Below are 69,719 nucleotides of genomic sequence, written 5' to 3'. Positions count from 1 at the left end.
TATTGTTACATTTTACTCCCTAATGTATTCAGTTATTATAAGTTCTTCCCTTTCTAAAACATTTACGTTTTCTTTGAATTCCTGTTTGATGGGCAAAAGGGTTTTAAGAGATGTGCTCCACTTGCTGCATGAGCGGTATGTGTGGCTGACTGGACCCATCCTCCTGTTGGTGTACAAAATCGATGGGATAAAGTCATTCTGGCGTTTCCATGTTATCATCTCCAAGGCCAGACTGACCACCTCCTGTTGATGCGTTAGAGGGTTGGGGGATTATGGAATCTTCCCGTTGCTGTGTAACATTTTGAGAGGCTGATGGGTCTTCTCATATTTCTCCATAACAGGTGGAGATACTGAACGGTCTCCTCATGTATCCCAGTAATGGAACCGAGGGATTGATTGGTCTTCTCTTGTTCCCATACAACAGTCACGTGTCTGAATTACCTCCTCCTTTCTCATGAAATAAGTCTCAGATAATTTTTATCCTTATCCAATTCTCTTGCAACAGACTCGGTGGGTCTGAATGGCCTCCTGTTATCCCAGTGTAACAAATTTCCAGTCACTGTGTGACCGCTTTCAGTTCCTATGTTACGGACTTGAGGTGGCTGAATGGGCTGATTCTGTTGCTGTGTAATAGGATACTGGTGCCGCATGGATTACCCAGGGGCCAGTGTTATAGCTTCGAGGGGCTGAATGGCCTCCTCCTGTAAATATACATTCGGCTTCAAGGGCTGAACAGCCTCGTCCTATTCTGGTGGAACAGGGTCAAAGGCCTGAATATCCTTCTGTTGGTCGTGTGTAAGAGGCTGAATAACGGAATGGATTCCTCCATTATCTGTGTAATTCGCTTCAGTTGTTGACTCCTTCCTGTAATCTATGTTGAAATATGATCTTCTTTCATTTTTATAAACTCCAATGGCTATTGGATCAACCTTTTGTTATAAGTTAGCACCTTCATTTCAGGAATCAGTTGAGGGGACCATCTCTGAGCTGCTTCCAATATAACAAATCCTTTCTTCATTGAAGAGACCAAATCTGCACACACTACTCCAGATGTGATCTCACTAAGATCCTGTACAGCAGCAGCAATACTTTACCACCCTGCTGTAAGGTTCCCACCCAGGTTAGAGCAGTCTCAGCTCTCTGGGGGAAATACAGAGCATTGTTGAATGATCATTGTCCTTCTCTACTTCACCAGCATAACAGGAGATCTGGAGAAAATGTCACAATGATGCTTAAGAAGATCATAAATGATGTGGCGAGATGATCTCTACCATTAATCTCTCCAAATTCCACGTCGCTCAGATTCTACAGAATCTTGTAATGTGGAGCGTAAAAACAGCAAGAAGAAGGAAACATTGATGGGAGTTATATATCAAAGTGAAAGCTGCAATACAAATGTTGGGCAGGTCATAAAACAGGAAAATGAGATATACAACTTTGTGGCTACTGCAGTAATAATGTACTGTTTACATTATATCTAAACTGTGTTAACCCAACTGAATGCTAATGCTGGGAGAAATGGATTTCATGAGCATGTTTTGTCGAGCACTGAGCTGGAGGTCAGGTTATTTAGAAATTGATGTTGGATGATCAGAAAAGCTAATTGAAAACTTTGCTGTAAAGGCCCTTTTGGGAACCGTGACCACAATGCATTGTTTTTCTTTCATGCTGTTTGAGTCCATGGTAGTTTTTGTTTTATTTGAAGTTACTGTTATAAATCTGAATCATGCAAGCCCTGAAGGTGTGAGGAGAAAGTGCGCACTGCAGCTGCTGGAGATCAGTGGCGCTGGAAAAGCACAGTCAGGCAGCGTACTAGGAGCAGGAGCATTGTCGTTTCGGGCATAACCCTTTATCAGGAATGAGGCTTCTGGGTCAAGGGAGCTGAGCGATAAATGAGAAGGGGGTGTGGCAGGAGGCAGGTAGCTAGGAATGCGATACGTAGATGAAGGTGGTGTTGAAAGTGATAGGTGATGAAGGTAGACAGAACGCCTCATCTACTGCATCCTTTAAACTCAGTGTGGTCTTCTCCACATTAGCGAGACACACGTGGATCATTTCAGAGACCATCGCTGGAACAGCCACATTGACCAACTCCACCGCCTTGTGGCTGAACACTTTAACTCTCCTTTCCACACTGCCAAGGACATGAGTGTCCTGGGCCTCCTCCATCGCCAAACCCTAACCACCCGAAGCATGGATGAAGAAAGGTTCCTCTTCTGCCTTGGGACCCTCCAACCACAGGGGATTAATGTAGATTTCACCAGTTTCCCCATTTCCCCTAACTCCATCTTATCCCAGTCCAATATTCCAACTCAGCACACTCCCCCTTTTGAACTTTCCTATGTGTTCATCTTCCTTCCCATCAATCTGGTCCATCCTCCTCTCCAACCTAAACCTTTCAGCCTCACCTTTAAGTACTTATTAGGTCAAAGGAAGCAGCTTAGGAAAATGCCAAGTGTTGTAGTAAGCCAATGGATTCGGAGAAATGTAGGACCCAGCAACGGATGACCAAGAAACTGAGAAGGAAATCAAAAAGCGAAACAGCATGCAAACAAAAGAAAACCATAAAGACTGCTAAAGAAAAAAAACATAAAGACTGCTAAAAAAAAAAAGACTGCTAAAAAACAAACACATCAGTGAATGAAACAAAAGTAAAAACAAAGGTCAAATGTGGAACAGTAGGTGTGCGGGCAGGGTAATTTATTGAAGAGAATAGAGAAATCACAGTGGAAAGAAACAGTTTCTTTGTGTCTATCTTCAAGGCAGAATATCCAGAAATTTTCCCAGAAATACCAAGTGACCATGGGACTTCTGTAAGTAAAATCTAAGATCATTCTTATCAATGTTGAGGCCATCTTTTAAAAGGAAGCTAGATTGAGTATTTGTAAATCTAACAGATCAGATGTACTTCATACAAGAATTTCAGAGGAAGCAGCAATAGACGTATTGATTGCATCTCAGATTTTCATGTTATTTTCCAATACATTCTGGAAAGATATTTAGCTAATCTGGATATGGCAAAAGTTATAAATATTATCCAACAGTTTCAGAAAGGATGAAATGGTGAGTGGTGAACTACAGATCAGTAACTTGTAATCCGCGGTCGGGTGTCTCTTGGGCTGAATTACAAAGAACGTGTTGGTGGATATATAGAAGGTAATGGGAAAACTGGGGAGGATGATCATGCATCGATGAAACTAAAATCATAAGTGGCAAACATTTTTTGGAATGGTGTGAAGATGATTCTTGTGGACGTACGCAAAGAGGAGCTAATGGATAACGTATGGTTGGATATTCAGGAGGATCTTTTTTTAAGAACTCTCCCACTAACATCATAAGAAAAGTTAAAGTGAAAGGAATTGGGAAGAACGCATGCAAATAGGAAACGAAAAATTAGGTGTACATTCATGTGTATGTAATTGCAACATAGAAGATGTCGTGCACCAGCTGCATATAGTGTTGCTGAGACTAAATTTAGAGTATTGTGTACCATTTGGAGTCCCAATCTAAGATAGAGTAACTGACTATAGAGGAACTGCAAAAGATATTTTCCAGACTAATCCATAAAATGGCAAGATTGTCTGATGGGGAAACTCAGCCTGTGGTCTCGAGTTTCAAAAGATGAGAGGTGATTGTAGTGAAACTTAGAAACTTAGAAACATAGAGGGGACTGAATAACAGAGGGACATGGAGAAGTGCAAGTAGGCGAGATTAGGGAGAATCCCACGGTACTCTAAACGGACAAGTAGAACAGAATAATCAGCAAACAGTTAGTGTCCATTAGAAACCAAAGGGGGGCAATCAGTGCGTCAACCCGGAGAACATTGATAGATTGGTACATGTAAACATCACAGCTGTTTTACTTGGGAGAATGAGGATGCAGGCACAGAATTCGAGAAGATGGACTGGAAAGCTCTTGAAGAGATTCATGTAAAATACGAGCAGGGGTTTGAGGCTCTGTCTGATATAAAATTCGACCAACCCGCAGGTCTGGATACTGTTGGAGTCAAGGGAGGAGTCTTTAATTGTATTCTGACCATAGGGGAGTTGCCAGAGGACTGGAGAGCAGCTAATATGATTCCACGTCACAGTAAGGGTGGTAGAGATTTGCCAAGGTAACTATGGACGAGCGAGTAATAGATCACTGTTAGGGAAACTACTGGAGAAAAGAGAGAAGGAGAAAATCCAACTCCAATCAGAGTCGCAAGGTTTGATCAGGCATAATCATCATGACTTTATCAGAGTGAAGTCACACCTAATGAATTTGATTGAATTAGTTGAAGGAGGTCGCTTATTTAGTTTTGCAGCAAGATCTTTGACAAAGTTCCACATTGGAAACTGAAAAAAATAAAGTAAAATCTCACAGTATCAAAGATAACTTGAAAAGGTACAACGAAAATTGTCTTAGTGTCAGGAGGCAGAGGGTGGTGGGAGAAGGCTGTTTGTGTGACTGGAGACCTGTGTCCCCTGGTGTACCACGGGGATCAGTGCTGTGTCCCTTATTGTTTGTAGCATTCATAAATGGTATAGATGTGAATCTGGAGGGGGGGGGGGGGTGTTGGTGGGTGGAGGGGTGGGAGTTATGATAAGTAAGTTTGTGTTTGACATAAAGATTGGCCGTGTGGTTGGCAGTGAGGAGGAAGTTCCGATTTTACAGGAAGATTCGAGTGGAATGATCAGATGGGCAGATCAATGGAAGATGGAATGTGATCTGATAAATATGGGGTGATGTACTTTGGAAGGAGGAACCAGACATGGGGTTTACACAATGATTGGCAGCACACTAGGGAGCTCAGAGGGTGTTTCTCCACACATCCCTGAATGTGACTGAGCAGGGTAATGGACAAGTTAAAAATTGAACCTTGGGTATAGCTTTTATTAATCAGAGAGTAGATTATAAGTGCTATACAGGGCTTGGTTTAGTCCATGATGGAGTACTGTATGTCGTTCTGGGAGCCTCATTACAGGAATGATGTGATTGTACTGGAGGGGCTTGCAGAGGAGATTCACCAGGATGTTCCCTGGGAAGGAGCATATCAGCTATGGAGAGAGGCTGGATAAGCTCGGGTTGTTTACTTTGGACAGAGAGGCTGAGGGGGATGTGATTCAGAAGGACAAGTTTACAAGGGGCATGGACAGGGTGGATAGACAGTAGCTGTTCCTTTAAGACAGAGGGTCAAGAACAAGGGAGCACACCTGAAAGTGAAGGGTTTGACATTCAGAGAGGATTTAAAGATTACTTTTTTTTCACCCAGAGTGTGTTGAGGTCTGGAATGTACTTCCTGAGAGGGGAGTTATCGCGGCTAATCTCTCAACCGTTAAGTGTACTTGGAAGTGTCATAACATTCAAGGCTATGTGCCTGGTGTTGGAAAGTGGGACTAATATAGATCGTGCTGTATTTCTGTTGGTACAGAGACTATGTTCCTGTGCGTGTATGATGGGGAGCTGAGCAGCTTAAGACAGGAATTGATAGGTTTCTGAAGATAATGTTCACAAAGGTTATCAGGGTGAATTGTTATAGCTTGTCAAATTATGTCAATGTGAGAAGTATGAAAAAATAGTGTGGGTTCCTTCTAGTTTGAAACTAGAGAATGGAGAATGGGAAACAGGGAAATGGCAGAACTATGAATCCACTACTTCAGTTCTGTCTTCACAGAACTATCTGACAATACCAGGAAAACCAAGTCTGGTGTGGGAAAACGAAATAGTACACGGAACATAGAACATAGTAAGTAAATGGTTTGGGAGAAATTATTGGGACTGAAAGTAATGGTCATATACAACACTAACATAGATTTGTAAAATGGGAATTATGTTTGAGAAACTGATTGGGAGACAAATGAAAGAGAAGCAATAGAGGTAAAACACGTGGATTTTCAGAAACATTTTGGTAAAGCACCAAGCCCAGTTTGCAAAATTAAATCTTAGTGGATTGGGGCGAATATATGGACATGCTTCTAGAATGGGACAGCTGGCAGGAAACAGTGAATAGAAATAAACAGACTTGTGAAGCAACAGCCTGACATTGTCTTTAAGGTATGATTCTGTGAGTATGACCATGTCCCAGACCCCCATCACCTTCCCTGGATATCTCCTGTTTCACCAGCAGGACAGACACAGCAGAAGTGGTGGCACAGTGGGATACAGTTGGAAGGGAATTGCTCTGGGAGTCGTCAACAGTGTCTCTGTATCCCATGAAGTCTCATGGCGTTAGTTTACACATGGGAAAAGAAACCTCCTGCTGTTTACCATGTACCAGCCTCTCTCAACTGATGAATCAGTACTCCTCCATGCTGACCAACACTTGAAGGAAGCACTGAGGGTGGCAAAGGCACAAAATGTACTCTGGGTGGGGGATGTCAATGTCCACAAAAAGAGTGATTCAGCAACAGCATTACTGATCGAGCTGGTTGGGTCCGAAAGGATATAACTTCTCGACTTGGTCTGCGGCAGGTGCTAAAGGAACCATCAATACGGATAAGCCATATTTGACCACAGCCTTATTAATCTGACAGTTGCAGAAGTATCTGTCCATGATGTATCGGGTAAGAGTGACCACCGCATAGTCGTTGTGGAGACAAAGTCACATCTTCACATTGAGAATAACCTCCACCATTTTCGGTGGTACTATCACGGTGCTAAATAGGACAGATTAGAACAGATCTAGCAGCTCAAGTCTGGGTTTCCATAAGGTGTTGTGGGTCATCAATAGCAGCATAATTGTACTCCAGCACAACCTCATGGCCTGGCATATCCCCCTCACAACAATTACCATCAAGTCAGAGGATCAACCTTGATTCAATGGATTGTGCAGGAGGGCAGGAGCAGCACCGGGCATACCTGAAAATGAGGTGTCAGCCTGGTGAAGCCACCAACCATGGCTACCTGTGTGCCAAACAGCATAATCAAATAAGTGATAGACAGAGCGAAGTGACCCCACAAGCAACGGATCAGATCTAAACTCTGCAGTCCTTCTACTTCTAGTTGAGAATAGTTATGGACAATTAAACAAGTCATTGGAGGAGGAGATCCCTATCCTTAATGATGGAAGAGCCCAGCACATCAGTACAAAAGATAACGTTCATGCATTCGCAACAATCTTCAGTCAGAAGTGCTGAGTGGATGATCCATCTCATCCTCCTCCAATGGTCCTCAGGAATTCAGTTACCAGTCATCAGCCAATTTGGTTCACTCCATGCGATATCCAGATTCAGTTGGAGACACTGGATACCCCAGAGGGTACATACCCTGACAACATTCTGGCAATAGTACTGAAAAGTTGTTCTCCAGCCCTTGTCACTGCCCTAGCTAAGCTGTTCCAATACTGTTACAACAACGACATTTCCACAATTACATCGAAAATTACCCCAAATATCTCCCATGCATAAAAAGCAGAACAAATCCAATCCGGCCAGTTACCACCCCATCAGTCTACTCTCGATCATCAGTAAAGTGGTGGAAGGTGTCAGTGCTTTTTAGCAGCACCTGCTCAGCAATACCGTGGTCAATGGCGCCCAGTTTGGGCTCCACCAGGGCCACTCAGTTCCTGATCTCATTACCTTGATTCAAACATGGACAAAAGAGCTGAATTCCAGAGGTGGGGTGAGAGTGATAGCCCTTTAAATCGAGGTTTCCTTCGACCAAGTGTGGCATCAAGGGGCCTTAGCAAGATTAGAATCAATAGGAATCAGGGGCAAACTTCCCGCTGGTTAGAATCATACCTGACACGTAGGAAGATGGTTATGGTTGATAAAGGCCAGTCAACTCAGCTCCAGGACAAGTCTGTAGGAGTTGCTCGGGCAGTGACCTAGGCCCATACATCTTCAGGGCTTCTTCATCAATGGCCTTGCCTCTATTATAAGGTAAGAAGTGGGGATGTTCACTAATGATTGTACAATGTTCAGCAATGTTTGTGGCTCCTCAGATACTGACGCAGGCCATGTCCAAATGCGACAAGATCTGGTCAGTATCCAGGCTAACAAGTGGCAAGTAATATTCACGCCACACAAATGCCACACCGTCACCATCACCACTAAAATACAATCTAACCACTGCTGCTTGGCATTCATTGGTGTTACTGTCACTGAATCCACAGTGGGCTGCAGCGGTTCAACAAGGCAGCTCACCACCACCTTCTCAAGGGGCAACCAGGGACAGCCAATCACACCTATATTGAGGAAATAAATATTAGTTTTAAAAAAAAAACAGAAGAAGGTTGCTGGGATATCATAGGGATCGGTACTCAGGCCCCAACTGTTCACAGTACTCATCAAACATTTGGTTGTGGGAATCAAATGCAATATATCCCAACCTGCTGACAGAACTAAAGGATGTTGGATTGTGAGTGGGTGAGGAGGCTGTAAAAAAGCTTCAAGGCGACTAAGACAAGTGGAGTGAATGGGCAAATACGTGGCAGATGGAGAGCAATGTGGGTAGAGGTGACGGTGTGCCCTTTGTTGGGAACAATAGATTGGAAGCCTATCGTTTGAAAAGGGATTGTTTGAAACATGTTGATCTACAAAGGGACACATGCTCCTTTTTGTTGTTTCCTTCTTCGCAGCCCTCCGGGGTCCCTGCAGCACAGTGAGTTCTGAAGCCAGAAGTCAATACTGGGAATGGCATTGGCACGCTGACCAGGGTACATAGACCCACAAAGTGGGGAGCTGTAACATTGCAAAGGATCTGGATCTCCCTGTACACCAGTCACTGAAAGTAATATTGCAGGAAAGAAAGCAGTTAGGAAGATCAGTGGTGTGCTGACCTTAATTCCAAAGGGATTTGGGTCCAGAAGTAAGGGTGTTGTACTGCAGTTATACAGGGCCTTGGTGACTCCCCATCTAAAACACTGTGCAGTATTGTGTGCGGGTTTGGTCTCTGTACCTTCATAAAGGACAAACCTGACATTGAGGGAGAGCAGCGAAGGATAACCAGACTGATCTTTGTGATGACAGGCTTGTTGTGGGAGCAGAGTTTGGGGCGACTGGGCCTGCATTCCATGGGGTTTATGAAAATGGATGGAGATCTCAGTGAGATATATAAAGCTCTGACAGGGTGAGACGGATTGGAAGCAGCGATGATAATTCCCCAGGCTATGGTGTCTAAAACAAGGGGCCACAGTATTAGGTACAGACAGGCCATTCTGCAATGAGATGAGAATAAATGTCTGCACTCAGCGTCTGGTGAACGTGGGGAATGCACTCGAACCTGGAAGCCAGGACATTGAATATAAATAAGGATTTATAGACAGAAAAGGAATGGTGGGCGAGCAGGAGAACGGTGTGGAAATAAAGGGCAAGCCATCATTATATTGAATTGGGTAGCAAACTCGATGGACCAAAGGGACTATTGCACTTCCTATTTTATAGCTTCCCAAGGTTAATCACATTAACGGATATATTCATTGTGTGGGATAAGTGCATTGTGGAGATGTTTGAACAGGAACGATAATGAGGAAGGCTCAATGTGTTGTATGGCCTACTCCATTCCTGATGTTTCTGTATAGTCTGTGGGAAAGCTCTGTAAATGTTGAGAGGGAGAGGGTACAGTCGGAAGTGACAGCATTTCTGTTGAATAAAGGGAATTATGGAGCTATGAGGGAGGAGCTGGCCAAAGTTCAATGGTGCAATACCTTAGCAGGGATGACCGTGGAGGAACAATGGCGGATATTTCTGTGTATAATGCAGAAGTTGCAGGATCAGTCATTCCTAAAATGAAGAAAGATCCCCTTCATAAATCCATGCAGACTCTGACCTATCCTGTTACTACTATCCAGATGTGCCGTAATTTCATCCTTAATAATAGACTCCAGCATCTTTCCCACCACTGAGGTCAGACTAACTGGTCTATAATTTCCTGCTTTCTCTCTCCCACTTTTCTTAAAAGGTGGTATAACATTGGCCACCCTCCAATCCGCAGGAACTGATGCCGAATCTATCGAACTCTGGAAAATAATCACCAACGCATCCACGATTTCCCGAGCCACCTCCTTCAGTACCCTGGCATGTAGACCATGGGCGGCCGTGGTTGACGAGGGATGTTAAGAAACATATAAAGTTAAAAGAGAAAAAGTATAATATAGCAAAGATAAGTGGAAAACGGAGGATTGGGAAGCTTTTAAAGAACAACAGAGGATTACTAAGAAGGAAATAAGCAGAGAAACAATGAGGTACGAAGGTAAACTGGCCAATAATATAAAGGAGGATAGTAAAAGCTTTTTTAGGTATGTGCAAGGCAAAAAAATGGTTAGGACAAAAATTGGTCCTGTGAAGACAGAAACAGGGGAATATATTACTTGGAACAAAGAAATGGCAGAAGAATTAAATGGGTACTTCAGATCTGTGTTCACTGGGGAAGACACAAGCAATCTCCCTGAGGTAACAGTGGCTGAAGGACCTGAACTTAAGGGAATTTATGTTTGCCAGGATTTGGTGTTGGAGAAACTGTTAGGTCTGAAGGTTGGTAAGTCCCCATGGCCTGATGGTCTGCATCCCAGGGTACTGAAGGAGGTGGCTCGGGAAATCGTGGATGTGTTGGTGATTATTTTCCAGAGTTCGATAGATTCGGCGTCAGTTCCTGCGGATTGGAGGGTGGCCAATGTTATTCCACTTTTTAAGAAAAGTGGGAGAGAGAAAGCAGGAAATTATAGACCAGTTAGTCTGACCTCAGTGGTGGGAAAGATGCTGGAGTAGCATGGATTATGAAGGGGAACTCATGCTTGACTAATCTTCTGGAGGATGTAACTCTGAAGATGGATAAGGGAGATCCAGTAGATGTAGTGCACCTGGACTTTTTTTTTAGATTACGTTAAAGTGTGGAAACAGGCCCTTCGGCCCAACAAGTCCACACCGACCCGCTGAAGCGCACCCACCCATAACCCTACATTTACCCCTTACCTAACACTACGGGCAATTTGTCATGGCCAATTCACCTGACCTGCACATCTTTGGACTGTGGGAGGAAACCGGAGCACCCGAAGGAAACCCACGCAGACACGGGGAGAATGCGCAATCGCCACACAGACAGTCGCCTGAGGCGGGAATTGAACCCGGGTCTCAGGCGCTGTGAGGCAGCAGTGCTAACCACTGTACCACCGAGTCTTTCAGAAAGCTTTTGATATAGTCCACATAGGAGGTAAGTGAGCAAAATTAGGACGCATGGTATTGGGGGCAAAGTACTAACTTAGATTGAAAATTGGTTGGCTGATAGGAAACAAACAGTAGTGATAAATGGCTCCATTTCGGAATGGCAGGCATTGACCAGTGGGATACCGCAGGGATCCCTGCAGGGACTGCAGCTTTTTACAATATATGTTAATGATATAGAAGATGGTATCAGCAATAACATTAGCAAATTTGCTGATGATACAAAGCTGGGTGGCAGGGTGAAATGTGATGAGGATGTTAGGTGATTACAGGGTGACCTGGACAAGTTAGATGAGTGGGCAGATGGATGGCAATTGCAGTTTAATGTGATAAGTGTATGGTTATCCACTTTGATGGCAAGAACAGGAAGGCAGATTACTACGTCAATGGAATCAATTTAGGTGAAGGGGCAGTACAGAGATATCTGGGTGTTCTTGTACACCAGTCAATGAAGGTAAACATGCAGGTACAGCAGGTAGTGAAGAAGGCTAATAGCATGCTGGCCTTCATAACAAGAGGGATTGAGTATAGAAGCAAAGAGGTTCTTCTGCAGCTGTAGGCCCTGGTGAGACCACACCTGGAGTACTGTGTGCAGTTCTGGTCTCTAAATTTGAGGAAAGACATTCTGGCTATTGAGGGAGTGCAGCGTTGATTCACGATGTCAATTACTGGAATGGTGGGAATACCTTACACTGAAAGACTGGAGCGACTAGACTTGTATACCCTTGAGTTTAGAAGGCTGAGAGGGGATCTGATTGAGACATATAAGATTATGACAGGATAGGACACTTTGGCAGCAGGAAACATGTTTCCGCTGATGGGTGAGTGCCGAATCAGAGGACACAGCTTAAAAATACGGGGTAGACCATTCAGGACAGAGATGAGGAAACACTTCTTCACCCAGAGAGTGCTGGCTGTGTGGAATGCTCTGCCCCAGAGGGCAGTGGAGGCTCAGTCTCTGGATTCATTTAAGAAAGAGTTGGAGAGAGCTCTCAAAGGTAATGGAATCAAGGGTTATGGAGATAAGGCAGGAAGAGGATACTGATTAGGAATGATCAGCCATGATCATATTGTATGGCAGTGCAGGCTCGAAAGGCAGAATGGCCTACTCCTGCACCTTTTGTCTATTGTCTATCGTCTATTGTTGTCACAAGCTCTCAGATGTTAGGAAGGAGGTCTCTGCAGTGTCAACTGGACTGTTTCCCGTCCCCTTTTTCCGATACTGAGGCTGGAGTCAGGTTTTCTGTCCAGGTTTATCCTTTAAGACCTCAGAGCAATTTGACACAATAGAGTGTGTTGTTGGCTGATTCAGAGATCATTGAAAAGTTTTATCCCATGTCTATGTGTCTGCAGTCACAGATAATCATAGATAATCATAGATAACAAACAGCTATAGACCCAGCCTCCAGTCTGACAAGCATCCTTCCACTGAACCCTCTGCTTCCTACGAACAATCCAACTGTGTATCCAATTGGCCAGTTCCCCCAGCATTCCACGCGATGTAACCTTCCTGAGCAGCCTGCCATGTGGAAGCTTATCAAATGCGTTACTGAAATCCATAGAGACTACGTCTATCGCTCTGTCCTCGTCAACCTTCCTTGTCACTTCATCAAAGAACTCTAACAAATTTGGGAAGCATGATCTCCCACTCACAAGTCTATGCTGACTGTGCCGAATCAAACCCTGTGTGCAGTCAATGGTATGCTGTCCTTCATTGTAAGATGATTCGAGTAAATAAGTAAAGCCATTTTCCTGCAGTTGTAGAGCCTTGCTGAGAGAGTATTTGAGGCACTCTGTACAGATTTGATCTCCTTTGTAAGGAATGATCTCCTTACCACAGACACAGGTGATGGTAACATGAGGATAGAGTGAAGAAGCTGAGTGTTTAATCTGTAGAGCTGTGAGAGATGAGGAAATGGTGATGCTGAAACGCGAAGAGTGGCAGCGATCACTTATTTCCAAAAGCGACACTGACAGGGAGAGAAATTCCATACTTTACCCAGGATTGATTGGTTTGATTTATTGTCACGTGTACCTCAGTACAGGGAAACACTTTATTTATGAGCAGTGGAGGCAGATCATAGTAAGCATAGCCAGACAGATCAAAGGGTGGAAATAGACTTGGACAGAGTAAGGCATACAGGTTACACTGCACAGGACATGCACTAGACAAGGTCAACATGAACACGGTCAGCATTATTTGAACATAGAGAGTCCATTCATCAGTCTAACGTAACTATCCTAATAGTTTATATGCCTTAATTAACTCTCCCCACGTTATTGTGCAGTCGGCATGTGAGCCCGTACTGAACGCCATGTTGCTTACAATTCCCAACAGCAGCCACAATACCTTCGATCTGAAACAGGTAGCCATTCCCACCAGCTTCCGCCCTGCATAAAGAACACCAGGCTGTTTTCTCAGAGATGGAAGATGCCTTCTTCAGACTTCACACAAGACATGAAGCTTCTCTCCTCACCACTAGAAAACCACGTTAAAGTCCCACGTGTGTATCATAAGCAATGGAGCCATGAGGAACAACGTGGAACAGTCTGGATGTGAAGCCTCTGCTCCACTTGTTCATCATGTTGGAGCATCATTTAGGAGAAACTTAAGACTGCCGATGCTGGAGATCAGAGTTTCCAGCATCTGCAGTCATTGTTTTTACCTAGTTGATTTTAACCCTACTGCGAATCCTCTTGCAAGGATGCCTGCCTTGAAGAAGTTTGCCTCCTCGAAGGGCTTTTGCCCGAAACGTCTATTTTACTGCGCCTCTGATGCTGCCTGAACTGCTGTGCTCTTCCAGCACCACTAATCCAGGATCAGAGTAGAGCGTCGATTGCTGGAAAAGCACAGCAGGTCAGGCAGCATCCGAGAAGCAGGAGAATCGACGTTGCATGAATAAGACATTCATCAGGAATCAGCATCAATTACCTCATTCTGCCCCCGTGTAAGTGTATTGAGGTGGGAATAGCCTCCTACTGTTTATGTATAAGTGACCCAAGGGGCTGATTGACTTCTTCCTCGTCCGATTGGACAGGGCCAAGGGCCTGACTGGGTTACCCCTGGTTCCTGTTTGATAGCTCGATGTACTGACAAGTGTGATGATGCTGTAGCTTTACGAGGTTATTTTGTCCTGGTTTCTTTTAAGAGAGAGATTGAACGATCGTTACCAAGCTGGTTAGTTAAGACACTTGAGTAACAGCGAGGCATGCCTTAGGTTTATTTTAATGCACACTGAATGGGTGTGGCCAGCTCTCACAGATTAGGATCTTTGGGTTTTGGTTTCTCAGTAACATCAAAAACTATAGCGGTCTCAACAGAGTTGGAAGCTTCAGGGAATGTCTCCTGGCTGCTACTCACTGAATTTTCTCTTGATGCTGTCACATTGCATCTGGAACAGACCCTTTATATTTCCTTTAAAATAAGAAAACATTAGAAGCAAGGCTATTGCCTTCCAATATTTCGAGGGGCTCTGGTGTGGTCCATCACACTAGACTCCTTCTCTTCCTGAGTAATAGGCTGGAGGCACTGAATGGGTTGTCCCTGTTCTTCTCCAATAGTGTCAATGGGCTGAATGGCTTCCTCATATTCCTGTGAAGTGCTGAATGAACTCTTATTTTACTGTGGCAATAGGCGGTGCAGTTACATGAATGTTACTGACACGTTAACAGCACAATTCTCAATGGAGCCTGGGTCTTGCTGCATATTGACACAGACCAGTTCAGGAGCTGAAGGGGGACAAAATGTTCTGAACATTGTGGAATCTTCAGTGACCATCCCCACTTCTGATCTTATTTTAGTGAGGGTGGGGTCGGGAGACATTGATGAAACAGCTGAAGATGTTTGTGAAGAGGAAGCTACCCTGAGGATCTCGCACAGAGGTGACCCAGGACTGAGATGATGAACATCTTCCTTTGTGCCATGTTTGACTCCAAACACTGGAGAGTTTACTCTGATTCCCATTAAGTCCAGTTTTGTTAAGTTCCTTGATGTCAACAGAAGGCAACCACTGCCTTGATATCAGGGCGAGTCCACTTTACCTGAACCCTTGTCTCAACCTCTTTTGTTCATATCAATAAACAATGATATAGGAGCAGCAATTGTTTTCATCAAACAGGTGGGATTCAATGTCAGGATTTCTGTTCTCAAGAGTGTTCGGGGAGTGAGATGACTGAAATTATTTGAAGAGGAGTTAGATGGATATTGATCTGTCAGAGAGGTGATGGCTATGAGGAATTGGGTATTAAAGAGAATTTCAGACCGAGAGCAGATCAGCCACAATCTTAGTGAAGGACAAGGCAGGCTTGGGGAGTGAACGACCTGCCCCTGTTTCTGATGCTCTCACATTCTGTTATTGGAAAGGTAGTGGGTGTTATTTTCATGAATGTTATGTTATTACATATTGCAGTCAGGGAGACCAGAGGATTTTGTGAGCTATCGCTGGGTGAGGTATGTGGGCTGTATTCACAGTGAATCTGGGTCTACAACATGACCAACAAATGGAGCACAAGTTGCAGAGAGGGGAAGCTCTGTAAAGAGAGATGAGGAGCCTCTTTCATAAACAGCCTGGGTTTTCCAATTACATTTCCCAAATCACCTCACATCGTGTGTGACAGTCTTGAGAGGCTGAATAGTCTCCTCTGTTTCTGTGCACCGGGTTATAGGAGTAAGTAGCCTCCAACTGCTCCTGTCTAGCAGGTTTGATGGGCTGAATGGAATACAGAAAAATGGGACTGAAGAGCAGGAGTGGGTCATTAGATACTTTGAGCCTTTTCCACCAGACACTAAGATTGTGGCTGATCAAGTTGGGGTCTCAGCTCCACTTTGCTCTCTATATCCCATTATCCGTGACTCACTTCTCTGTCAAATATTTACCTAATGCAGCTTTCAATCAATGTGAGCATGGAGGCACGATAAACTTCCAGTGAAGAGAATTCCCACTTGAAAGGTCCTTTCAGAATTATTCGTCATCCTTTTTATAGAATCAGAGCGTCATGCAGAATGGAAACAGACCCTTTAGTCCAACCTGTTCACTCCGATCAGATATCAAACCTGATCCAGTCCCATTTGCCAGCATTTGGCCAATATCCCTCCTCTTTCAGATACTTTTTAAATGTGCGATTGTAACTGCCTTCACCACTTCCTCTGACAGCACTTTCTGTACACACACCACTCTCTGTGTGTAACATTTACCTTCAGGTCCCTTCTAAATCATTCGCCCTCTCCCCTTCAACCTATGCTCTCTTGCTCTGGACTCCCCTACACTGGGGAGCAGATCGTGGCTGTTCAGAATATCTATGCCCCTGATGATTTTATAAATCTCTATAATGTCACCCCTCAACCTCTGACACTCCAGGGAGAAAGACCTCACCCTAATCAACCTCTCCCTACAGCTCAAACCTCCAGTTCTGGAACATCTGTGTCTAAATCATTTCTGCAGAAAACCGAGTTGCATACAGTATTTTTAAAGTGGCCTCACCAACATCCTGTACAGATGCACCATACCACCACAACCCCTATACACAATGCTCTGACTGATTAAGGGAGATATGCCAAATGTGTTCTGTCCCACTCTGTCTACCTGCGACTCCACGTTCAAGGAACAATGTACCTGCAGCCCTATCCCTTTGTTTCACAACACGCCCCAGGACCTTATCATTAAGTGTACAATTCCTGCCCTGGTTTGCATTCACAAAATACAAAACCTCGTATTTATCTAAATTAAACTTCATCTGTCACTCTTTGCCCTTTTGTCCCATCTACTAGCGGTCTTGTTGTACTCTGAGATAATCTACTACACTGCCTTTCTGATGTCATCTGTAAACTTAGTAACAATGGCCCCAATATTCACATCTAAATCCTTTACATAAACGATGAAATGCAGTGAACTCAGTACTGATTCTTACAGCACACTGCTGCTCACAAACCTCCAGTCTGAAAAATATCCCTCTTCCTTCAAGCCAATTGTGACTAGCTTCCTCTGTATCTCGCGTGACCGAACCTTACTCATTTGTCTACCAATCAGAATGAAATACTAGCTATGAAGAGGGGCTGAGTAGGTTAGGTTTATTTTCACTGGAAAAAAAGAGATTGAGGGGGGACTTGATTGAGGTTTACAAAATCATGAAGGGTATAGACAGGGTGGATAGAGAGGGGCTTTTTCCCAGGGTGAAGGATTCAGTAACGAGAGGTCGTGCATTCAAGATGAGAGATAGAAAGTTTAAGGGGGATACAAACGGTAAGTACTTCACATAGAGGGTGGTGGGCATTTTGAACGTGTTGCTAGCAGAGGTGGTAGAGGCAGACACGGTAGATTCATTTAAGAAGAGTCTGGACAGATGCATGAGTAGGTGGGAGCAGAGGGGTACATATGCTTAGGAATTGACCGACAGATTTAGACAGTACATTTGGATCGGTTCAGGCTTGGAGGGCTGGAGGGCCTGTTCCTGGGCTGTAAATTTTCTTTGCTCTTTGTTCTTTAAATGAACACCTTGCTGAGGTCCATATAGACAATGTCACCCAAACTGCCTTCATCAATCTTCTTTGTCACCTCTTCAAAAAACTCAACCGATTTAATGAGACATGATTTCCCATGCAGAAAGCCATGTTGTCTACCCCGATCAGCCCTTGCCTTCCCAAATGTATGTAAATGCTATCCCTCAGAATCCCCTCCAACAACTTACCCACCACTGACATCAGGCTCACCCGTCTATAGTTCCCCGGCTTTTTGGGTCACTGTTTCCTTTTCTAGTCCCACTCTTCCACTGCTCACAACAAATGTTAAATATAACCAGGTTGGTGAGATGGCCGATGATATCGGTCTCACACTGGGTCAGGGTCAGTTTTAGGAACAAGTCAGGCTAGTTACTTTAATCTGCTAAAACAACACGTTTATGATCCAGGGCAATGTTACTCAAACTATAATGGAAAGATGAATGGCAAACTGTTTGAGTATTGCAAATATATAATCAATAGCTTGGAGAGGGTGGACGCTAGGAAATTGTTTCCGCTAGGCGAGGAAACTAGGACCCGTGAACACAGCCTTAGAATTAGAGGGGGTCGATTCAGAACAGAAATGCGGAGACATTTCTTCAGCCAGAGAGTGGTGGGCCTGTGGAATTCATTGCCGCAGAGTGCAGTGGAGGCTGGGACGCTAAATGTCTTCAAGGCAGAGATTGATAAATTCTTGATGTCACAAGGAATTAAGGGCTACGGGGAGAATGCGGGTAAGTGGAGTTCAAATGCCCATCAGCCATGATTGAATGGCGGAGTGGACTCGATGGGCCGAATGGCCTTAATTCCGCTCCTATGTCTTATGGTCTTATGGTCTAGTACTTCCCTTTCTAAACACACACACACACAAACACACAAACAAACGCGCGCGCACACACACGCACACACAAACACACAAACACAAATACATGCATACACACACACACACAGATTAACAAAATTTCTGCAATTTTAATTTGAAAGAACTTTGTCCAGATATTAATGGAACTCATGACAAAAGTAAAAATTGAGGTTGTCTAAAACATTTTTCTGCTTCTGAAGATATTGTACTCACACAGCTGCTAGCAATGGGATTCCATCCTGGGAGAGTTAGATTTGGCTGCATTCCCTTTGCTTTAGGCAGTGAGTAGATTCCAATGAATTATGGTCAGGGAGCACCCAATGGGTAGTACGGTGGTTAGCACTGCTGCCTCACAGCACCAGGGACTTGGGTTCGATTCCAGCCTTGGGTGACTGTCGGTGTGGAGCTTGCACATTCTCCACTTTCCTGTGTGAGCTTCTAATGGGTGATCCAGTTTCCTACCACAGCTCAAACTGTGTAGGTTTGGTGGATTGATCATGCTAAATTGTCTGTAGTGTTCAGGGAATTCTAGGTTAGGCGCATTAGTCAGGGGAATGGGTTGGGAAGGTTGGTATGGATTTGTTGGGCCGAAGGGCCTGTTTCAACACTGCAGGGATTCTATAAAAATAAGAACGGTAATGATGACTGTAGAGTTTGTTTTAGCTTGCACACATTGCTGTGGTGAGGGACACTGAAGGAGGGAGAGTGCAATAGGCCGTTCCTTCTCAGGAGGATTGCATTTTCTCCCTCTCTGAGTTGAATCACATAAAAATATCATCCTTTCCCAAACTGGACCATATGTGAGGTCTCCTTGTACATTGTCGAACTATGTCTCCATCACATTCCCTGTTCCATGTAGGTTCATCATTGCTACTGTCATACACAGAGCCATATCCTTAACAGAAAATGGTCTCGGTCAATTTGAAATATGTTTACATTGTCCTGCGTCATGAAAAAAATAAAATATTTAATGTATTGAGAATACCTGTGTTAAAATGAATGCATTTTTTTAACAAATACAGAAATTGCTGGTAAAGCTCGGCAGGTCTGTCAATACCCAGATGCCTTTTACATGCTGCAGTTTGTGGGCGGCACGGTGGCACAGTGGTTAGCACTGCTGCCTCACAGCGCCAGAGAGCTGGGTTCAATTCCCGCCTCAGGCGACTGTCAGTGTGGAGTTTGCACATTCTCCCCGTGTCTGCGTGGATTTCCTCCGGGTGCTCTGGTTTCCTCCCACAGTCCAAAAATGTGCAGGTTAGATGAATTGGCCGTGCTAAATTGCCTGTAGTGTTCGGTACAGGGGTAAATGTAGGGGAATGGGTATGGGTGGGTGCGCTTCGGCGGGGCGGTGTGGACTTGTTGGGCCGAAGGGCCTGTTTTCACACTGTATGTAATCTGTAAAGTTGTACCAGCCTCCACCACTTCCTCTGGCAGCTCATTCCTACACGCACCACTCTCTGTGTGAAAAGGTGCCCTTTAGGTCTCATCAAACTTTTCCCCTCTCACTTTCAAACAATGCCCTCTAGTTTTGGACGCCCCAAACTGGGGTAAAACCCTGACTACTCACCCTATCCAGGACCGTTCCGATTTTATAATTCTTTACTGCTGCGAAATGTGACTTCAATCAACACGAATAACTGGACTTTCAGTCATCCTGGGCCTAAATTCTGAAATTGCAATACTGACACCTCTTCCTTCTCCATCAAATCACAATTTTAAATCCATTTTAATCAGTTTGTTCAGATGTATCATGAGACACATCTGTGGGCTTTACACCCAGACCTTTGTGCCCAGAGGTAGGGACACTAGCAATACCCATAAAGCTGTAACATTATTCTCCTGTGTGTTTGCTCATCAGCCTGTTTTGACATGCTGTGACATACCTCTGCAACAGGCAGGACTTAAATCCAGGCCTTCTAGTCCAGAGCTAGGAATGCTACCACACAAGTTCAGGAATTGGAATCAAATCCAGAGTTCTGGCTCAGAGGCAGGTACACTACGCACTACACTACCATACCCAGATTTTGGGTTATATTTTATGCCCATTTTCAGCTTGGTGTGGATTTATTACAATCAGTTTACCATTACTGAACTACACAAAACACTTTGTATTGTTAAGCAAATGCAAGATATTTGTCTCAACTATAGGATGTTGAGTGTTTGTGCTGTGCCATCGAAATTAACTATGAACATCTTTAATCGCTAAAATCTGTAGTCTGCAATATTAGGGAAAGAAATCCTGCAGCCACACTCTGCCCAATGAAGGGTCTCAAATGGATATTTATTACTGAACAGCAGAGACGAAGGAACAGCTTAATTTCTGGTCCCACAACACTGATCACTCTTAACCAACTCTAACGTGCGACTCCCCTCTTCCTGGCCGGTGATGACTGTCCAGCCTCTCCTCCCCACTGACTGTGTCAGCAATCTGTCCCTCCTCCCTCTAACCACACAAGGCAAACCAAGCTCAGGGTCTTTGTGAAAATCAAGGCCGGAGTGTGCAAGCCTCCTGGAGAGGGATGGGCATTTTAAAATTGAAGGGGGAGGGGGAGGTGGCAGTAATACCACACACTGGGCTGAGGGGTAGCAGATGGAGTTTTAATTGTATTTGGTAAATCAAACAAGAGCAGGACCAATACAATTAAAAGTAGAGCCTTTGGCAGTGTTGTAGAACAGAGACCGAGGCCGTCAGGCATAATTCTTTAAAATTTGCATCTCATATAGATAGTGTGTATAAGAAGGTGTTTAACACACTTGTCTTCATCGGTCAGACCTTTGAGTATCGGAATTGGGACGTCATGTTGAGGATGTACAGGACATTGGTGAGACCTCTTCTGGAATACTGTGTCCACCCTGGTCATCCTGCCCGCTCATTCCATAGGCACACCACCCTCTGGGTGAAAAAGCTGCCCCTTATGTCACTTTAATATTTCCCCTCTCACTTTAAGCCCATATCCTCTAGTTTTGGTCTCCCCGTACCTTAGAAAACACATTGACTATTCACTTTGATATTACTGACCTTGATATTATTAAGCTGGAGAGGGTTCAGAAGAGATTAACCTGGATGTTGCTGGGAAAGGAGGGAGTGAGCTATAAGGAGAGGCTGGATCTTTTTTCACTGAAGAATATGAGATTCTGCAGTAACTTTACACAGGTTTATAAAATAATGAGGGTTACAGAGAAGCTGAAGGGCTGATGTCTTTTCCCTAGAGTTGGGGATTCAAAACTGAGGGATATTTTAAGGTGCAAGGAAAAAGATTTACAAAAGTCATGAGAGGTAATTATGTTAGACAGAATCTGGCTTGGGTGTGGAATGAACTTCCAGAGGAAGTGGTAAAAGCGGGGACAGTTACAACATTTAAAGGACATTTAGATCAGTCCATGGATAAGACATCAGTTTGGATGGTGCTGTGAGCAGCTGCCCTCTCCCTCGCCCTCTCTGAATGAATCCCTGTTGGTATTCACCCTTTGCTAATGTCTGTGCAGTGGCGTGGGGAGGCCAGCAGAGGGTGGCATTGCATCACTTTAAGCACCACAGAGACTGCCAGACCTGCCCCACACAGAGACACAGATGCACACACAGCAATTGTTAGGACACAACATTGAGCTCATCTGGTAATTTAAACTAAACATAAAGAAATGCTCAATTTGCCTTGTAAACTGTTAAAATATGAGGGACAGAGAACTCCCAAATTCCACTGTTTAAATAAAAACACCAATTTATTTTTTTAACCCTGAAACTGAACATTTTACATCAACTATTCACAACTCGGAGACCTCATTTCTCTTAATTGCTTATTACCCTACTCCAACTCTACAGCAATATACTGTTTCAAAAAAGACACTACATTAACATTACATAAACGTAATTTCAAAACCACACAGCAGCTGACCTCACACCAATATCACTTTTTCCCAACTTTCCTGGGAAGCCTGTCTCATGTTACAGGATGCTATCCAAGTGTCTACATTTCAGCATTCTGTAATCTGGGAACACATCCTTCCATGACACTGTCTCTCAGTCTCCCCCTCTCTGTCTATACCCCAACCCCTCCCATGTGGTGATATTTAAACTGATTTCCCCGCCACCTCTCTGTGGCAGTGATGTTCACACCCACAGCACCCCCTTGTCAGGGCACAACGGAGATAGGGAGCTGTAAATGGGTGGGAGCTGCACATCCCGTCACTTCCAGCATGGGCTGCAAGTTTCCCCACACTGGGCAGTGATTTATCACAGTGTTACTGAGCAATGCACTGGTGTGATGTACACAGCCCTACATGCTGGGAGGGTAACTGCTCCTGGGATACAGATCAATGTACTGGGGTGGGGTACACAGTCCTACATGTTGGGAGGGTAACTGCTCCAGGGTTACAGATCAATGTACTGGGGTGGGGTACACAGTCCTACATGCTGAGAGGGTCACTGCTCCTGGCTTATAGATTAATTCACGGGTGATCACTGCGCAGGTCGCTGTGGTGGTCAGACTATCTGGTTGAGTTTTATAGATAACGCACTGCTGTGATCTGCACAGCTCACTGCCCTGGACAGATATATGGTCTGGGTTCATAGACCAATGCCCTGATCTGATCTGCGCAGTGTTCCACTCTGGACAGATCGCTGGATTGCATTGACCAGTGCAATGGATGAATCTGGACAGATTGCTGGGTTGTACTGAGCAGGACACTGGCCTGGTCTGCACAGTGTTTCACAGTGAACAGATATCCCCTCTGGGTGTATGGTGTCTGGGCTGGTTCTGTGAGGTGGATTGAGAATGTGGTATATCTAACCCTTTCAGCTGATCTGGCAATGCCTTTAGTTCCCATTCCTGTGATTGGACCCTCCGTCTCTCACCCCATTAATGTTACAGTGGGTCCAGGTACAGTACATCATGTTGGTGGGGTGGGTAGGGGGGGGAAAGGTGATGGACAGGTCAAGGGGTTCCCCGGAACGTACTGTCCCCGACATTCTTTAACTGACATTCCCCGGAACGTTCTGTCCCTGACATTCTATAACTGACATTCCCCGGAACGTTCTATCCCTGACATTGTTTGTGAACGGACGGACGTCAGTGAATTGAACAAACGATATGATCCCGAGGGAAGAGATCCCGTTCCAGGGAGAAGGAGACACTGGTCCGAAGGCCCCTCGGGCAGTAAAAAGGGGGAATACATTTTCCCTGCGTTTACATTTCTCCACGTCACAGGATCGACCACAATTTAGACCAAAATACAGGAATTCCCAAACTCAGTTTGCCTTCAGGAAACTGGGAGAGAATCCTTCAGGACAGCAACGTTTCCACCCTCCGTATTAGGAACTGGGAAGGAGTGACCTGTGTCTGCCCTCGAGTGATCGAGTGTGTGGGAATGTTCTAGAAACCATCTGTCCTTATGGATGTGACTCTGTGTGTTTGGGGAGGGAGGGTTTCTTGTGGTTTATGTCACTTTTTTGTCAGTAATTCAGATCTTCCCATTTGTTATTCCAGCTCCAATTATTTTAATAAATCCCTGAATACAAGGACACATTTGAAAATCTCACTGGGTCCCCGATCAAACGGGTCCCTTTGCCTCCAGGCTGATGGATAATGGGTTTGTTTTCCTTTCTCACAGTTAACGGAGTGACCATCTACGTCCTGCTTTATAAAGATTGTGGATTGTCTCCATGTGTCAGACGTTACCTGGGGGCCATGGCAGCGGCGGATCTCCTGGTCATTATCCTCGACCTGATCCTGAGACACATTCCCATTGTTTATGATGAACAGTTTTATTTCCTGGTGTACTCCGTCCCCGTGTGTAATATCCAGGCCGTCCTGCTTTATGCAGCCACTGACTGCTCTGTCTGGTTCACCGTCACTTTCACCTTTGATCGGTTTGTGGCCATTTGTTGCCAGAAGCTGAAAAGTAAATATTGCAGTGAGAAAACGGCGGCTGTGGTTCTGGGAGCAGTGTCTGTGCTGAGCTGTTTAAAGAACATTTCCTGGTATTTTATGCTCACGGCTCGGTATTGGCTGGGGAACGCCCCCTGGTTTTGTGATGTAACAGACGCTGTTCGAGTCTCCATTGACTGGGTCACAATCGAGTTCCTCCACCACATTCTAACCCCGTGTGCCCCATTTCTCCTGATTCTGCTGCTCAATGTTCTCACCGTCAGACACATTGTAGTGACCAGCAGAGCCCGCAGGAGACTCCGCACTCACACCACTGGGGACGCTCAGTCTGACACTGAAATGAGAAACCGAAAAAAATCCATCATTTTACTGTTTGTCATCTCGGCCAATTTCTTCCTGTTATGGTCAACGTTCATGCTGTATTCGATATGGAGACGGATGTGGTATATTGGGTATCAGTCTGTGTATCTCCATGGCTTTGTGCGGGAATTGGGCTTCATGCTGCAGCTCCTCAGTTGCTGCACAAACACCGCGATTTATGCCGTGACCCAGACTAAGTTCAGGCAGCAGCTGAAGAATGTGCTGAAATATCCCTTCACCCAAATCCATCCATCCATCAACTTCCCTCATTAATCAATCCATCCGGGGTTTTCTCATTTCAGTTCAGTGTTTCAGCGATGGGACAGCCTGTCGCTATGGTAACAGACTGAGGGTAGCGCTGGTTTGTCCATCCTTATCCCTCAGGGGGTTACAGGGAAACATTTCAATGTTTCTCACAACTCAGGGGCCGGTGAGAAAAGGCACCATCCCACTGACTGTATCCATCACTTCCATTTGTAACCAATAAAAATGTTGATTAAAGCGTGCCGAGCAGCAGACTGACCAATGTTGGTGTGTGTCTTTGTGTTGGAGAAACTGAGCTGGTGAGAGACAGACTCAGCCCCAAGTCCTGGTCCTCAGGGAAGGGGAGGGCACCGGGCCCTGAGCTCAGGAGCTGGGTTTAACTCCCTCTGTCCCTCCCACTCCAACCTGACCTCCCCATTTCCTCTCCCCCACTCTTCCTCCTCAATTCTCTCCCTCTCTCTCTCTTTCTGCACACTGTCTCTCTCTCTCTCACCACCTCTCCCTTTCACTCTCTCTGGTCCCCTCTCAGACACCCCCCCCCAACCCCAGTTTCTCCACCTGCCTCCACTATTCTTTCTGCCTCACTCTCCCTCTCCCCCCTCACACCCCCAACATGAGTTTCTCCACCTGCCTCCATTCTTCTCTCTCCCCCTCACCCTCACTCTCTCTCTCCTGCCGTCTCTGTCTCCCTCCCTCAATTCCGTCTCTACCCCAATTTCCCCACTTCCCACAACTCTCAATCATCTCACCCCCACCCCCCACACGCAGCCTCACCACAAACACACAGTCTCTAGGTTAGAGGGAGAGGGAAGGACTAGGGAAACAGAGTGTGTCAGAGAGAGAGGAAGGGCAGGACAGGAAGAAGAGAGATTGAGTCAGAGAGAAACGGAGGGAGGTGGGGAGAGAAAGAGACACCGAGGGAGGAGGATTGAGAGTGAGAGAAGATGGAGAGGGAGCGAAGGAGCAGGGAGAGACAGAGGGAGAGAGAGAGAGGGAAGGGAGAGATAAGGTGAGGGAGGGAGAGAGAGAAATAGGGGAGGACATAATGAGAGAGGGGTCAGAGAGAGGGGGGACAGGGAGAGGGGGACAGAGAGAGGGGGGACAGAGAGAGGGGGGAGATAGAGAGGGCGACAGAGAGAGGGGCACAGAGAGTGGGGGAGATAGGGGGTGTCAGAGAAAGGGGGACAGAGAGAGGGACACCGAGAGTGGGGGAGATAGAGGGGGGTCAGGGAGAGAGGGGGTCAGAGAGAGAGAGGGGGACAGAGAGAGAGGGGGACAGAGAGAGAGGGGGACAGAGAGATGGTGACAGAGAGAGGGTGACAGAGAGAGAGAGGGACAGAGACAGATGAGGACAGAGAGAGGGGGGGCAGAGTGTGGGGAAGATAGAGGGGGACAGAGAGAGAGGGACAGTGAGAGGGGGGAAGAGAGAGGCGGTTGGGAGAGTGAAGGGGCAGAGAGAGGGTGACAGAGAGAGGGGCACAGAGAGAGGGGATATAGAGGGAGACAGAGAGAGGGGTGCAGAGTGGGGAGTAGAGAGGGGGGTCAGAGAGAGGGGACAGAGAGTGAGGGATGGAGAGAGTGGGGGACAGAGAGAGAGGGGGACAGAGAGAGGGGGGGCAGAGAGAGAGTGAGCAGGGAGAGGGCAACAGAGAGGGGCAGAGAGCGGGGGAGAGATCGACGGGACAGAGAGAGGGAGACAGAAAGAGTGGGGGAGAGAGAGGGGACAGAGAGAAGGGAGTACAGAGAGATGGTGACAGACAGAAGGGGACAGAGAGAGGGGGCAGAGAGTGGGCAGAGAGAGGGGGTCAGAGAGAGGGGGACAGAGAGTGGGCAGAGAGAGGGCAACAGAGAGAGGGGGACAGAGAGAAGGGGACAGAGAGAGGGGTACAGAGTGGGAGAGAGACGGGGTCAGAGAGAGGGGGACAGAGAGTGGGGGGATGGAGAGAGTGGGGGACAGAGAGAGGGGGACAGAGAGAGGGGGCAGAGAGAGGGCGACAGAGTGGGGGTCAGACAGCGGGGGGGGAGAGAGAGAGGGGACAGAGAGAGGGGGACAGAGAGAGAGGGGGAGATAGAGAGGACAGAGAGAGTGGGACAGAGAGAGGGGAAGATAGAGGGACAGAGAGAGGGGGACAGAGAGTGGGGGACAGAGAGGGTACAGAGTGGGGGGGAGAGAGGGGGTCAGAGAGTGTGGGGATGGAGAGAGTGGGAGACAGAGAGAGAGGGGGGACAGAGAGGGGGGCAGAGAGAAGGGGGCAGAGAGACTGTAACAGAGAGGGGGTCAGAGAGCAGGGGAGAGAGATAGGGGACAGAGAGAGGAGTACAGAGAGAGGGGGAGATAGAGGGGACAGAGAGAGGGGGACAGAGAGTGGGGGACAGAGAGGGGTACAGAGTGGGGGGAGAGAGGGGGACAGAGAGTGGGGGGATGGAGAGAGTGGGGGACAGAGAGAGAGAGAGGGGGGCAGAGGGGTGGAACAGAGAGAGGGGGGGCAGAGAGAGAGGGGGCAGAAAGAGGCAACAGAGAGAGGGGGACAGAGAGAGAGGGGGAACAGAGAAAGGAGAAACAGAGAGAAGGGGGGATAGAGAGAGAGAGGTGGACAGAGAGGGGGACAGAGAGGAGGGGGAACAGAGAAAGGAGGAACAGAGAGAAGGGGGGATAGAGAGAGAGAGGGAGACAGAGAGAGCGGTTGGGTGGCAGAGAGAGTGGGGGCAGAGAGAGGGCAACAGAGAGGAGGTCAGAGAGCGGGAGAGAGAGAGAGGGGACAGAGAGAGGGAGACAGAGAGAGAGGGGGACAGAGAGGGGGTGCAGAGAGAGGGAGACAGAAAGAGGGGGACAGAGAGAGAGGGGGACAGAGAGAGGGGTCGGGTGGCAGAGAGAGTGGGGGCAGAGAGAGGGCAACAGAGAGGAGTTCACAGAGTGGGGGAGAGAGAGAGGGGACAGAGAGAGGGAGACAGAGAGAGAGAGGGGGACAGAGAGAGGGGGGACAGAGAGAGAGGGGGACAGAGAGAGGGGTCGGGGGGCAGAGAGAGAGAGGGGGCAGAGAGAGGGCAACAGAGAGGGGGTCAGAGAGCGGGGGGAGAGAGAGGGGACAGAGAGAGGGGGACAGAGAGAGTGGGGAAGAGAGAGGGGGTCAGAGAGAGTGGGACAGAGAGTGGGGGGGCAGAGAGAGTGGGGGCAGAGAGAGAGGGGGCAGAGAGAAAGGGTGACAGAGAGGGGGTCAGAGAGCGGGAGAGAGAGAGGGGGTAGTGAGAGGGGGATAGAGAGAGAGGGGGGCAGAAAGAGGGGGCAGAGAGAGAGGGGACAGAGAGAGAGGGCGACAGAGAGGGGGTCAAAGAGCGGGGGAGAGAGAGAGAGGGGACAGAGTGAGGGGGACAGAGAGAGGGTGACAGAGAGAGGAGAACAGAGAGAGGTAAACAGAGAGAGGGGTCGGGGGCAGAGAGAGCGGGGGCAGAGAGAGGGCAACAGAGAGGGGGTCAGAGAGCAGGGGAGAGAGGGGGTCAGAGAGAGAGGACAGAGAGAGAGGGGGACAGAGAGACGGCGACAAAGAGAGGGGGACAGAGTGTGGGGGAGATAGAGGTGGTCAGAGAGAGAGGGGGTCAGTGAGAGAGAGGGGGACAGAGAGAGAAGGGGGCAGAAAGAGGAGACAGAGAGAGGGGGACAGAGACAGAGAGGAGGACAGAGAGAGAAGGGTTCAGAGAGAGGGGGGGGGGACAGAGAGAGGGGGGACAGAGAGAGGGGGGCAAAGAGAGGGGGAACAGGGAAAGGTGGGACAGAGAGAAGGGGGGATAGAGAGACGGTGACAGAGAGAGGGGGCAGAGGGAGAGAGAGAGGGGGGTACAGTGTGGGGGAGAGAGGGGGGTCAGAGAGAGGGGGACAGAGAGTGGGCGGATGGAGAGAGTGGGGGATAGAGAGAGAGAGGGGACAGAGAGAGAGGACAGAGAGAGAGGGGGACAGAGAGACGGCGACAAAGAGAGGGGGACAGAGTGTGGGGGAGATAGAGGTGGTCAGAGAGAGAGGGGGTCAGTGAGAGAGAGGGGGACAGAGAGAGAAGGGGGCAGAAAGAGGAGACAGAGAGAGGGGGACAGAGAGAGAGGAGGACAGAGAGAGAAGGGTTCAGAGAGAGGGGGGGACAGAGAGAGGGGGGGACAGAGAGAGGGGGGGCAAAGAAAGGGGGAACAGAGAAAGGTGGGACAGAGAGAAGGGGGGATAGAGAGACGGTGACAGAGAGAGGGGGCAGAGGGAGAGAGAGAGGGGGGTACAGTGAGCGGGAGAGAGGGGGGTCAGAGAGAGGGGGACAGAGAGTGGGCGGATGGAGAGAGTGGGGGATAGAGAGAGAGAGGGGACAGAGAGAGAGGACAGAGAGAGAGGGGGACAGAGAGACGGCGACAAAGAGAGGGGGACAGAGTGTGGGGGAGATAGAGGTGGTCAGAGAGAGAGGGGGTCAGTGAGAGAGAGGGGAACAGAGAGAGAAGGGGGCAGAAAGAGGAGACAGAGAGAGGGAGACAGAGAGAGAGGAGGACAGAGAGAGAAGGGTTCAGAGAGAGGGGGGGACAGAGAGAGGGGGGGACAGAGAGAGGGGGGGCAAAGAGAGGGGGAACAGAGAAAGGTGGGACAGAGAGAAGGGGGGATAGAGAGACGGTGACAGAGAGAGGGGGCAGAGGGAGAGAGAGAGGGGGGTACAGTGTGGGGGAGAGAGGGGGGTCAGAGAGAGGGGGACAGAGAGTGGGCGGATGGAGAGAGTGGGGGATAGAGAGAGAGGGGGACAGAGAGCGAAGGGGACAGAGAGGGGGGCAGAGAGAGAGGGGGACAGATAGAGGGCGACAGAGTGGGGATCAGAGAGCGGGGGAGAGAGAGGAGACAGAGAGAGAGGGGGACAGAGAGAGAGGGGGACAGAGAGATGGGGGGCAGAGAGAGAGGGGTACAGAGAGATGGGGGGCAGAGAGATGGGGCAGAGAGAGAGGGGGACAGAGAGAGAGGGGGCAGAGAGAGGGGGACAGAGAGCGCGGGCGACAGAGAGGGGGTCAGAGAGCGGGGAGAGAGAGAGTACACAGAGAGAGGGGGACAGGGAGAGGGGGACAGAGAGGGGGGCAGAGAGATGGGGGACAGAGAGAGGGGGAACAGAGAGACGGGGGAACAGAGAGAGGGGGGAGCAGAGAGAGGGGGGACAGAGAGAGGGGGTACAGAGAGAGGAGGACAGAGAGCGGGAGAGAGGGGACAGTGAGAAGGGATAGAGAGATTGGGACAGAGAGAGGGGGACAGAGAGAGGGGGGACAGAGAGGGGGGCAGAGAGATAGGGGGCAGAAAGAGGGCAACAGAGAGGGGGTCAGAGAGCGGGGGAGAGAGAGAGGGGACAGAGAGAGGGGGACAGAGAGAGGGGGGCACAGAGAGCGGGGGCAGAGAGAGGGGGTGACAGAGAGGTGGTCAGACAGCGGGAGAGAGATGGGACTGTGAGAGGGGGATAGAGAGAGTAAGTGGGACAGAGAGAGAGTGGGCAGAGAGAGGGTGACAGAGAGAGGGAGTCAGAGAGAGGGAGACAGAGAGAGAGGGAGACAGAGAGAGAGGGAGACAGAGAGAGGGGAGACAGAGAGAGGGAGACAGAGAGAGAGGGAGACAGAGAGATGTGGATAGAGAGAGGGGGACAGAGAGTTAGGGGGCAGGGAGAGAGGGTGACAGAGAGGGGTTCAAAGAGCGGGGGAGAGAGAGAGGGGACAGAGAGAGGGGTATAGAGAGAGGGGAACAGAGAGAGAGAAGGGACAGAGAGAGGGGGGCAGAGAGAGAGGAGGACAGAGAGAGGGGGGACAGAGAGACGGCGACAGAGAGAGGGACGACAGCGAGAGAGGGGGACAGTGAGGTGGTACAGGGAGAGGCGGGTATGAGAGAGGGGGTCAGAGAGAGGGCGACAGAGAGATGGCGACAGCGAGAGAGCGTAACAGAGAGAGGGTGGACAGGGTGCGGGGGAGATAGAGGGGGTCAGAGAGAGAGGGGGTCAGAGAGAGAGAGGGGGACAGAGAGAGTGGGGGTCAGAGAGTGGGCAACAGAGAGTGGGGGAGATAGAAGGGGTCAGAGAGAGAATGGGGAATGAGAGAGAGAGGGGGACAGAGAGAGTGGGGGTCAGAGAGAGGGCAACAGAGAGCAGGGGACAGAGAGTGGGAGAGATAGAGGGGGTCAGAGGGGGGGGGGGTCAGTGAGAGAGAGGGGGACAAAGAGAGAAGGGGGCAGAAAGAGGAGACAGAGAGAGGGTGACAGAGAGAGGGGGACAGAGAGAGGGGGGGCAGAGAGAGGGGGCAGAGAGAGGGGGCAGAGAGAGGGGGCAGAGAGAGGGGGCAGAAAGAGAGGATGACAGAGAAGGGGTTAGAGAGCGGGAGACAGAGAGAGGGGGCAGTGAGATGTGGATAGAGAGAGGGGGACAGAGAGTTAGGGGGCAGGGAGAGAGGGTGACAGAGAGGGGTTCAAAGAGCGGAGGAGAGAGAGAGGGGACAGAGAGAGGGGTATAGAGAGAGGGGAACAGAGAGAGAGAAGGGACAGAGAGAGGGGTCGGGGGGGCAGAGAGAGTGGGACAGAGAGAGGGGGATACAGAGAGGGGAACAGAGAGAGAGAGGGGACAGAGAGAGGGGTTCGGGGGGGGTCAGAGAGAGTGGGACAGAGAGAGTGGAACAGAGAGAGGGGTGACAGCGAGAGAGGGGGACAGTGAGGTGGTATAGGGAGAAGCGGGTGTGAGAGAGGGGGTCAGAGAGAGGGCGACAGAGAGAGGGGGGACAGGGAGCGGGGAGATAGAGGGGGTCAGAGAGAGGGGGGTCAGAGAGAGAGGGGACAGAGAGAGGGGTTCAGAGAGAGGGCGACAGAGAGCAGGGGACAGAGAGTGGGGGAGACAGAGGGGGTCAGAGAGAGGGGGGTCAGAGAGCGGGGATAGAGAGGGGATCAGAGAGCGTAGGAGAGAGAGGGGACAGATAGAGGGGGACAGAGAGAGAGGGGACAGAGAGAGAGGGGGACAGAGAGACGGCGACAGAGAGAGGGGGACAGAGAGTGGGGGAAATAGAGGGGGTCAGAAAGAGAGGGGGTCAGTGAGAGAGAGGGGGACAGAGAGAGAAGGGATCGGGGGGGACAGAGAGAGGGGGAACAGAGAGAGAGGGGGTACAGAGAGAGGAGGACAGAGAGAGAGGGACAGAGAGAGTGGGGAAGAGAGAGGGGGAAGAGAGAGGGGGCAAGAGAGGGGGGGCAAAGAGACTGGGGACAGAGAGAGAGGGGTACAGAGAGAGGGGGACAGAGAGTGGGGGACAGAGAGAGGGGTACAGAGTGGGAGAGAGTGAGGGGGCAGAGAGAGGGGGACAGACAGTGGGCAGAGAGAGGGCAACAGAGAGAGGGGGACAGAGACCGGTGCAGAGAGAGGGGGCAGAGAGAGGGGGACAGAGAGAGAGGGGGGGACAGAGAGGGGGGGACAGAGAGAGAGAACGGGACAGAGAGAGGGAGAGGGGACAGAGAGCAGGGGAGACAGACAGCTGGGGGACAGAGAGAGGGGGAAATAGAGAGAGGGGCAGAGAGAGAGGGGGATAGAGAGAGGGGGGACAGAGAGAGGGGGACAGAGAGAGCGGGACAGAGAGAGAGGGGGAAAGAGAGAGAGAGAGGGGACAGAGAGTGGGGGAGATAGGCTGCTGGGGGACAGAGAGAGGGGGGAAATAGAGAGAGGGGGCAGAGAGAGGGGGGGATAGAGATAGAGGGGGACAGAGAGAGAGGGGGGGACAGAGAGGGGGGACAGAGAGTGAGGGGGACAGAGAGAGGGGGTGAAAGAGAGGGGGTCAGAGGGAGGGCGGGAAAGAGAGAGAGAGAGAGAGAGAGGGGACAGAGAGAGAGAGAGAGAGGGACAGAGAGAGCGGTCGGGGGCAGAGAGAGTGGGTGCAGAGAGAGGGCAACAGAGAGGGGATCAGAGAGCGGGGGAGAGAGAGAGGGGGACAGAGAGAGGGGGGCAGAGAGAGAGGAGGACAGAGAGAGGGGGGACAGAGAGACGGCGACAGAGAGAGGGACGACAGCGAGAGAGGGGGAACAGTGAGGTGGTACAGGGAGAGGCGGGTATGAGAGAGGGGGTCAGAGAGAGGGCGACAGAGAGATGGCGACAGCGAGAGAGCGTAACAGAGAGAGGGTGGACAGGGTGCGGGGGAGATAGAGGGGGTCAGAGAGAGAGGGGGTCAGAGAGAGAGAGGGGGACAGAGAGAGTGGGGGTCAGAGAGAGGGCAACAGAGAGTGGGGGAGATAGAAGGGGTCAGAGAGAGAATGGGGAATGAGAGAGAGAGGGGGACAGAGAGAGTGGGGGTCAGAGAGAGGGCAACAGAGAGCAGGGGACAGAGAGTGGGAGAGATAGAGGGGGTCAGAGAGGGGGGGGTCAGTGAGAGAGAGGGGGACAAAGAGAGAAGGGGGCAGAAAGAGGAGACAGAGAGAGGGTGACAGAGAGAGGGGGACAGAGAGAGGGGGGGGGCAGAGAGAGGGGGCAGAGAGAGGGGGCAGAGAGAGGGGGCAGAGAGAGGGGGCAGAAAGAGAGGATGACAGAGAAGGGGTTAGAGAGCGGGAGACAGAGAGAGGGGGCAGTGAGATGTGGATAGAGAGAGGGGGACAGAGAGTTAGGGGGCAGGGAGAGAGGGTGACAGAGAGGGGTTCAAAGAGCGGGGGAGAGAGAGAGGGGACAGAGAGAGGGGTATAGAGAGAGGGGAACAGAGAGAGAGAAGGGACAGAGAGAGGGGTCGGGGGGGCAGAGAGAGTGGGACAGAGAGAGGGGGATACAGAGAGGGGAACAGAGAGAGAGATGGGACAGAGAGAGGGGTTCGGGGGGGTCAGAGAGAGTGGGACAGAGAGAGTGGAACAGAGAGAGGGGTGACAGCGAGAGAGGGGGACAGTGAGGTGGTATAGGGAGAAGCGGGTGTGAGAGAGGGGGTCAGAGAGAGGGCGACAGAGAGAGGGGGACAGGGAGCGGGGAGATAGAGGGGGTCAGAGAGAGAGGGGACAGAGAGAGGGGTTCAGAGAGAGGGCGACAGAGAGCAGGGGACAGAGAGTGGGGGAGACAGAGGGGGCCAGAGAGAGGGGGGTCAGAGAGCGGGGATAGAGAGGGGATCAGAGAGCGTAGGAGAGAGAGGGGACAGAGAGAGAGGGGGACAGAGAGACGGCGACAGAGAGAGGGGGACAGAGAGTGGGGGAAATAGAGGGGGTCAGAAAGAGAGGGGGTCAGTGAGAGAGAGGGGGACAGAGAGAGAAGGGATCGGGGGGGACAGAGAGAGGGGGAACAGAGAGAGAGGGGGTACAGAGAGAGGAGGACAGAGAGAGAGGGACAGAGAGAGGGGGGAAGAGAGAGGGGGAAGAGAGAGGGGGCAAGAGAGGGGGGGCAAAGAGACTGGGGACAGAGAGAGAGGGGTACAGAGAGAGGGGGACAGAGAGTGGGGGACAGAGAGAGGGGTACAGAGTGGGAGAGAGTGAGGGGGGCAGAGAGAGGGGGACAGAGTGGGAGAGAGTGAGGGGGGCAGAGAGAGGGCAACAGAGAGAGGGGGACAGAGACCGGTGCAGAGAGAGGGGGCAGAGAGAGGGGGACAGAGTGGGAGAGAGTGAGGGGGGCAGAGAGAGGGCAACAGAGAGAGGGGGACAGAGACCGGTGCAGAGAGAGGGGGCAGAGAGAGGGGGACAGAGAGAGAGGGGGACAGAGAGGGGGGGACAGAGAGAGAGAACGGGACAGAGAGAGGGAGAGGGGACAGAGAGCAGGGGAGACAGACAGCTGGGGGACAGAGAGAGGGGGAAATAGAGAGAGGGGCAGAGAGAGAGGGGGATAGAGAGAGGGGGGACAGAGAGAGGGGGACAGAGAGAGCGGGACAGAGAGAGAGGGGGAAAGAGAGAGAGAGAGGGGACAGAGAGTGGGGGAGATAGGCTGCTGGGGGACAGAGAGAGGGGGGAAATAGAGAGAGGGGGCAGAGAGAGGGGGGGATAGAGAGAGAGGGGGACAGAGAGAGAGAGGGGGACAGAGAGGGGGGACAGAGAGTGAGGGGGACAGAGAGAGGGGGTGAAAGAGAGGGGGTCAGAGGGAGGGCGGGAAAGAGAGAGAGAGAGAGAGGGGACAGAGAGCGGGGGAGACAGAGAGCTGGGGGACAGATAGAGGGGGACAGAGAGCGAGGGACAGAGAGCGCGGGACAGAGAGAGGGGGACAGAACGTGGGAGACAGAGAGCGAGGGACAGAGAGCGCGGGACAGAGAGTGGGGCACAGAGAGTGGGGAAGATAAATGGGGTCAGAGGGAGTGGGGACAGAGAGAGGGTTACAGAGTGGGGGAAAGAGAGGGTGTCAGAGAAAGGGGGGCAGAGAGAGGAGGACAGAGAGAGGCAGGTGGGAGAGAGGGGGGGACAGAGAAATGGGGGACAGAAAGGGGGACAGAGAGAGTGGGACAGAGAGGGGGACAGAGAGTGAGGGACAGAGAGAGCGGGCGACAGAGAGGGGGTCAGAGAGCGGGGAGAGAGTGAGTACACAGAGAGAGGGGGACAGAGAGAGGGGGACAGAGAGAGGGGGACAGAGTGCGGGAGAGAGAGGGGACAGTGAGAAGAGGATAGAGAGAGGGGGACAGAGAGAGGGGGGCAGAGAGAGGGGGTGACAGAGAGGTGGTCAGAGAGCGAGAGAGAGAGGGGACTGTGAGAGGGGGACAGAGAGAGGGGCAGTGAGAGAAGGGGCAGAGAGAGAGGGGACAGTGAGAGGGGGGCAGAGAGAGGGGGTGACAGAGAGGTGGTCAGAGAGCGGGAGAGAGAGGGGACTGTGAGAGGGGGACAGAGAGAGGGGTCAGTGAGAGAGGGGGCAGAGAGAGAGGGCGACAGAGAGGGTGTCAAAGAGCGGGGGAGAAAGAGAGGGGAAAAGAGAGGGGGATAGAGAGAGGGAGACAGAGTGAGGGGACAGAGAGAGGGGAACAGAGAGACGGGAACAGAGGGGGGGGACAGAGAGAGATGGGGACAGAGAGGGTGTCAAAGAGCGGGGGAGAAAGAGAGGGGAAAAGAGAGGGGGATAGAGAGAGGGAGACAGAGTGAGGGGACAGAGAGAGGGGAACAGAGAGACGGGAACAGAGAGGGGGGGACAGAGAGAGATGGGGACAGAGAGGGTGTCAAAGAGCGGGGGAGAAAGAGAGGGGAAAAGAGAGGGGGATAGAGAGAGGGGGACAGAGAGAGGGGGGCACAGAGAGCGGGGGCAGAGAGAGGGGGTGACAGAGAGGTGGTCAGACAGCGGGAGAGAGAGGGGACTGTGAGAGGGGGATAGAGAGAGTGAGTGGGACAGAGAGAGAGTGGGCAGAGAGAGGGTGACAGAGAGAGGGAGTCAGAGAGAGGGAGACAGAGAGAGAGGGAGACAGAGAGAGAGGGAGACAGAGAGAGGGGAGACAGAGAGAGGGAGACAGAGAGAGAGGGAGACAGAGAGAGAGGGAGACAGAGAGAGGGGAGACAGAGAGAGAGGGAGACAGAGAGAGAGGGGACAGAGCGAGAGAGGTGTAGAGAGAGAGGGACAGAGAGAGAGAGGGGGACAGAGAGAGAGAGGGGGACAGAGAGAGTGGGACGGAGAGAGGGGGGTCAGAAAGAGGGTGACAGAGAGGGGTGGAACAGAGAGAGAGCGTACAGAGAGAGAGGGGGACAGACAGAGAGTACAGAGAGTGAGGGGGAAAATAAAGAGAGGGTACCGAGAGTGAGGGGCAGAGAGAGAGGGGGTCAGAGACAGAGGGGGTCAGAGAGAGAGGGGCAGAGAGAGAGAGGGGGGGCAGAAGGGGGGACAGAGAGAGTGGGGGACAGAGAGACGGGACAGAGTGAGGGGGAACACAGAAAGGGGGAACAGAGAGAGGGGGGATAGAGAGACGGTGACAGAGAGGGGGGGCAGAGAGAGGGAGACAGAGAGAGGGGGACAGAGAGAGAGAGAGAGGGGGACAGAGAGAGCGGTCGGGGGCAGAGAGAGTGGGTGCAGAGAGAGGGCAACAGAGAGGGGATCAGAGAGCGGGGGAGAGAAGAGGGGGACAGAGAGAAGGGGGCAGAGAGAGAGGAGGACAGAGAGAGGGGGTCAGAGAGACGGCGACAGAGAGAGGGACGACAGCGAGAGAGGGGGACAGTGAGGTGGTACAGGGAGAGGCGGGTATGAGAGAGGGGGTCAGAGAGAGGGCGACAGAGAGATGGCGACAGCGAGAGAGCGTAACAGAGAGAGGGTGGACAGGGTGCGGGGGAGATAGAGGGGGTCAGAGAGAGAGGGGGTTAGAGAGAGAGAGGGGGACAGAGAGAGTGGGGGTCAGAGAGAGGGCAACAGAGAGTGGGGGAGATAGAAGGGGTCAGAGAGAGAATGGGGAATGAGACAGAGAGAGGGACAGAGAGAGTGGGGGTCAGAGAGAGGGCAACAGAGAGCGGGGGACAGAGAGTGGGAGAGATAGAGGGGGTCAGAGAGAGAGGGGGTCAGTGAGAGAGAGGGGGACAGAGAGAGAAGGGGGCAGTAAGAGGAGACAGAGAGAGGGTGACAGAGAGAGGGGGACAGAGAGAGGGGGGGCAGAGAGAGGGGGCAGAGAGAGGGGGCAGAGAGAGGGGGCAGAGAGAGGGGGCAGAAAGAGAGGATGACAGAGAAGGGGTTAGAGAGCGGAAGACAGAGAGAGGGGGCAGTGAGATGTGGATAGAGAGAGGGGGACAGAGAGTTAGGGGGCAGGGAGAGAGGGTGACAGAGAGGGGTTCAAAGAGCGGGGGAGAGAGAGAGGGGACAGAGAGAGGGGTATAGAGAGAGGGGAACAGAGAGAGAGAAGGGACAGAGAGAGGGGTCGGGGGGGGCAGAGAGAGTGGGACAGAGAGAGGGGGATACAGAGAGGGGAACAGAGAGAGAGATGGGACAGAGAGAGGGGTTCGGGGGGGTCAGAGAGAGTGCGACAGAGAGAGTGGAACAGAGAGAGGGGTGACAGCGAGAGAGGGGGACAGTGAGGTGGTATAGGGAGAAGCGGGTGTGAGAGAGGGGGTCAGAGAGAGGGCGACAGAGAGAGGGGGACAGGGAGCGGGGAGATAGAGGGGGTCAGAGAGAGAGGGGGTCAGAGAGAGAGGGGACAGAGAGAGGGGTTCAGAGAGAGGGCGACAGAGAGCAGGGGACAGAGAGTGGGGGAGACAGAGGGGGTCAGAGAGAGGGGGGTCAGAGAGCGGGGATAGAGAGGGGATCAGAGAGCGTAGGAGAGAGAGGGGACAGATAGAGGGGGACAGAGAGAGAGGGGACAGAGAGAGAGGGGGGGACAGAGAGACGGCGACAGAGAGAGGGGGACAGAGAGTGGGGGAAATAGAGGGGGTCAGAAAGAGAGGGGGTTAGTGAGAGAGAGGGGGACAGAGAGAGAAGGGATCTGGGGGGACAGAGAGAGGGGGAACAGAGAGAGAGGGGGTACAGAGAGAGGAGGACAGAGAGAGAGGGACAGAGAGAGGGGGGAAGAGAGAGGGGGAAGAGAGAGGGGGCAAGAGAGGGGGGGCAAAGAGACTGGGGACAGAGAGAGAGGGGTACAGAGAGAGGGGGACAGAGAGTGGGGGACAGAGAGAGGGGTACAGAGTGGGAGAGAGTGAGGGGGCAGAGAGAGGGGGACAGACAGTGGGCAGAGAGAGGGCAACAGAGAGAGGGGGACAGAGACCGGTGCAGAGAGAGGGGGCAGAGAGAGGGGGACAGAGAGAGAGAGGGGGACAGAGAGGGGGGGACAGAGAGAGAGAACGGGACAGAGAGAGGGAGAGGGGACAGAGAGCAGGGGAGACAGACAGCTGGGGGACAGAGAGAGGGGGAAATAGAGAGAGGGGCAGAGAGAGAGGGGGATAGAGAGAGGGGGGACAGAGAGAGGGGGACAGAGAGAGCGGGACAGAGAGAGAGGGGGAAAGAGAGAGAGAGAGGGGACAGAGAGTGGGGGAGATAGGCTGCTGGGGGACAGAGAGAGGGGGGAAATAGAGAGAGGGGGCAGAGAGAGGGGGGGATAGAGAGAGAGGGGGACAGAGAGAGAGAGGGGGACAGAGAGGGGGGACAGAGAGTGAGGGGGACAGAGAGAGGGGGTGAAAGAGAGGGGGTCAGAGGGAGGGCGGGAAAGAGAGAGAGAGAGAGAGAGAGGGGACAGAGAGCGGGGGAGACAGAGAGCTGGGGGACAGAGAGAGGGGGACAGAGAGCGAGGGACAGAGAGCGCGGGACAGAGAGAGGGGGACAGAACGTGGGAGACAGAGAGCGAGGGACAGAGAGCGCGGGACAGAGAGTGGGGCACAGAGAGTGGGGAAGATAAATGGGGTCAGAGGGAGTGGGGACAGAGAGAGGGTTACAGAGTGGGGGAAAGAGAGGGTGTCAGAGAAAGGGGGGCAGAGAGAGGAGGACAGAGAGAGGCAGGTGGGGGAGAGGGGGGGACAGAGAAATGGGGGACAGAAAGGGGGACAGAGAGAGTGGGACAGAGAGGGGGACAGAGAGAGAGGGACAGAGAGAGCGGGCGACAGAGAGGGGGTCAGAGAGCGGGGAGAGAGTGAGTACACAGAGAGAGGGGGACAGAGAGAGGGGGGACAGAGAGAGGGGGACAGAGTGCGGGAGAGAGAGGGGACAGTGAGAAGAGGATAGAGAGAGGGGGACAGAGAGAGGGGGGCAGAGAGAGGGGGTGACAGAGAGGTGGTCAGAGAGCGAGAGAGAGAGGGGACTGTGAGAGGGGGACAGAGAGAGGGGCAGTGAGAGAAGGGGCAGAGAGAGAGGGGACAGTGAGAGGGGGGCAGAGACAGGGGGTGACAGAGAGGTGGTCAGAGAGCGGGAGAGAGAGGGGACTGTGAGAGGGGGACAGAGAGAGGGGTCAGTGAGAGAGGGGGCAGAGAGAGAGGGCGACAGAGAGGGTGTCAAAGAGCGGGGGAGAAAGAGAGGGGAAAAGAGAGGGGGATAGAGAGAGGGAGACAGAGTGAGGGGACAGAGAGAGGGGAACAGAGAGACGGGAACAGAGAGGGGGGGACAGAGAGAGATGGGGACAGAGAGGGTGTCAAAGAGCGGGGGAGAAAGAGAGGGGAAAAGAGAGGGGGATAGAGAGAGGGAGACAGAGTGAGGGGACAGAGAGAGGGGAACAGAGCGACGGGAACAGAGAGAGGGGGACAGAGAGAGATGGGGACAGAGAGGGGGACGGGGTTCAGACAGAGGGGGGCAGACAGAGAGGGGGAAGAGAGAGAGGGGTCAGTGAGAGTGAGGGGGCAGGGAGAGAGGGTGACAGAGAGGGGGTCAAAGAGCGGGGGAGAGAGAGAGGGGATAGAAAGAGGGGGATAGAGAGAGGGGAACAGAGAGAGAGAAGGGACAGAGAGAGGGGTCGGGGGGCAGAGAGAGTGGGACAGAGAGAGTGGGACAGGGAGAGGGGCGACAGCAAGAGAGGGGGACAGTGAGGTGGTACAGGGAGAGGCGGGTGTGAGAGAGGGGGTCAGAGAGAGGGCGACAGAGAGAGGGCGACAGCGAGAGAGGGCAACAGAGAGAAGGGGAGAGAGCGGGGGAGATAGAGGGGGATAGAGAGAGAGGGGGTCAGAGAGAGAGAGGGGGACAGAGAGACGGGGACAGAGAGGGGGGGGGACAGAGAGAGGGGGACAGAGAGGGGGCAGAGAGAGGGGGACAGAGAGAGGGGGGACAGAGAGACGGTGACAAAGAGGGGGCAGAGAGAGGGGCAGAGAGAGGGCGATAGAGATGTGGGAACAGAGAGCAGAGAACAGAGCGAGGGGGCAGAGAGAGGGGGTCAGAGAGAGAGAGGGATAGAGAGAGAGGGGACAGAGAGAGAGGGGACAGAGAGAGAGAGGACAGAGGGGGGACGGGGGGGACCAGAGTGGGGGGGGGGGGGCAGAGAGAGTGGGACAGAGCGAGAGGGAACAGAGGGAGAGGGGACAGAGAGATGGTGACAGAGTGGGGGCAGAGAGAGGAGGGACAGAGAGAGGGGGGGAAATAGAGAGAGGGAGCAGAGACAGAGGGGGATAGAGAGAGAGGGGGACAGAGAGAGAGGGGGGACAGAGAGAGAGAGGGGGACAGAGAGAGGGGGGAAATAGAGAGAGGGAGCAGAGACAGAGGAGGATAGAGAGAGAGGGGGACAGAGAGAGAGGGGGGGACAGAGAGAGAGAGGGGGACAGAGAGAGAGCGGGACAGAGAGAGAGGGTGAAAGAGAGGGGGTCAGAGAGAGGGCTGGAAAGAGAGAGAGAGAGAGGGGACAGAGAGCGGGGGAGACAGAGAGCTGGGGGACAGAGAGAGGGGGACACAGAGTGGGGGTCAGAGAGTGGGGGACAGAGAGCGAGGGACAGAGAGCGCGGGACTGAGAGATGGGGACAGAGAGTGGGGCACAGAGAGTGGGGAAGATAGAGGGGGTCATAGGTAGTGGGGACAGAGAGAGGGTTACAGAGTGGGGGAAAGAGAGGGTATCAGAGAAAGGGGGCAGAGAGAGGAGGACAGAGAGAGGCAGGTGGGAGAGAGAAGGGGACAGAGAAATGGGGGACAGAGAGGGGGACAGAGAGAGAGGGACAGAGTGGGGGACAGAGAGAGAGGGACAGAGAGAGAGAGGGACAGAGAGAGAGGGGGCCAGAGAGAGGGGGACAGACTGGGTGGGACAGAGAGAGAGGGGGACAGAGAGAGATGGGACAGAGAGAGAGGGGGAGAGAGAGGGGGACAGAGAGAGGCGGGGAGGGAGAGGGGGGCAGAGAGTTGGCGTCAGAGAGAGGGCCACAGAGAGTGAGGGATATAGAGGGGGTCAGAGAGAAGGGGGACAGAGAGAGGAGGACAGAGAGAGGGGGACGGGGGGGGCAGAGAGGGGGCGACAGAGAGAGGGGGACAGAGAGAGGGAGACCGAGGGAGGGGGACAGAGGGAGGGGGGGCGGAGAGATGGTGACTGGGAGGGGACAGAGAGAGAGGGGGTCAGAAAGAGGGCGACAGAGAGAGGGGGGACAGAGAGAGGGGGACAGAGAGAGGGGGTCAGCAAGAGGGCGACAGAGAGTGGGGGACAGAAGGAGGGGGACAGAGGGAGGGGGGGACAAAGAGAGGGGGACAGAGAGGGCGACAGGGAGAGGGGGACCTAGAGGGGTGTACGGGGGGGGGGGGGAACAAAGAGATGGTGACTGAGAGGGGGCAGAGAGAGGGCTACAGAGAGGGCGGGACAGAGAGGGGGAGACAGAGAGTGGGGACAGAGAGGGGGACAGAGAGAAGGGGGACAGAGAGACTACGACAGAGGGGGGCAGAGAGCGGGCAACAGAGAGGCGTGGACGGGGGGGAACAGAGAGATGGTGACTGAGAGGGGGCAGAGAGAGGGCTAAAGGGAGGGGGGGACAGAAGTTTGGGACAGAGAGGATGGACTGAGAGAGGGGGCAGAGAGACGGGGACAGAGAGAGAGGGGACAGAGAGACAGTGTCAGAGAGGGGGCAGAGAGAGAGCGGTAGAGACGGGGGGGCAGAGAGCGGGGAACAGAGCGAGGGTGCAGAGAGAGAGGGGGCAGAGAGAGAGGGACAGAGAGAGAGGGGGTCAGAGAGAGAGGGGGTACAGAGAGAGAGGGGGACAGAGAGAGAGGGGGTCAGAGAGAGAGGGGGTCAGAGAGAGAGGGTACAGAGAGAGAGGGGGACAGAGAGAGAGGGTGTCAGAGAGAGAGATGAACAGAGAGGTGAACAGAGAGGGGGCACAGAGGGGGGGACCAGAGAGGGAACAGAGAGATGGGGATAGAGAGAGTGGGCAGAAAGAGTGTGGACAGAGAGAGAGAGGGGACAGAGAGAGAGGGGGGCAGAGAGAGAAGGGGCAGAGAGACGGTGACAGAGAGGGGCAGAGAGAGGCCAACAAAGAGAGGGGACAGTGAGGGGGGGACAGAGAGAGGGGGGACAGAGAGGGGACATGGGGGGGGGAACAGAGAGGGGGGGACAAGGGGGACAGAGAGAGGGGGAAAGAGAAACTGTGACAGAGAGGGGGCAGAGAGCGGGCGACAGAGAGGGGTGGACGGCGGGGCGAACAGAGAGACGGTGACTGAGAGGGGGCAGAGAGGGGGGGGACAGAGAGACGGTGACAAAGAGGGGGCAGAGAGAGGGCGATGGAGATGTGGGAACAGAGAGCGGGGAACAGAGCGAGGGGCAAAGAGAGGGGGTCTGAGACAGAGAGGGTTAGAGAGAGAGGGGGACAGAGAGAGGGGGACAGAGAGAGAGAGGACAGAGAAAGGGGGGACAGAGAGAGAGGGGACAGAGAGATGGTGACAGAGTGGGGGCAGAGAGAGGAGGGACAGAGAGAGGGGGACAGAGAGAGGAGGGACAGAGAGAGAGGGGGACAGAGAGATAGGGGGACAGAGAGAGGGGGGACAGAGAGAGGGGGACAGAGAGAGAGGGGAACAGAGAGAGAGGGGACAGAGAGAGGGGGACAGAGAGAGAGGGGAACAGAGAGAGGGGGGAACAGAGAGAGGGGGACAGAGAGAGGGGACAGAGAGAGGGGACAGAGAGAGGGGGCAGAGAGAGGGGGACAGAGAGAGAGGGGGTCAGAGAGAGAGGGGGTACAGAGAGAGGGGGTACAGAGAGAGAGGGGGTCAGAGAGAGAGGTAGTCAGAGAGAGAGGGGGTACAGAGAGAGAGAGGGGGACAGAGAGAGAGGGGGTCAGAGAGTGAGGGGGTCAGAGAGAGAGGGTACAGAGAGAGAGGGGGACAGAGAGAGAGGGTGTCAGAGAGAGAGGGGGTCAGAGAGAGAGGGGGTACAGAGAGAGAGGTGAACAGAGAGGGGGCACGGGGGGGGGGGGGAACCAGAGAGGGAACAGAGAGATGGGGATAGAGAGAGTGTGCAGAAAGAGTGTGGACAGAGAGAGAGAGGGGACAGAGAGAGAGGGGGGCAGAGAGAGAAGGGGCAGAGAGACGGTGACAGAGAGGGGCAGAGAGAGGCCAACAAAGAGAGGGGACAGTGAGGGGACATGGGGGGGAACAGAGAGAGGGGGGGACAAGGGGGACAGAGAGAGGGGGGACAGAGAAACTGTGACAGAGAGGGGGCAGAGAGCGGGCGACAGAGAGGGGTAGGCGGCGGGGCGAACAGAGAGACGGTGACTGAGAGGGGGCAGAGAAGGGGGGGACAGAGAGACGGTGACAAAGAGGGGGCAGAGAGAGGGCGATGGAGATGTGAGAACAGAGAGAGGGAACAGAGCGAGGGGCAGAGAGAGGGGGTCAGAGACAGAGAGGGTTAGAGAGAGAGGGGGACAGAGAGAGGGGGGACAAAGAGAGAGAGGACAGAGAGAGAGGGGGCAGAGAGAGAGGGGACAGAGAGATGGTGACAGAGTGGGGGCAGAGAGAGGAGGGACAGAGAGAGGGGGACAGAGATAGGAGGGACAGAGAGAGAGGGGGACAGAGAGATAGGGGGACAGAGAGAGAGGGGACAGTGAGAGGGGGACAGAGAGAGAGGGGAACAGAGAGAGAGGGGACAGAGAGAGGGGGACAGAGAGAAAGGGGAACAGAGAGAGGGGGGAACAGAGAGAGGGGGACAGAGAGAGGGGACAGAGAGAGGGGACAGAGAGAGGGGGGCAGAGAGAGGGGGACAGAGAGAGGAGGGGCGGAGAGAGGGGGACAGAGAGAGGGGGACAGAGAGAGGGGGACAGAGAGCGGGGGACAGAGAGCAGCGGACGGAGAGAGGGGGACAGAGAGAGGGGGACAGAGAGAGGGGGACAGAGAGAGGGGGACAGAGAGAGGAGGGACAGAGAGAGGGGGACAGAGAGAGGGGGACAGAGAGAGGGGGACAGAGAAGTGGGACAGAGAGAGGGGGACAGAGAGAAGGTCAGAGAGAGGGGAACAGATGGGGTCGTGCGTTACAGAGGAGGAGAGGACAGAGAGTTGTGGGAGAGGGGGGACAGTAAGAGATGGGGATAGAGAGAGCATGGGGACAGAGAGACGGGGACAGGAGGGGCAGGAAGGGGGCAGAAAGAGGGGGACAGAGGGAGGGGTGGACCGAGAGAGCGGGAGATCGAGGGGGTCATAGGGAGGGGGGACAGAGAGTGGGGGCACAGAGAGTGGGGGACAGACTGGGGGAGAGGGAGGGGGAGAGGGATGGCTACAGAGAGAGTGGGACTGAGAGAGGGGACAGAGAGAGGGGGACAGAGAGAGGGGGACAGAGAGAGGGGGACAGAGAGAGAGGGGGGACAGAGAGAGGGGACAGAGAGAGGGGGGACAGAGAGAGGGGGGGCAGAGAGAGGGGGGACAGAGAGAGGGGGAACAGAGAAAGGGGGGAAAAGAGAGAGGGGGGGACAGAGAGAGGGGGACAGAGAGAGGGGGGACAGAGAGAGGGGGGCAGAGAGAGAGGGGGAACAGAGAGAGGGGGGGACAGAGAGAGGGGGAGAGAGAGAGGGGACTAAGAGAGGGGGACAGAGAGAGGGGACAGAGAGAGGGGGGACAGAGAGAGGGGACAGAAAGAGGGGGACAGAGAGAGGGGGGACAGAGAGAGGGGAACAGAGAGAGGGGGACAGAGAGCGGGGGATGGAGAGAGGGGGACAGAGAGAGGGGGACAGAGAGAGGGGGACAGAGAGAGGGGGTTAGAGAGAGGAGGGACAGAGAGAGGGGGACAGAGAGAGGGGGACAGAGAGAGGTGGTCAGAGAGGGGGGACAGAGAGAGGGGGACAGAGAGAGGGGGGACAGAGAGAGGGGGGGACAGAGAGAGGGGGGACAGAGAGAGGGGGGACAGAGAAAGGGGGGGCAGAGAGAGAGGGGGCAGAGAGATGGGGGGACAGAGAGAGGGGGACAGAGAGAGGGGGGACAGAGAGAGGGGGGCAGAGAGAGAGGGGGACAGAGAGAGGGGGGGACAGAGAGAGGGGGAGAGAGAGAGGGGACAGAGAGAGGGGAACAGAGAGAGGGGGACAGAGAGCGGGGGATGGAGAGAGGGGGACAGAGAGAGGGGGACAGAGAGAGGGGGACAGAGAGAGGGGGTTAGAGAGAGGAGGGACAGAGAGAGGGGGACAGAGAGAGGGGGACAGAGAGAGGTGGTCAGAGAGGGGGGACAGAGAGAGGGGGACAGAGAGAGGGTCAGAGAGAGGGGAACAGATGGGGTCTTGCGGTACAGAGGGGGAGAGGACAGAGAGTTGTGGGAGAGGGGGGACAGTAAGAGATGGGGACAGAGAGAGCATGGGGACAGAGAGACGGGGACAGGAGGGGCAGAAAGGGGGCAGAAAGAGGGGACAGAGGGAGGGGTGGACCGAGAGAGCGGGAGATCGAGGGGGTCATAGGGAGGGGGGACAGAGAGTGGGGGCACAGAGAGTGGGGGACAGACTGGGGGAGAGGGAGGGGGAGAGGGATGGCTACAGAGAGAGTGGGACAGAGAGAGGGGACAGAGAGAGGGGGACAGAGAGAGGGGGACAGAGAGGGAGGGGGACAGAGAGAGGGGACAGAGAGAGGGGGGACAGAGAGAGGGGGGTACAGAGAGAGGGGGGACAGAGAGAGGGGGGACAGAGAGAGGGGGGACAGAGAGAGGGGGGGACAGAGAGAGGGGGGACAGAGAGAGGGGGGACAGAGAAAGGGGGGCAGAGAGAGAGGGGGCAGAGAGATGGGGGGACAGAGAGAGGGGGACAGAGAGAGGGGGGACAGAGAGAGGGGGGCAGAGAGAGAGGGGGACAGAGAGAGGGGGGGACAGAGAGAGGGGGAGAGAGAGAGGGGACAGAGAGAGGGAGACAGAGAGAGGGGACAGAGAGAGGGGGGACAGAGAGAGGGGGCAGAAAGAGGGGGACAGAGAGAGGGGGGACAGATAGAGGGGAACAGAGAGAGGGGGACAGAGAGAGGGGGACAGAGGGACGCGGGGACAGAGAGAAGGGGACAGAGTGAGCGGAGAAAGAGAGAGGGGGACAGAGAGAGAGAGGGACAGAGAGAGGGGGACAGAGAGAGGGGGATAGAGAGAGTGGGCCAGAAAGAGGGGGACGGAGTGAGCAGGGACAGAGAGAGAGGGGGACAGAGAGAGGGGGACAGAGAGAGGGGACAGAGAGAGGGGGACAGAGAGAGGGGGACAGAGAGAGGGGGACAGAGAGAGGGGGACAGAGAGAGAGGGGGACAGAGAGAGGGGGACAGAGAGAGGGGGGACAGAGTGAGGGGGCAGAGAGAGAGGTGGACAGAGAGAGGGGGACAGAGAGAGTGGGACAGAAAGAGGGGGACAGAGGGACGCGGGGATAGAGAGAAGGGGACAGAGTGAGTGGGGACAGAGAGAGGGGGACAGAGAGAGAGGGACAGAGAGAGGGGGACAGAGTGAGCAGGGACAGAGAGACGGTGTCAGAGAGGGGGCAGAGAGAATGGGACAGAGAGGGGGGACAGAGAGAGCGGGACAGAGGGATGGGGGACAGAGTGGGGGACAGAGAAAGGGTTACAGAGTTGGGGAGAGAGAGTCCGTCAGAGAGAGGGGGACAGTGAGCCGGGGACAGAGACTGGGGGACAGAGAGAGGGGGATGGACTGAGTGGGGAACGGGGGGGAGGAGTGGACGGAGAGGGAGTGGACAGAGAGAGGAGGGATAGAGAGGGGGGACAGAGAGGGGGGGACAGAGAGAGCACCGGGGCAGAGAGAGAGTGAACAGAGAGAGTGGGACAGAGAGACGGGGACGGAGAGAGGGGGACAGCGAGAAGGGGGGACAAAGAGAGATGGGGACAGAGAGAGAGGGTGACAGAGAGAGAGGGACAGAGAGAAGAGGGATAGAGAGGGGGGACAGAAAGAGATGCGGACAGAGAGAGCAGCGGGACAGAGAGAGAGTGAACAGAGAGAGTGGTACAGAGAGAGGGGGACACAGAGACGGGGACAGAGAGAGATGGGGACAGCGAGAAGGAGGGACACAGAGAGATGGGAACAGAGCGAGAGGGGGACAGAGAGAGAGGGGGACAGAGAGAGGGGGACAGAGAGAGAGGGGGACAGAGAGAGGGGGTCAGAGAGGGGGGGCAGAGAGAGAGGGGCACAGAGAGAGAGGGGGACAGAGAGGGGGGGTCAGAGAGGGGGGGACAGAGAGAGAGGGGGACAGAGAGAGGGGGACAGAGAGGGGGGGACAGAGAGGGGGGGACAGAGAGGGGGGGCAGAGAGAGTGGGACAGAAAGAGGGGGACAGAGGGACGCGGGGACAGAGAGAGGGGGCGCAGAGAGTGGGCGACAGAGAGAGGGTCACAGAGAGTGAGGGAGTTAGAGGGGGTCAGAGAGAGGAGGGGACAGAGAGTGGGGGACAAAAATTGGGGGTTAGAGAGAGGGGGACAGAGAGTGGGGGACATAGAGTGGTGGACAGAGAGTGGGGGTGAGAGAGGGGGCAGTGAGAGAGGGACAGAGAGAGGGGGGCAGGGAGAGGGTGACAGAGAGAGGGGGGACAGAGAGGGGGGGACAGAGAGAGTGGACAGAGAGAGAGGGGACAGAGTGCGGGGACAGAGAGAGGGGGGACAGAGAGTGGGGGACAGAGAGGGGGCAGAGAGAGAGGGACAGAGTGCGAGGGGGCAGAGAGAGAGGGACAGAGAGAGAGGGGGCAGAGAGAGGGTGACAGAGAGAGGGGGGGAACAGAGAGAGGGGACAGAGAGAGAGGGGACAGAGAGAGGGGGCAGAAAGAAGGTACAGAGAGAAAGGGGCACAGAAAGTGTGGGTGATAGATGGGGTCAGATAGAGGGGACGGAAAGAGGGGGAGGTAGAGGGGGACAGAGAGAGCAGGACAGAGCGAGGGGGAGATACAGGGGGTCAGAGGGAGGGGCTACAGAGCTTGGGGGACAGAGAGGGTTACAGTGTGGGAGAGGGGGGTGCAGAGAGAGGGGGACAGAGAGATGGGGACAGAGAGAGGTGGAGATAGAGGGGGTCAGGGGGAGGGGCGACAGAGATTGGGGGACAGAGAGGGTTACAGTGTGGGAGAGGGGGGTGCAGAGAGAGGGGGACAGAGAGATGGGGACAGAGAGAGGGGACAGAGAGGGGGGGGGCAGAGAGAGGGGGACAGAGAGAGAGGGGGCAGAGAGAGGGAGACAGAGAGAGAGTGGAGATTGAGGGGGTCAGGGGGAGGGGCGACTGAGATTGGGGGACAGAGAGGGTTACAGTGTGGGAGAGGGGGGTGCAGAGAGAGGGGGACAGAGAGATGGGGACAGAGAGAGGGGACAGAGAGGGGGGGGGGTACAGTGTGGAAGAGAGAGAGGGGCAGAGAGAGGGGGACAGAGAGAGGGGGACAGAGAGAGTGGGACAGAAAGAGGGGGTCAGCGGGACGCAGGGACAAACAGAAGGGGACAGAGTGAGTGGGGACAGAGAGACGGTGACAGAGAGGGGGCAGAGAGAGTGGGACAGAGAGGGGGGACAGAGAGGGGGGCACAGAGGGGGGGGGGGGGGACAGAGAGAGGGGGACAGAGAGGGGGGACAGAGAGGGAGGAACAGAGACAGATGGGAACAGAGAGTGGGGTGGACAGAGAGAGAGCGACAGAGAGACGGTAACAGATATGGCGACAGAGAGAGGGGGACAGAGAGAGGGGGACAGAGAGGGGGGACAGAGAGAGATGGGGCAGAGAGAGGGGGGACAGAGAGAGTGGGCAGAGAGGGGGGGACAGGGGGGGACAGAGAGAGAGGGACAGAGAGGGGGGAGAGAGAGGGAGGAACAGAGACAGATGGGAACAGAGAGAGGGGTGGACAGAGAGAGAGTGACAGAGAGACGGTGACAGATATGGCGACAGAGAGAGGGGGACAGAGAGAGGGGGACAGACAGAGGGGTCAGAGAGAGTGGTCAGAGAGAGGGGGACAGAGAGAGGGGGTCAGAATGAGGGGGGAACAGAGAGAGAGGGGGACAGAGAGAGAGGGGGACAGAGATGAGGGGACAGAGAGGGGGGGACAGAGAGAGGGGGGACAGAAAGAGGGGGACAGAGTGAGCGGGGACAGAGAGGGAGGACAGAGACGGGAGGACAGACAGAGATGGGAACAGAGAGAGAGGTGGACAGTGAGAGCGCGACAGAGAGACGGTGACAGATATGGCGACAGAGAGAGGGGGACAGAGAGATGGGACAGAGAGTGGGGTCAGAGAGAAGGGAGAACAGAGAGAGTGGGGGTCAGAGAGAGGGGGGACAGAGAGAGGGGCTACAGAGAGAGGGGGGGACAGAGAGGGAGGTTCAGAGCGAGGGGTACAGAGGGAGGGGGACAGAGAGATGGTGACTGGGAGGGGGCAGAGAGAGGGGGACAGAGAGAGGGGGGACAGAGAGAGGGGGGAGAGAGAGAGGGGGACAGAGAGGGGGGGACAGAGAGCGGGGGACAGAGAGAGGGAGACAGAGAGAGGGGGACAGAGAGAGGGGAACAGAGAGAGGGGGACAGAGAGAGAGGGGACAGAGAGAGGGTCAGAGAGAGGGGGACAGATGCGGTCGTGCGGTACAGAGGGGGAGAGGACTGAGAGTGGAGGGAGAGGGGGGACAGAAAGAGATGGGGACAGAGAGAGCATGGGGATAGAGAGACGGGGACGGGGGGGAGCAGAAAGAGGGGGGCAGAGGGAGGGGGGACCGAGAGAGCGGGAGACAGAGGGGGACATAGGGAGGGGGGAAAGAGAGTGGGGGCACAGAGAGTGGGAGACAGAGTGGGGGAGAGGGAGGGGGAGAGAGAGGGCTACAGAGAGAGTGGGACTGAGAGAGGGGACAGAGAGAGGGGGGAACAGAGAGAGGGGACAGAGAGAGAGGGGACAGAGAGAGGGGGACAGAGAGAGGGGGGACAGAGAGAGGGGGACAGAGAGAGGGGGACAGAGAGAGGGGGACAGAGAGAGGGGGGACAGAGAGAGGGGGCAGAAAGAGCGGGACAGAGAGAGAGGGACAGAGAGAGGGGGACAGAGAGAGAGGGGGTCAGAGAGAGGAGGACAGAGAGAGGAGGACAGAGTGAGCAGGGACAGAGAGGGGGAACAGAGAGAGCGGGACAGAGGGAGGGGGGACAGAGAGTGGGGGACTGAGAGAGGGGTACAGAGTTGGGGAGAGAGAGTCCGTCAGAGAGAGGGGGACAGTGAGCCGGGGAGAGAGACTGGGGGACAGAGAGAGGGGGATGGACTGAGTGGGGAACGGGGGGGAGGGGTGGACGGAGAGGGAGTGGACAGAGAGAGGAGGGATAGAGAGGGGGGACAGAAAGAGATGCGGACAGAGAGAGCACCGGGGCAGAGAGAGAGACTGAACAGAGAGAGTGGGACAGAGAGACGGGGACAGCTAGAAGGAGGGACAGAGAGACGGGGACAGAGAGAGAGGGGGACAGAGAGAGAGGGACAGACAGAGAGAGGGTCAGAGAGGGGGGACAGAGAGGGGGGGACAGAGAGAGGGGGACAGAGAAAGTGGACAGAGAGAGAGGGGGACAGAGAGGGGGACAGAGAGAGGGGGACAGAGAGAGGGGGACAGAGTGGGGGGGGACAGAGTGAGTGGGACAGAAAGAGGGCGACAGAGGGACGCGGGGACAGAGAGAGAGGGGGAAGAGAGTGGGCGACAGAGAGAGGGTCACAGTGTGAGGGAGTTAGAGGGGGTCAGAGAGAGGAGGGGACAGAGAGTGGGGGGCAGAAATTGGGGGTTAGAGAGAGGGGGACAGAGAGTGGGGGACAGAGAGTGGTGGACAGAGAGTGGGGGACAGAGAGTGGTGGAGAGAGAGAGGGGGCAGAAAGAGAGGGACAGAGAGAGAGGGGCACAGAGAGTGCGGGTGAGAGATGGGGTCAGATAGAGGGGACGGAAAGAGGGGGAGATAGAGGGGGACAGAGAGAGCAGGACAGAGAGAGGGGGAGATAGAGGGGGTCAGAGGGAGGGGTGACAGAGATTGGGGGACAGAGAGGGTTACAGTGTGGGAGAGAGAGGGGGGCAGAGAGAGGGGGACAGAGAGAGGGGACAGAGAGAGAGGGGGACAGAGAGAGTGTGACTGAGAGAGTGGGACAGAAAGAGGGCGACAGAGAGAGTGGGACAGAAAGAGGGGACAGCGGGACGCGGGGACAGAGAGAAGGGGACAGAGTGAGCGGGGACAGAGAGACGGTGACAGAGAGGGGGCAGAGAGTGTGGGACAGAGAGGGGGGACAGAGAGAGATGGGGCAGAGAGAGGGGGGACAGAGAGGGGGGGCAGAGAGGGGGGGACAGGGGTGCAGAGAGAGAGGGACAGAGAGGGGGGACAGAGAGAGATGGGGCAGAGAGAGGGGGGCAGAGAGAGGGGGGCAGAGTGAGAGGGGGACAGAGGGGGGCAGAGAGGGGGGGACAGAGAGAGAGGGACAGAGAGACGGTGACAAATATGGCGACAGAGAGAGGGGGACAGAGAGAGAGGGGGTCAGAGAGAGGGGGACAGAGAGAGGGGGAACAGAGAGAGTGGGGGAAAGAGAGAGGGGGGCAGAGAGAGAGGGGCTACAGAGAGAGGGGTGGACAGAGAGAGGGAGTCAGAGAGAGGGGAGAACAGAGAGAGTGGGGCAGAGAGAGGGGCTACAGAGAGAGGGGGTCAGAGAGAGGGGGGACAGAGAGGGGGCAGAGAGAGTGGGACAGAGAGGTTGGACAGAGAAAGAGGGGGACAGAGGGGGAGCGGGGTGGGGGTACAGAGAGAGATGGGAACAGAGAGAGGGGTGGACAGAGAGAGAGGGACAGAGAGACGGTGACAGATATGGCGACAGAGAGAGGGGGACAGAGAGAGAGGGGGTCAGAGAGAGGGGGACAGAGAGAGGGGGAACAGAGAGAGTGGGGGAAAGAGAGAGGGGGTCAGAGAGAGGGGGGACAGAGAGAGGGGGTCAGAGAGAGGGGGGAACAGAGAGATCACGGGTGAGAGAGAGAGAGAGAGGAGGATGAGGGGGGTGAGAGAGAGAGGGTGAGAGAGAAGGGTTGAGAGAGAGGAGGTTTGAGAGAGCGAGAGAGAGCTGTTGAGAGAGTGAGAGAGGAGGATGAGGCGTGTGAGAGAGAGAGGGTAAGAGAGTGGGGTTTTTGAGAGAGAGGGGGCTTGAGAGAGCGAGAGAGAGCGGGAGAGAGAGAGAGGAGGATGAGGGGGGTGAGAGACAGAGGGTGAGAGAAAGGGGTTTTAGAGAGAGAGGGGTTTGAGAGAGCGAGAGAGAGCGGGTGAGAGAGAGAGAGGAGGATGGGGGGTGAGATAGAGAGGGTGAGAGAAAGGGGTTTTAGAGAGCGAGGTTGTTTGAGAGAGCGAGAGAGCGGGTGAGAGAGAGAGGAGGATGATGGGGTGAGATAGTGAGGGTGAGAGAGAGAGAAGAGGATGAGGGGGTTGAGAGAGAGAGGGTGAGAGAGAAAGGGTTTAGAGAGAGAGGTTTTTTGAGAGAGCGATAGAGAATGGGTGAGAGAGAGAGAGAGAGGAGGATGAGGGGGGAGAGAGAGAGAGGGTGAGAGAGGGGTTGCGAGAGAGAGGGGGTTTGAGAGAGTGAGAGAGAACGGGTGAGAGAGGGGGAGAAGGATGAGGGCGGTGAGAGAGAGAGAGGGTGAGTTAGAGAGAGGAGGGTGAGGGGGGTGAGAGAGAGAGGGTGAGAGAGAGGGGTTTTGGAGAGACAGAGGGTTTGAGAGAGCGAGAGAGAGCGGGTGAGAGAGAGAGAGGATGAGGGGGTGAGAGAGAGAGAGGGGGGGTTTAGAGAGAGAGGGGGTTTGAGAGAGCGAGAGAGAGCGGGTGAGAGAGAGAGAGGAGTAAGAGGGGGGTGATAGAGAGCGGGTGAGAGAGAGGGGTTGAGAGAGAGAGGGGGTTTGAGAGAGTGAGAAAGAACGGGTGAGAGAGGGGGAGAAGGATGAGGGCGGTGAGAGAGAGAGGGTGAGTTAGAGAGAGGAGGATGAGGGGGGTGAGAGAGAGAGGGTGAGAGAGAGGGGTTTTGGAGAGAGAGAGGGTTTGAGAGAGCGAGAGAGAGCGGGTGAGAGAGAGGAGGATGAGAGGCGTGAGAGAAAGAGGGTGAGAGAGAGGGGTTGAGAGAGAGGGGTTTTGAGAGAGCGAGAGACAGCGCGTGAGAGAGAGAGAGAGGAGGATGAGGGGGGTGAGAGAGAGGGGTTGAGAGAGAGAGAGGGAGTTTGAGAGAGCGAGAGAGCGCGGGTGATAGAGAGAGGAGGATGAGGAGGATGAGAGAGAGAGTGTGAGAGAGAGGGGTTTTAGAGAGAGAGGGGGTTTGAGAGAGCGAGAGAGAGCGGGTGAGAGAGCAGGAGGAGGATGAGGGGGTGAGAGAGAGGGTGAGAGAGAGGGGTTGAGAGAGAGAGGGGTTTTGAGAGAGCGAGAGAGAGCGGGTGAGAGAGAGTGAGGAGGATGAGGGGGTGAGAGAGGGTGACTGCGACGGGTTGCGAGAGAGGGGGTTTGAGAGTACGAGAGAGAGTGGGTGAGAGAGAGGAGGGAGAGGGTGAGAGAGAGAGGGGTTTTAGAGAGAGAGGGGATTTGAGAGAGCGGGTGAGAGAGAGAGAGGAGGATGAGCGGGATGAGAGAGAGAGGGTGCAAGAGAGGGGTTGAGAGAGAGGGGGTTTGAGAGAGCGAGAGAGCGCGGGTGAGAGAGGGGGAGGAGGATGAGGGCGGTGAGAGAGAGAGTGTGTGTGAGAGAGAGGAGGAGGATGGGGGTGAGAGAGAGAGGGTCAGAGAGAGGGGTTTTGGAGAGAGAGAGGGTTTGAGAGAACGAGAGAGTGTGGGTGAGAGAGAGAGGAGGATGAGGGGCGTGAGAGAGAGGGGTGAGAGAGAGGGGTTGAGAGAGAGGGGTTTTAGAGACAGACGGGATTTGAGAGAGCGAGAGAGAGCGGGTGAGAGAGAGAGGAGGATGTGGGGGTGAGAGAGAGAGGGTGAGAGAGAGGGGGTTTAGAGAGAGAAAGGGTTTGAGAGAGCAAGAGAGAGCGGGTGAGAGAGCGGGAGGAGGATGAGGGGGTGAGAGAGAGAGGGTGAGAGAGAGGGGTTGAGAGAGAGAGGGAGTTTGAGAGAGCGAGTGAGAGCGGGTGAGAGAGAGTGACGAGGATGAGGGGGTGAGAGAGGGTGTGAGAAAAGGTGTTTGAGAGAGCAAGAGAGAGCGGGTGAGAGAGAGGGAGGAGAATGAGCGGGGTGAGTGAGAGAGGGTGAGAGAGAGGGAGGAGAATGAGAGGGGTGAGTGAGAGAGGGTGAGAGAGAGGGGTTGAGAGAGAGAGGGGGTTTGAGAGAGCGAGAGAGCGGGTGAGAGTGAGAGAGGAGGAGGGGGGTGAGAGAGAGAGGATGAGAGAGAGGGGTTTTAGAGGGAGAGGGGGTTTGAGAGAGCGAGAGAGAGCGGGTGAGGGAGAGAGAGGAGGATGAGTGGGGGGGGAGAGAGAGAGAGAGTGCGAGAGAGGGTTTATCGAGAGAGACGGGGTTTGAGAGAGCGAGAGAGAGCGGGTGAGAGAGAGAGAGGAGGATGAGAGGGGTGAGAGAGAAATAGGGTGCGAGAGAGGGGATTTAGAGAGAGAGGGGGTTTGAGAGAGTGAGAGGGAGCGGGTAAGAGAGAAAGAGGAGGATGAGGGGGGTGATAGAGAGATGGTGAGAGAGAGGGGTTTAGAGAGAGAGGGTGTTTGATAGAACGAGGGTGAGCGGGTAAGAGAGAAAGAGGAGGATGAGGGGGTGGGAGAGAGAGGGTGAGAGAGGGGTTGAGAGAGATATGGGGTTTGAGAGAGCGAGAGAGCACGGGTGAGAGAGAGAGAGGAGGATGAGGGGGGTGAGAGTGAGAGGTTGAGAGAGCGGGGTTTTAGAGAGAGAGGGGGTTTGAGAGAGCGAGAGAGCAGGTGAGGGAGAGAGAGGAGGATGAGGGGGGTGAGAGACAGAGAGGGTGAGAGACAGGGATTTTAGAGAGAGGGGTTTTGAGAGATCGAGAGAGAGCGGGTGAGAGAGAGAGAGGAGGATGAGGGGGTGAGAGAGAGAGAGGGTGAGAGAGGGGTTTTAGTGAGAGAGGAGGTTTGATAGATTGTGAGAGTGTGGGTGAGAGAGAGAGGAGGATGAGGTGGGTGAGAGAGAGAGGGTGAGAGAGAGAGGAGGAGGATGGTGTGAGCGAGAGAGGGTGAGAGAGAGGGGTTTTCGAGTGAGAGGGGGCTTGAGAGAGCGGGTGAGAGAGAGGAGGATGAGAGGCGTGAGAGAGAGAGGGTGAGAGAGAGGGGTTGAGAGAGAGAGGGGGTTTGAGAGAGCGAGAGAGCGCGGGTGAGATCGAGAGAGGAGGATGGGGGTGAGAGAGAGTGTGTGAGAGAGCGAGAGGATCATGAGGGGGGTGAGAGAGAGGGTGAGAGAGAGGGGTTTAGAGAGAGGAGGTTTGAGAGAACGGGTGAGAGAGAGAGGAGGAGGAGCGGGGTGAGAGAGAGAGGGTGAGAGAGAGGGATTGCGAGAGAGAGGGGGTTTGAGAGAGCGAGAGAGAGCGGGTGAGAGAGAGAGAGGAGGATGATGGTGTGAGCGAGAGAGGGTGAGAGAGAGGGGTTTTAGAGAGTGAGAGGGGGTTTGAGAGAGCAGGTGAGAGAGAGGAGGATGAGGGGCGTGAGAGAGGGAGGGTGAGAGAGAGGGGTTGAGAGAGAGGGGCTTTGAGAGAACGAGAGAGCGGGTGAGATAGAGAGAGGAGGAGGAGGGGGGTGAGAGAGGGTGTGAGAAAAGGTGTTTGAGAGAGCAAGAGAGAGCGGGTGAGAGAGAGGGAGGAGAATGAGAGGGGTGAGTGAGAGAGGGTGAGAGAGAGGGAGGAGAATGAGAGGGGTGAGTGAGAGAGGGTGAGAGAGAGGGGTTGAGAGAGAGAGGGGGTTTGAGAGAGCGAGAGAGCGGGTGAGAGTGAGAGAGGAGGAGGGGGGTGAGAGAGAGAGGATGAGAGAGAGGGGTTTTAGAGGGAGAGGGGGTTTGAGAGAGCGAGAGAGAGCGGGTGAGGGAGAGAGAGGAGGATGAGTGGGGGGGGAGAGAGAGAGAGAGTGCGAGAGAGGGTTTATCGAGAGAGACGGGGTTTGAGAGAGCGAGAGAGAGCGGGTGAGAGAGAGAGAGGAGGATGAGAGGGGTGAGAGAGAAATAGGGTGCGAGAGAGGGGATTTAGAGAGAGAGGGGGTTTGAGAGAGTGAGAGGGAGCGGGTAAGAGAGAAAGAGGAGGATGAGGGGGGTGATAGAGAGAGGGTGAGAGAGAGGGGTTTAGAGAGAGAGGGTGTTTGAGAGAACGAGGGTGAGCGGGTAAGAGAGAGAGAGGAGGATGAGGGGGTGGGAGAGAGAGGGTGAGAGAGAGGGGTTGAGAGAGATATGGGGTTTGAGAGAGCGAGAGAGCACGGGTGAGAGAGAGAGAGGAGGATGAGGGGGGTGAGAGTGAGAGGTTGAGAGAGAGGGGTTTTAGAGAGAGAGGGGGTTTGAGAGAGCGAGAGAGCAGGTGAGGGAGAGAGAGGAGGATGAGGGGGGTGAGAGACAGAGAGGGTGAGAGACAGGGATTTTAGAGAGAGGGGTTTTGAGAGATCGAGAGAGAGCGGGTGAGAGAGAGAGAGGAGGATGAGGGGGGTGAGAGAGAGAGAGGGTGAGAGAGGGGTTTTAGTGAGAGAGGAGGTTTGATAGATTGTGAGAGTGTGGGTGAGAGAGAGAGGAGGATGAGGTGGGTGAGAGAGAGAGGGTGAGAGAGAGAGGAGGAGGATGGTGTGAGCGAGAGAGGGTGAGAGAGAGGGGTTTTCGAGTGAGAGGGGGCTTGAGAGAGCGGGTGAGAGAGAGGAGGATGAGAGGCGTGAGAGAGAGAGGGTGAGAGAGAGGGGTTGAGAGAGAGGGGGGGTTTGAGAGAGCGAGAGAGCGCGGGTGAGATCGAGAGAGGAGGATGGGGGTGAGAGAGAGTGTGTGAGAGAGCGAGAGGATCATGAGGGGGGTGAGAGAGAGGGTGAGAGAGAGGGGTTTAGAGAGAGGAGGTTTGAGAGAACGGGTGAGAGAGAGAGGAGGAGGAGCGGGGTGAGAGAGAGAGGGTGAGAGAGAGGGATTGCGAGAGAGAGGGGGTTTGAGAGAGCGAGAGAGAGCGGGTGAGAGAGAGAGAGGAGGATGATGGTGTGAGCGAGAGAGGGTGAGAGAGAGGGGTTTTAGAGAGTGAGAGGGGGTTTGAGAGAGCAGGTGAGAGAGAGGAGGATGAGGGGCGTGAGAGAGGGAGGGTGAGAGAGAGGGGTTGAGAGAGAGGGGCTTTGAGAGAACGAGAGAGCGGGTGAGATAGAGAGAGGAGGAGGAGGGGGGTGAGAGAGAGAGGGTGAGAGAGAGGGGTTGCGAGAGAGAGGGGGTTTGAGAGAGCGAGTAAGAGCGGGTGAGAGAGAGAGAGAGGAGGATGAGGGGAGTGAGAAAGAGAAAGTGAGAGAGAGGAGTTTTGGAGAGAGAGAGGGGGTGAGAAGGAGGGAGAGGGGATGAGAAAGAGACAGTGAGAGAGTGGGGGTTATGAGAGAGGGGTGAGGGAGAGCGGTGAGAGTGAGAGGGGGTTAGAGCGAGCGGGGTGAGAAGGATGGAGAGGGGATTAGAAAGAGACAGAAAGAGGGGTGGGAGAGAGGGAGGGTGTGTGTGAGTGTGTGAGAGAGAGTGAGAGAGGGAGGTGAGAGAGAGGGGAATAAGCATAAGAGAGATTGGGGTGCAAAAGAGAGAGAGAGGGTGACAGAGAGAGAGGGTGAGAGGGTGAGAGAGGGAGTGAGGTGGGAGAGAGTGAGGAGGTTGAGAGATGGGGTTGTGAGATGGGGGTTGAGAGAGGGGTATGAGAGAGGGAGGTGTTGAGACAGATGGGCTGAGACAGATGGGGTGAGGGGGGGAGAGAAAGCGGGTGAGACAGAGGGGCGGTGAGAGAGAGGGGGTGAGAGAGAGGGGGTGAGAGAGGGGTTTGGGAGAGAGAGAGGGGTGAGAGAGGGGTGAGTGGGGTGTTGAGAGAGAGGGGCAGTGAGAGAGATTGGGTGGAGAGAGGGAGTGAGAAAGAGAGGGGGTGAGAGAGCGGGGTGAGAGAGGGGTGAGAGAGAGAGTGAAAGAGAGAGTGGGGGTGAGACAGAGGGGATGAGAGAGAGAGGGGGGTAAGAGAAAGGGGAGTGTGGGGGGTGCGGTGAGAGAGAGGGGCAGTGAGAGAGAGTGGGGTGAGAGTGAGAGGTGTGAGAGAGAGAAGGGTGAGAGAGAGTGAGAGAGAGTGGGGTGAGAGAGGGAGTGTGAGAGAGGGGGGAGCGAGAGAGAGAGGGGCGGTGAGAGAGAGGGGTGAGAGAGAGGGGGTTGAGAGAGAGGGGCGTTGAGAGAGAGTGGGGTGAGAAAGAGGGCTGAGAGAGAGAGAGGTGAGAGAGAGAGTGAGAGAGAGTGGGGCTGAGATAGAAGGGTTGAGAGAGAGGGGGGTGAGAGAAAGGACGGTGAGAGAGAAGGGCGGTGAGAGAGAACGGGGTGAGAGAGAGAAGGGTGAGAGAGAGAAGGGTGAGATAGAGAGTGAGAGAGAGTGTGGGTGAGAAAGAGAGGGAAAGTGAACGAGACGGGGTGGGAGGGGGTGAGAGAGAGGGGAAGAGGGGGAGAGAGGGGGCGTGAGAGAGAGGGGGAGAGAGAGGGGTAAAAGAGAGATGGAGTGAGAAAAAGAGGGGGTGAGAGAGAGAGAAAGGGGTGAGAGAGAGAGGGGGAGAGAGTGACGGGTTGAGAGAGAGAAGAGAGTGAGGGAGAGGAGTGAGAGAGAGGGGTTGAGAGAGAGGGATCGAGAGAGGGGGGATGAGAGAGGGGGATGAGAGAGTGGGGGATGAGAGAGAGGGGTATGAGAGAGGGGGGGTTGAGAGAGAGGGTGTGAGAGAGAAAGGGATTCGAGAGAGACAGGGTGGGAGAGCGATGGGGATGGGAGAGAGAGGGGTGAGAGATAGAGGGGTAAGAAATGGACGGGTAGGAGAGAGAGAGGGTGAGAGAGGATGTGAGAGAGGGGGGGTGAGAGAGAGAGAGGGATGAAAGAGAGAGGGGTGAGAGAGAGAGAGGGGTGAGAGAGAGAGAGGGATGAAAGAGAGAGGGGTGAGAGAGACGGCAGAGAAAGAGAGGGTGAGAGAGAGGGATGAGAGAGAGAGAGGGGTGAGAGAGAGAGAGGGGTAAGAGAGAGAGGGAAAGAAGGAGAAGGGTGAGAGGGTGAGACAGAGAGGGAGGATGAGAAAGATTGGGGTGGGGGAGAGAGTGGGGTGAGAAAGAGAAAGGGAGTGAGTGAGAGTGGGGAATAGAGAGGAGGTGTGAGAGAGGCGTAAGAGAGAGAGGGGGGTGAGAGAGCAGTAAGAGAGAGGGGTGAGATAGAAAGGGTGAGGGAGAGGGGTGTGAGAGAGAAAGGGGGTGAGAAAGAGAGAGAGTGAGTGAAAGAGAGAGAGAGTGTAAGTGAGAAAGAGAGAGTGTGAGTAATAAAGAGAGCGCGGTTGAGAGAGGGGTGAGAGAGAGGGGTTGAGAGACATGGGGTGATTGAGAGAGAGAAAGTGGGGAGGGGGGTAAGAGAGAGAGTGGAGTGAGAAGGAGAGGGTGTGATTGAGAGAGTGGGTGAGAGAGAGGGGGTGAGCGAGAGGGGTGAGAGGCGGAGGGGTTAGAGAGCGCGCGTAGTAAGAGAGAAAGGGTGTGAGAGGGGGTGAGAGAGAGGGGTGAGAGAGAGGGGAAGAGAGAGGGGGGAGAGAGAGAGGGTTTCAGAAAGAGAGAGGGTGTGAGAGATTGAGGGTGTGAGAGACTGAGGGGATGAGAGAGTGAGGGGGTTGAGAGAGGGGTGGTGAGAGAGAGGGGTGAGAGCGGTAGCGGTGAGAGAGGGGGTTGAAAGAGAGGGGGTTGAGAGAGAGGGGGGTTGAGAGAGAGAGAGGGGGTGGGAATGAGAGAGACAGATAGGTTAGAGAGAGAGAGGTGGGAGAGAGAGAGGGGTGAGAGAGAGGGGTGAGAGAGTGAGGGGGGTTGAGAGAGGGGGCGGTGAGAGGGGGGTGAGAGATAGGTGGAGAGAGAGGGGTGAGAGAGAGGGGGGTGAGAAAGAGGGATTGAGAGAGAGGAGGTGAGAGAGTGTGGGTGTGAGAGAGTGAGGGGATGAGAGAGTGAGGGGGTTTGAGAGAGGCGGTGGTGAGACAGAAAGGGAGTGAGAGAGAGAGGGGTGAGAGCGCGAGGGGTGAGAGACAGGGGTTGAGAGAGAGAGAGGGGGTGAGAGAGAGAAGGTGAGAGAGAGAAGCGGTGTGAGAGAGAGAAGCGGTGTGAGAGAGAGGGGTAAGAGAGAGGGATAAGAGACAGACGGGGGTGAGAGAGAGAGTGGTAAGAGAGAGAGGAGTGAGAGACAGAGGATGAGAGAGATGTATGTGAGAGGGAAGGGAGAGTGAGAGAGGGGCTGAAAGAGTGGGCGTGAGAGAGAGGGAGTGAGAGAGAAGGGGTGAGAGAGAAGGGGTGAGAGAGAAGGGGTGAGAGAGAGAGAGGTGAGAGATAGAGGGGTAAGAAATGGACGAGTAGGAGAGAGAGAGGGTGAGAGAGGATGTGAGAGAGAGGGGATGAGAGAGAGGGTGAGAGAGAGATGTGAGAGAGAGAGGGATAAGAGAGAGAGCCGTAGGAGTGAGAGAGGGCGAGAGAGAGGGGGATGTGAGAGAGAGGGGGAGAGAGAGAAGGGTGAGAGAGAGAGGAGTCAGAGAGAGAGAGGGGTGAGTGAGAGAGAGAGGGGTGAGTTAGAGAGCTTGTGTGAGAGAAATCGAGATGAAAGAGAGAGCGGGTGTGAAAGAGAGAGGGCGTGAGAGAGAGACAGGCTGAGAGAGAGAGAGAGAGGGTGAAAGAGAGGGGTGAGAGAGAAGGGGTGAGAGAGAGGGGATGAGAGAGAGGAGATGAGAGAGAGGGGGTGAGAGAGAGGGGATGAGAGAGAGAGAGACAGGCAAGAGAGAGAGAGGGGTGAGAGGGAGAGAAGGGTGAGGGTGAGAGGGGTGAGGGAGAGAGAGAGAGGGTGTGAGAGAGATCGGGGTGGAGGAGAGAGCGGGTGAGAAAGAGACGGGGGTGAGAGAGAGAGAGACAGGTTGAGTTAGAGAGACAGAGATGAGAGACAGAGGGTGAGAGAGAGAGGGTGAGAGGGAGGTCAGAGAGAGAGGGTGAAAGAGAGAGAGGGGCTGAGAGAGGGGGGTGAGATAGAGATAGGGGAAAGAGAGAGAGAGAGGGTGAGAGAGAGATGCATGTGAGAAGGTGTGTGAGAGAGATCAGGGTGGGAGAGACTGGGGAAAGAGGGAGGGGGTGAGAGAGAGAGGGATGAGAGAGCGAGTGGGCTGAGAGAGAAAGGGGGCTGAGAGAGAAGGGGTAGGGAGAGAGGGGGTGAGAGAACGGGGTGAGAGAGTGAACGGGCTGAGAGAGAAAGGGGGCTGAGAGAGAGGGGGTATGGAGAGAGGGGGTGAGAGAGAGCGGGGTGAGAGAGTGAACGGGCTGAGAGAGAAAAGGGGCTGAGAGAGGGGGGTAGGGAGAGAGGGGGTGAGAGAGATCGGGGTGAGAGAGCGAGTGGGCTGAGAGAGAAAGGGGGCTGAGAGAGAGGGGGGTAGGGAGAGAGGGGGTGAGAGAGAGCGGGGTGAGAGAGCGAGTGGGCTGAGAGAGAAAGGGGGCTGAGAGAGAGGGGATAAGCAGAGAGGGGGTAGGGAGAGAGGGGGTGGGAGAGAGCGGGGTGAGAGAATGAAAGGGCTGAGAAAGAAAAGGGGCTGAGAGAGAGGGGGGCTGAGAGAGAGAGGGGGTAGGGAGAGAGGGGGTGAGAGAAAGCGGGGTGAGAGAGCGAGTGGGCTGAGAGAGAAAGGGGGCTGAGAGAGCGAGTGGGCTGAGAGAGTGAGGGGGCTGAGAGAGAGGGGGTAGGGAGAGAGGGGGTGAGAGAGAGCGGGCTGAGAGAGCGAGTGGGCTGAGAGAGAGAGGGGCTGAGAGAGAGGGGGTAGGGAGAGAGGGGGTGAGAGAGAGCGGGCTGAGAGAGCGAGTGGGCTGAGAGAGAGAGGGGGCTGAGAGAGAGAGGGGGATGAGAGAGAGAGGGGGTAGGGAGAGAGGGGGTGAGAGAGAGCGGTGTGAGAGAGCGAGTGGGCTGAGAGAGAAAGGGGGCTGAGAGAGAGGGGGGGCTGAGAGAGAGAGAGTGGGTAGGGAGAGAGGGGGTCAGAGAGCGGGGTGAGAGTGCGAACGGGCTGAGAGAGAAAGGGGGCTGAGAGAGAGAGGGGATAGGGAGAGAGGGGGTGAGAGAGTGGGGTGAGAGAGAGGGTGTCAGAGAGGTGGGGAGAGTAAAGGGTGTGTAAGGGAGGGGGGAAAGAGAGAGGGGGAGAGAGACCGTGCAGAGAGTGAGTGGATGAGGGGATGTGAGAGAGGGGGTGAGATGAGAGGGTGAGAGAAAGAAGGGGGTGAGAGAGAGAGAGGGGGGTGAAAAAGGGAGAGAGGGGGAGAAAGAGAGATGGGAAAGAATGAGAGGGGGTCAGAGAAAGAGTGAAGGTGAGGGGGTGAGAGAGAGGGAGTGGGAGAGAGGGGGTTGGAGAGAGAGAGAGGGCGAGAGAGAGAGCGAATGAGAGAGAGAAGGGTGAGAGGGTGAGAGAGAGAGGGAGAATGAGAAAGATCGGGGTGGGGGAGAGCGCGGGTGTGAAAGAGAAAGGGGGTGAGTGAGAGAGGGGGAGAGAGACGGGGTGAGAGAGACGTAAGAGAGAGAGGGGAGTGAAAGAGAGAGGGGTAACAGAGAGAGGTGAGAGAGAGAGGTGTGAGAGAGAGATCAGCGTGGGAGAGACTGGGGAGAGAGAGAGGGCTGAGAGAGAGATGTGAGAGAGAAGGTGTGAGAGAGAGATCAGGGTGGGAGAGACTGGGGTGAGAGAGAGGGGTGAGAGAGAAGCGGTGAGAGAGAGGTGTGTGAGAGAGAGGGGGGTAAGAGAGAAAGGGGGGGTGAGAGAAAGACAGGCAGAGAAAGAGAGAGTGAGAGAGAGAAGGTGAGAGAGGCGTGAGAGAGAGGGGTAAGAGAGAGGGGAAAGAGAGACAAGGTTGAGAGAGAGAGGGGTGAGAGAGAGAGAGGAGGTGTGAGAGAGAGGGGTGTAAGAGAGAGAGGGGTGTAAGAGTGAGAGGGGGTGTGAGAGAGGGTGAGAGAGAGAGGTGTGAGAGAAAGAGGGTGTGAGAGAGGGGGGTGAGAGAGACAGGGTGAGAGAGAGAGGCGTGAGAGACAGGTGGGTGAGAGAGAGAGGGGTAAGAGAGAGGGAGAGAGAGAGGCGTGAGTGAGAGAGAGAGAGGGGTGAGAGGGAGAGAAGGGTGAGGGAGAGAGAGGGGTGAGGCGATGGAGGGTGTGAGAGAGATCGGGGTGGAAGAGAGAGCGGGTGAGAAAGAGATGGGGATGAGAGAGAGAGACAGGCTGAGTTAGAGAGACAGGGGTGAGACAGAGAGGGTGAGAGGCAGGTAAGAGAGAGAGATAGAGATGGGGTGAAAGAGAGAGAGGGGCTGAGAGAGAGATGGCGTAAGAGAGAGGGGGTGAGATAGAGAGAGGGGAAAGAGAGAGAGAGGGGTGGGAGAGAGAGAGTGTGAGAGAGAGACGCGTGTGAGACAGATAAGGGTGGGAGAGACTGGGGGAGAGGGATGGGTGCTGAGAGAGTGAGAGATAGCTGAGAGAGAGGGGTGAGAGAGAGGGGTGAGAGAAAGGGGGTGAGAGAGAGGGGCGGTGAGAGAGCGGGGTGAGAGAGAGAAGGGTGAGAGAGAGAACTGTGAGATAGAGAGTGAGAGAGAGTGGGGCTGAGAGAAAGGGGATGAGAGAGAGAGAGGGGGGTGAGAGAAAGGGGGGTGAGAGAGAGGGGCGGTGAGAGAGAACGGGGTGAGAGAGAACAGGGTGAGAGAGAGAAGGGTGAGATAGAGAGTGAGAGAGAGTGGGGGTGAGAAAGAGAGGGTAAGTGAACGAGACGGGGTGGGAGGGGTTGAGAGAGAGGGGGAGAGGGGGAGAGAGGGGTCGTCAGAGAGAGGGGGGAGAGAGAGAGGGGTAAAAGAGAGATGGAGTGAGAAAGAGAGGGGGTGAGACAGAGGGGGTGAGAGAGAGAGAGGGGTGAGAGAGAGGGGTAGAGAGAGTGACGGGTTGAGAGAGAGAAGAGAGTGAGGGAGAGGAGTGAGAGAGGGGTTGAGAGATAGGGATCGAGAGAGAGGGGGATGAGTGAGAGGGAGATGAGAGAGGGGGGGTTGAGAGAGAGGGTGTGAGAGAGATAAAGGGATTCGAGAGAGACAGGGTGGGAGAGCGATGGGGATGGGAGAGAGAGGGGTGAGAGAGAGAGAGAAGGATGAGAGAGAGAGAGGGTGAGAGAGAGTGGGTGGGAGAGAGAGGGGTGAGAGAGAGTGGGTGGGAGAGAGAGAGAGGGGTGGGAGCGAGAGTAGGGTGGGAGAGACAGCGGGTGAGTGAGCGAGGGTGAGAGAGAGAGAGGGCGATGTGAGGGGCGTGAGAGAGAAAAGGGGAGAGACAAAGGGGGTGTGAGAGTGGGTCAGAGAAAGAGTGGAGGTGAGATAGAGAGGGGCTGGGAGAGAGGGCGTGGGAGAGAGAGGGGTTGAGAGAGAGAGACGGTGTGAGTGAGATGGGGTGTGAGAGAGACACTGAGTGGGAGAGAGGGAGGGAGTGAGAGAGAGAAGGGTAAGAGAGAGAGGAGGTTTGAGAGCGAGAGAGAATGTGGGTGAGGGGTTGAGAGGGGAGTGAGAAAGGGGGTTGAGAGAGAGAAGGGGGTGAGATAGTGATGCTGAGAAAGAGAGAGGGGTGAGAGTGAAAGAGAGAGGAATGAGAGAGGGGGTAAGAGAGAGATAGTTTGAGATAGCGAGAGAGCAGGTGAGAGAGAGGGGATGAGAGGTGTGTGAGAGAGGGGTGAGATGAGAGGGTGAGGGAGAGAGAAGGGGGTGAGAGAGAGGGGGTGTGAGAGAGAGTGGGGTGAGAGAGAGCGCATGGTTGAGTGAGAGAGAGGGGGTGATGTGAGGGGGTCGAGAGAGAAAGAGGGAGAGACAAACGGGGAGAGACAAAGGGGGAGAGAAAGAGTGGAGGTGAGACTGAGAGGGGGTGGAAGAGAGGTCGTGAGAGAGAGAGGTGGTTTGAGAGAGCAGGGGAGAGAGTGGGGTGAGGGGGTGGGAAGGAGAGGGTGAGAGAGAGGGGTGTGAGAGAGAGGTGGGGTGAGAGATGGGGTGAGGGGGATGAGAGAGAAGGCAGTGAGAGAGAGAGGGTGTGAGAGAGGGGAGAGAGAGGGGAGATTGAGGGGGGTGAGAGAGAGAGTGAGGGGGTGAGAGAGAGAGTGTGTGAGAGAGAGGGGAGAGATGAGAGAGGGAGTGGGGTGAGGGGGGTTGAGAGAGAAAGTGGGCTGAGTGAGAGGGGGCTGAGAGAGAGGGTGTGAGAGAGAGGGGGTGAGAGAGAGGGGGTGAGAGGAAAAGAGAGAGTGATAGAGAGGGGCAGAGAGAGGAGATGAGAGATAGAGCGGGGTGAGAGAGAGGTGGTTGAGAGAGAAAGGGGGTGAGAGAGAAAGGTGGGTGTGAGAGAGAGGGGGTGTGACAAACAGAGAGAGAGAGTGAGAGGTTAAGAGGGTGAGAGAGAGAGGGTGTGAGAGAGGGGTGAGATGAGAGAGAGAGCATGGTGTGAGAGAGAAAGGGGGCTGAGAGAAAGGGGGCTGAGAGAGAGGGGGTGAGGGAGAGAGGGGTGAGAGAGTGAACGGGCTGAGAGAGAAAGGGGGCTGAGAGAGGGGCGTAGGAAGAGAGGGGGTGAGAGAGAGCGGGGTGAGAGAGTGAACAGGCTTAGAGAGAAAAGGGCCTGAGAGAGGGGGGTAAGGAGAGAGGGGGTGAGAGAGAGCGGGGTGAGAGAGCGAGTGGGCTGAGAGAGAAAGGGGGCTGAGAGAGCGAGTGGGCTGAGAGAGAGAGGGGGCTGAGAGAGAGGGGGGGCTGAGAGAGAGAGGGGGTAGGGAGAGAGGGGGTGAGAGAGAGCGGGCTGAGAGAGCGAGTGGGCTGAGAGAGAGGGGGGGGCTGAGAGAGCGAGTGGGCTGAGAGAGAGAGGGGTCTGAGAGAGAGGGGGGCTGAGAGAGAGAGGGGGTAGGGAGAGATGGGGTGAGAGAGAGCGGGCTGAGAGAGCGAGTGGGCTGAGGGAGAGAGAGGGGGCTGAGAGAGAGAGGGGGCTGAGAGAGAGAGGGGGTAGGGAGAGAGGGGGTGAGAGAGAGCGGGGTGAGAGAGCGAGTGGGCTGAGAGAGAAAGGGGGCTGAGAGAGAGGGGGCTGAGAGAGAGAGGTGGTAGGGAGAGAGGGGGTGAGAGAGAGCGGGGTGAGAGTGCGAACGGGCTGAGAGAGAAAGGGGGCTGAGAGAGAGAGGGGATAGGGAGAGAGGGGGTGAGAGAGTGGGGTGAGACAGAGGGTGTCAGAGAGGTGGGGAGAGTAAAGGGTGTGTAAGGGAGGGGGGAAAGAGAGAGGGGGAGAGAGACCGTGCAGAGAGAGAGTGGATGAGGGGATGTGAGAGAGAGGGTGAGATGAGAGGGTGAGAGAAAGAAGGGGGTGAGAGAGAGAGGGGGGTGAAAAAGGGAGAGAGGGGGAGAAAGAGAGAGGGGAAAGAATGAGAGGGGGTCAGAGAAAGAGTGAAGGTGAGGGGGTGAGAGAGAGGGAGTGGGAGAGAGGAGGTTGGAGAGAGAGAGGGGGCGAGAGAGAGAGGGAATGAGAGAGAGAAGGGTGAGAGGGTGAGAGAGAGAGGGAGAATGAGAAAGATCGGGGTGGGGGAGAGCGCGGGTGTGAAAGAGAAAGGGGGTGAGTGAGAGGGGGGAGAGAGACGGGGTGAGAGAGACGTAAGAGAGAGAGGGGAGTGAAAGAGAGAGGGGTAACAGAGAGAGGGTGAGAGAGAGAGGTGTGAGAGAGAGATCAGCGTGGGAGAGACTGGGGAGAGAGAGAGGGCTGAGAGAGAGATGTGAGAGAGAAGGTGTGAGAGAGAGATCAGGGTGGGAGAGACTGGGGTGAGAGAGAGGGGTGAGAGAGAAGCGGTGAGAGAGAGGTGTGTGAGAGAGAGGGGGGTAAGAGAGAAAGGGGGGGTGAGAGAAAGACAGGCAGAGAAAGAGAGAGTGAGAGAGAGAAGGTGAGAGAGGCGTGAGAGAGAGGGGTAAGAGAGAGGGGAAAGAGAGACAAGGTTGAGAGAGAGAGGGGTGAGAGAGAGAGAGGAGGTGTGAGAGAGAGGGGTGTAAGAGAGAGAGGGGTGTAAGAGTGAGAGGGGGTGTGAGAGAGGGTGAGAGAGAGAGGTGTGAGAGAAAGAGGGTGTGAGAGAGGGGGGTGAGAGAGACAGGGTGAGAGAGAGAGGCGTGAGAGACAGGTGGGTGAGAGAGAGAGGGGTAAGAGAGAGGGAGAGAGAGAGGCGTGAGTGAGAGAGAGAGAGGGGTGAGAGGGAGAGAAGGGTGAGGGAGAGAGAGGGGTGAGGCGATGGAGGGTGTGAGAGAGATCGGGGTGGAAGAGAGAGCGGGTGAGAAAGAGATGGGGATGAGAGAGAGAGACAGGCTGAGTTAGAGAGACAGGGGTGAGACAGAGAGGGTGAGAGGCAGGTAAGAGAGAGAGATAGAGATGGGGTGAAAGAGAGAGAGGGGCTGAGAGAGAGATGGCGTAAGAGAGAGGGGTGAGATAGAGAGAGGGGAAAGAGAGAGAGAGGGGTGGGAGAGAGAGAGTGTGAGAGAGAGACGCGTGTGAGACAGATAAGGGTGGGAGAGACTGGGGGAGAGGGATGGGTGCTGAGAGAGTGAGAGATAGCTGAGAGAGAGGGGTGAGAGAGAGGGGTGAGAGAAAGGGGGTGAGAGAGAGGGGCGGTGAGAGAGCGGGGTGAGAGAGAGAAGGGTGAGAGAGAGAACTGTGAGATAGAGAGTGAGAGAGAGTGGGGCTGAGAGAAAGGGGATGAGAGAGAGAGAGGGGGGTGAGAGAAAGGGGGGTGAGAGAGAGGGGCGGTGAGAGAGAACGGGGTGAGAGAGAACAGGGTGAGAGAGAGAAGGGTGAGATAGAGAGTGAGAGAGAGTGGGGGTGAGAAAGAGAGGGTAAGTGAACGAGACGGGGTGGGAGGGGTTGAGAGAGAGGGGGAGAGGGGGAGAGAGGGGGCGTTAGAGAGAGGGGGGAGAGAGAGAGAGGGGTAAAAGAGAGATGGAGTGAGAAAGAGAGGGGGTGAGACAGAGGGGGTGAGAGAGAGAGAGGGGTGAGAGAGAGGGGTAGAGAGAGTGACGGGTTGAGAGAGAGAAGAGAGTGAGGGAGAGGAGTGAGAGAGGGGTTGAGAGATAGGGATCGAGAGAGAGGGGGATGAGTGAGAGGGAGATGAGAGAGGGGGGGTTGAGAGAGAGGGTGTGAGAGAGATAAAGGGATTCGAGAGAGACAGGGTGGGAGAGCGATGGGGATGGGAGAGAGAGGGGTGAGAGAGAGAGAGAGAAGGATGAGAGAGAGAGGGTGAGAGAGAGTGGGTGGGAGAGAGAGGGGTGAGAGAGAGTGGGTGGGAGAGAGAGAGAGGGGTGGGAGCGAGAGTAGGGTAGGAGAGACAGCGGGTGAGTGAGAGAGGGTGAGAGAGAGAGAGAGGGCGATGTGAGGGGCGTGAGAGAGAAAAGGGGAGAGACAAAGGGGGTGTGAGAGTGGGTCAGAGAAAGAGTGGAGGTGAGATAGAGAGGGGCTGGGAGAGAGGGCGTGGGAGAGAGAGGGGTTGAGAGAGAGAGACGGTGTGAGTGAGATGGGGTGTGAGAGAGACACTGAGTGGGAGAGAGGGAGGGAGTGAGAGAGAGAAGGGTAAGAGGGAGAGGAGGTTTGAGAGCGAGAGAGAATGTGGGTGAGGGGTTGAGAGGGGAGTGAGAAAGGGGGTTGAGAGAGAGAAGGGGGTGAGATAGTGATGCTGAGAAAGAGAGAGGGGTGAGAGTGAAAGAGAGAGGAATGAGAGAGGGGGTAAGAGAGAGATAGTTTGAGATAGCGAGAGAGCAGGTGAGAGAGAGGGGATGAGAGGTGTGTGAGAGAGGGGTGAGATGAGAGGGTGAGGGAGAGAGAAGGGGGTGAGAGAGAGGGGGTGTGAGAGAGAGTGGGGTGAGAGAGAGC

Source organism: Chiloscyllium plagiosum, unplaced genomic scaffold (assembly GCF_037043375.1).
Source record: "Chiloscyllium plagiosum isolate Xiang-an unplaced genomic scaffold, Cpla_swu_hap1 HiC_scaffold_39, whole genome shotgun sequence".
NCBI lineage: Eukaryota > Metazoa > Chordata > Chondrichthyes > Orectolobiformes > Hemiscylliidae > Chiloscyllium > Chiloscyllium plagiosum.
The sequence above is the reverse complement of the archived record's forward strand: the minus strand, read 5'-3'. Positions refer to the sequence as shown.